General features: G+C 38.9%; 1 long non-coding RNA gene and 5 pseudogenes across 5 annotated transcripts in view; all 6 read left to right on the forward strand.

Annotated features, from left to right (window-relative positions):
* The first annotated feature begins 6255 nt into the window (after nucleotides 1-6255).
* Nucleotides 6256-7938, forward strand: LOC147345800 (uncharacterized). Of its 2 annotated transcripts, none has more exons than XR_015153628.1 (2): nucleotides 6256-6317; nucleotides 6874-7938. It is a non-coding gene; the product is annotated as an uncharacterized LOC147345800 (long non-coding RNA). The 2 variants fall into 2 exon arrangements; XR_015153629.1 differs by lacking the exon at nucleotides 6256-6317 and adding an exon at nucleotides 6449-6595.
* A 19522-nt stretch (nucleotides 7939-27460) lies between these two features.
* Nucleotides 27461-29233, forward strand: LOC147345801 (olfactory receptor 5D18-like; annotated as a pseudogene).
* Nucleotides 29234-37994: 8761 nt separating this feature from the next.
* On the forward strand, nucleotides 37995-38930 carry LOC147345802 (olfactory receptor 5L1-like; annotated as a pseudogene).
* A 2359-nt stretch (nucleotides 38931-41289) lies between these two features.
* LOC147345803 (guanine nucleotide-binding protein G(s) subunit alpha pseudogene) lies at nucleotides 41290-42256 on the forward strand (annotated as a pseudogene). Its single transcript, XR_015153360.1, has one exon. The product of XR_015153360.1 is annotated as a guanine nucleotide-binding protein G(s) subunit alpha pseudogene (transcript).
* A 5026-nt stretch (nucleotides 42257-47282) lies between these two features.
* Nucleotides 47283-48637, forward strand: LOC147345804 (olfactory receptor 5D18-like; annotated as a pseudogene). Its single transcript, XR_015153630.1, has 2 exons — nucleotides 47283-47449; nucleotides 47669-48637. The product of XR_015153630.1 is annotated as an olfactory receptor 5D18-like (transcript).
* A 22047-nt stretch (nucleotides 48638-70684) lies between these two features.
* Nucleotides 70685-72089, forward strand: part of LOC147345805 (olfactory receptor 5L2-like) — a 6927-nt pseudogene continuing 5522 nt past the window's right edge. Inside the window, exon 1 of the transcript XR_015153347.1 lies at nucleotides 70685-70716. The product of XR_015153347.1 is annotated as an olfactory receptor 5L2-like (transcript). The remainder of the gene's footprint in view (nucleotides 70717-72089) is intronic.

Below are 72089 nucleotides of genomic sequence, written 5' to 3' on the forward strand. Positions count from 1 at the left end.
AAACTGGAAACAATCTAAATGTCCTTCAACGGATGACTGATTAAGCAAGTTGTAATACACTCATACCATGGAATATTACTTAACAGAAAAAAGGAATGAAGTATTGATAAATGCAATAACTTGGATGAATCTTAAGTAAATTATGTTAAGTTAAAAAAAAAGCCAACCATAAAAGATTACATGCAGCAAGCTTTCATTTATGTAACATTATCAAAATGACAAAATTATAGAGATGGAGAACAGATTAGTGCTTGCCGAGAGTTAGGGACCAGCATCATGAGTAGATGGACGATACGGAAGCAGCATGGAGAATCCTAAGAGAGATGAAACTGTCTGTATCTTGACATGGTGGTAGCCACACAAATTAATATGTGATACAACTGCATAGAACTATATACGGCTAAGTCATTTCAGTCGTGTCCGACTCTGTGCGATCCCATAGATGGCAGCCCACCAGGCTCCCCCTTCCTTGGGATTCTCCAGGCAAGAACACTGGAGTGGTTTGCCATGTCCTTCTCCAATGCAGGAAAGTGAAGTCGCTCAGTCGTGTCCTAGCGACCCCATGAACTACAGCCTACCAGGCTCCTCCGTCCATGGGATTTTCCAGGCAAGAGTACTGGAGTAGGGTGCCATTGCCTTCTCTGAGAACTATATACACACATATGCAAATAAGTGTATATAAAATGTGAAATTTGAGTAGGATTGTACCAAAGCCAGTACCTTGTGGTCTTACTGAACTCCAGATTTACAAGAGAAGTCTGGTGGGCTACAGTCCATGGAGTAGGAAAGAGTCAGATATAACTGAGTGCACACACACAAGACTGAAAGAAATCAGATGAAGCATGCCCAGAATCCTCTGTATTATTCCTTAGAACTGCATGTGAATCTGCAATTAAAGTTTTAAGAATATAATTGAAAAGAAAAGTAAATCTCTGAATAGTCCCTTCTGTGTACACACACAAGCACATAAAATCCCTTATGGGCATCAAAAGAAAAAAAAAAACTTATACCAGCATAAAGATAAACAGAAATTATTCAGAACAAAGGATGAAAATATATTGTGCATTTAATATATTGCATGGGTACTGCTGTCACTGTTACTACTACTTCTATAAATGTTGTCATGAATTTAATATTTTGAACTGGCATTTGCTCTCATGCCTGATACTCTTCCTTCAGATGTATTCATGGCTAACTTCCTCACTTTCTTGAGATAAGAGAATTTTTACCACAGTAAACATCACTTCTTTGGCTAACTTATTTCAAATAATGCTACCCTTTCTTTCTACCCTTTATTGTTCCCCACTCCATCCCCTTTTCCTGATTTATTTTTCTTCTTAGCAGTTGTAATCAAATGAAATATTGTATATATGTGTGTGTGTGTGTGTTTACTGTTTATTTTCAAATTACCCCTCCCCATACAGAAAGCAAGCTACAAGAACAGGGCTTCATCTGGTTTTCCTTACTTTTGCATTCTCAGTTCTTACAAAGTGCTGCTGCTGCTGCTAAGTCGCTTCAGTCGTGTCCGACTCTGTGCGACCCCATAGACGGCAGCCCACCAGGCTCCCCCATCCCTGGGATTCTCCAGGCAAGAATACTGGAGTGGGTTGCCATTTCCTTCTCCAATGCATGAAAGGAAAAGTGAAAGTGAAGTCGCTCAGTCACGTCTGACTCTTGGTGACCTCATGGACTGCAGCCTACCAGCCTCCTCTGTCCATGGGATTTTCCAGTCGAGAGTACTGGAGTGGATTGCCATTGCCTTCTCCAAAGTGCATGATATGATAAAGGCTCAGGAACCACTTCTTATATACATAAATGCAATAAATGATGAGTAAGTGTTGGTATTAGGTATGCAAAATTAGTTTTCTGTTTTTAAGTAACAGCTTCTGGTGCATGAGAATTCTAGAGAAGTTATCTTAGAACTTTCTTATCAAATTTTTATTAAAATTACTCATAAAGCTATTTGAAGAGAGCTTTCTACGCAGGTCAATGACAAAAAAAAATCAAGAAAATGCTACATTTTTCTAGAGTTTGATACAATTTTCCTTACATCTTATTCATGAGATAGGACCCCTTTTGGAATCTGCTCTCTAAATGTAACTTCTCTACTTCCACTAGCTTTTCAAGTTAACTGGTTCTTGGAGTTCCACCTCTTAGAATAGAAACTCAGTTGCTTTAGACCAGATTTGCATTTTGCCCTCAGGCTCCACATAAAGTCTCTTACTTGAAGCTTCTTTTTGCCTCTTTATGCAGGAATTTGGAATTCATCAAGCTGCACAAGTATAAGCTCTCCCATCGTTTCCTCCCAGGATAACCATGAGTCTCTTTATATTTCCTAAAAAGAGGAAGTGGTGCTTTAAAAATATCTACTAGACACCAGGATTGTTTGATAACTTCCCTTCTGTTTAAGCTCTTAAAGGAACATCTTTTCCCCCCAGATCCACTGGGAAATGGTTTACAGCAAATCTCCCAATGAATTGTGTGTTTGACTCTATATTCAAAGATGAGTAAGTAGGGGGGAAAAGTTGCATAAGACCTATGGAGGTAAACATGATTAATTGAGTATTCTTAAAATGTTACATATCTTTCAGGATATTAGAAGTTACCAGATAGCAAAGTGAAAGTACAACAACTCTCAATCCAAAGGATGCCAGATATATAAAGGGCTGCAGGAAAACCTATTCCGTGACTCCTAGAAAACTTAATCTTAGAGAAAGCAGTCAGATAAGGATGTGAGTAGACTGATAGGAATACTGTAAAATATAAGACACCCAAGATAATGTAAACTCTATGCTGGGTTGCCGGAAGTTGGGCAGCAGCATATCAGGCACAGGAGGGCCGAGAGGAACTACTCCACGTTCAAGGTCAGGAGGGGTCACTCGTCCAAGGTAAGGAGTAGTGGCTGTGGTTTGCTGGAGCAGCCATGAAGAGATACCCCACGTCCAAGGTAAGAGAAACCCAAGTAAGACAGTAGGTGTTTCAAGAGGGTATCAGAGGGCAGACACACTGAAACCATAATCACAGGAAACTAGCCAATCTGATCACATGAACCACAGCCTTGTCTAACTCAGAGAAACTAAGCCATGCCATGTGGGGCTACCCAAGACAGACGGGTCATTGAGGAGAGGTCTGACAGAATGTGATCCACTGGAGAAGGGAATGGCAAACCACTTCAGTATTCTTGCCTTGAGAATGCCATGAACAGTGTGAAAAGGACAAAAGATAGGACACTGAAAGATGAACTCACCAGGTCAGTAGGTGCCCAGTATGCTACTGGAGATCAGTGGAGAAATAACTCCAGAAAGAATGAAGGGATGGAGCCAAAGCCAAAGCCAAAACAATACTCAGCTGTGGATGTGATTGGTGATAGAAGCAAGGTCCAATGCTGTAAAGAGCAATATTGCATAGGAACCTGGAATGTTAGGTCCGTGAATCGAGGCAAATTAGAGTGGTCAAACAGGAGATGGCAAGAGTGAACGTCGGCATTCTAAGAATCCGCGAACTAAGATGGATTGGAATGGGTGAATTTAACTTAGATGACCATTATATCTACTACTGTGGGCAGAAATCCCTTAGAAGAAATGGAGTAGCCATCATGGTCAACAAAAGAGTCTGAAATGCAGTACTTGGATGCAATCTCAAAAACAACAGAATGATCTTTGTTCGTTTAGAAGGCAAGCCATTTAATATCACGGTAATACAATCCTATGCCCCAACCAGTAATGCTGAAGAAGCTGAAGTTGAAGGGTTCTATGAAGATCTACAAGACCTTTTAGAACTAATACCCAAAAAAGATGTCCTTTTCATTATAGGGGACTGGAATGCAAAAGTAGGAAGTCAAGAAACACCTGGAGTAACAGGCAAATTTGGCCTTGGAGTACAGAATGAAGCAGGGCAAAGGCCAATAGAGTTTTGCAAAGAGAATGCACTGGTCATAGTAAACACCCTCTTCCAACAACACAAAAGAAGACTACACATGGACATCACCAGATGGTCAACACCGAGATAAGATTGATTAATTCTTTGCAGCCAAAGATGGAGAAGCTCTATACAGTCAGCAAAAACAAGACTGGGAGCTGACTGTGGCTCCGATCATGAACTCCTTATTGTCAAATTCAGACTGAAATTGATGAAAGTATGGAAAACACTAGACCATTCAGGTATGACCTAAATCAAATCCCTTATAATTATACAGTGGAAGTGAGAAATAGATTTAAGGGACTAGATCTGATAGAGTACCTGATGAACTATGGACTGAGGTTCCTGACATTGTACAGGAGACAGGGATCAAGACCATCCCCATGGAAAAGAAATGCAAAAAAGCAAAATGGCTGTCTGGGGAGGCCTTACAAATAGCTGTGAAAAGATGGGAAGTGAAAAGCAAAGAAGAAAAGGAAAGATATAAGCATCTGAATGGAGAGTTCCAAAGAATAGCAAAAAGAGGTAAGAAAGCCTTCCTCAGTGATCAATGCAAAGAAATAGAGGAAAACAACAGAATGAGAAAGACTAGAGATCTCTTCAAGAAAATTAGAGATACCAAGGGAACATTTCATGCAAAGATGGGCTCGATAAAGGACAGAAATGGTATGGACCCAACAGAAGCAGAAGATATTAAGAAGCGGTGGCAAGAATACACAGAAGAATTGTACAAAAAAGATCTTCACAACCAAGATAATCTCGATGGTGTGATCACTCACCTAGAGCCAGACATCCTAGAATTTGAAGTCAAGTGGGCTTAGGAAGCATCACTAAGAACAAAGCTAGTGGAGGTGATGGAATTCCAGTTGAGCTATTTCAAATCCTAAAAGATGATGCTTTGAAAGTGCTGCACTCAATATTCCAGCACATTTGGAAAACTCAGCAGTGGCCACAGGACTGGAAAAAGTCAGTTTTCATTCCAATCCCAAAGAAAGGCAATGCCAAAGAATGCTCAAACTACCGCACAATTGCACTCATCTCACAGGCTAGTAGAGTAATGCTCAAAATTCTCCAAGCCAGGCTTCAGCAATACATGAACCGTGAACTTCCAGATGTTTAAGTGGGTTTTAGAAAAGGCAGAGGAACCAAAGGTCAAATTGCCAATATCTGCTGGATCATCGAAAAAGCAAGAGAGTTCCAGAAAAACATCCATTTCTGCTTTATTGACTATGCCAAAGCCTTTGACTGTGTTGATCACAATAAACTGTGGAAAATTCTGAAAGACGGGAATACCAGACCACCTGACCTGCCTCTTGAGAAACCTATATGCAGGTGAGGAAGCAACAGTTAGAACTGGACGTGGAACAACAGACTGGTTCCAGATAGGAAAACGATATTCATATGGGATATACAATATACATCAAGGCTGTATGTTGTCACACTGCTTATTTAACTTATATGCAGAGTACATCATGAGAAATGCTGGGCTGGAGGAAGCACAAGCTGGAATCAAGATTGCCGGGAGAAATATCAATAACCTCAGATATGCAGATGACACCACCCTTATGGCAGAAAGTGAAGCAGAACTAAAGAGCCTCTTGATGAAAGTGTAAGAGGAGAGTCAAAAAGTTGGCTTAAATTTCAACATTCAGAAAACTAAGATCATGGCATCCGGTCCTATCACTTCATGGGAAATAGATGGGGAAACAGTGGAAACAGTGTTAGAATTTATTTTGGGGGACTCCAAAATCACTGCAGATGGTGATTGCAGCCATGAAATTAAAAGACACTTACTCCTTGGAAAGAAAGTTATGACCAACCTAGATAGCATATTCAAAAGCAGAGACATTACTTTGCCAACAAAGGTTCATCAGTCAAGGCTATGGTTTTTCCAGTGGTCATGTATGGATGTGAAAGTTGGACTGTGAAGAAGGTTGAGCGCCAAAGAATTGATGCTTTTGAACTGTGGTGTTGGAGAAGACTCTTGAGAGTCCCGTGGACTGCAAGGAGATCCAACCAGTCCATCCTAAAGGAGATCAGTCCTAGGTGTTCACTGGAAGGACTGATGCTGAAGCTGAAACTCCAGTACTTTGGCCACTTCATTCAAAGAGTTAACTCATTGGAAAAGACCCTGATGCTGGGAGGGATTGGGGGCAGGAGGAGAAGGGGACGACAGAGGATGAGATGGCTGGATGGCATCACCGACTCAATGGACATGAGTTTCAGTGAACTCCAGGAGTTGGTGATGGACAGGGAGGCCTGGCGTGCTGCGATTCATGGGGTCACAAAGAGTCGGACATAACTGAGCAACTGAACTGAATTGAACTGATGCTACTACTAGCAAGCTCCATCCTCAACCTAACTCTCCATTCTCAAAATGCCTAGAAGGTGATGTGAAGGTGAGTAGTACATGAATGACTCTTGATCCATTGTGAAAATGTAGGGTCAGTTTTATAAGGTAAGTTTCACTATCTTTATCCTGACCAAAAAGCATAGGTTTTTATTAGACTCGTAACAACACAATTTTGCAGTTTACAGATTTGCATTCTGGAAGCAAACTTTTGTAATACCATGAGAATTTTATTATGCATGGAGGCAACTCTCCTCCATGTCTAGTAGGAAGAGATGATGGTCCTCAACAGGACTAGTCAAGGTACTGGGGAGTGTATTCCAACAGGTGAGAGTCTTCAAGGTCCAGGGCCTGACTCATGCATACAATAGACTGTGAACTGGTGACCGACTCTCACCTAGGCAACGTAGAGTGCTGGACAAGGGCCCGCTTGACTCACTGGGTGGCAGAGTGCTGGAAGTGGACTATCTCCCTGAGTTCATCAGAACAGGAGAAATGAGCTTTGTCTCAGAATCAGATGTGGGCCATTGTGGGAGAAAAGTCTGGCATATGTTCAATTACCTTCAGTCTTTATTTTTTTTTAATTTATTTATTTTCAATTGAAGGATAATTGCCTTAAGGTATTGCATTGGTTTTCACCAAACATCAGCATGAATCAGCCATCGGTTTACCCATGTCCCCTCCCACTTGAATAGTGCTCCCTGAGGATCCATGGAGACTACAGCTGAAAGGTGCAGCAAGAGCAAAAGTCAGAGATCAGGTGAGCTAAAACTGAATCATTAGGCACCACAGGAGTGAGATGCACCCTCCAGATGACTGCAGGAGAGGACACAGCAGTCAGCCTCTTAGCTGAGTACCCATTAAACACACCACAGGAAAAGAAAGATGACATGGACAACCTGCCATGGCCAACGATCTAAGTCACTAAACCAAGCAAGGCTGTCCTATCCTCTGAATCTCTTCCCCACTTAACTGAAGACACTGAAATCGCAGCAAGTGGGCTCAGACGAAGGATAACCTTCCTGTTACAGGCCTCTAGCCCTAAGCAGGCCTAAGCCAAGGGAAAACCAAGCTACAAAAGTGAGGAATTCCAATTATTGTAGAGGACTACCCACTTCAATTACTTAAATGAAACAATATTTGTAACTTAAAATCTCTGCAGTTGTGCATTATCCAAGACTCTGACTATTATCACGGGCCTGCAGGAGTCTTCTTCCAGGGAAGGAGAAGATAACTGTGGCTGAATGGGCAAGACAGGAAAATAAAACTGCATCTTAATGCAGTTCAATACAGTGGCCACACAAACATGATTTCATTTACTCCTCACAGCCTCTTCAAAAGTTAAGCATGTGAACTTGTACAGCTGGGTAGGGCTGCATGCTCAGAAGGGCTCTGTGCTTGGTTTAATGCTCTGTTGTTGTTGTCTTGAAGTTTTTACTAATTTTGAAACAAGGAGCACCACATTTTGACTTTTCATTGAACCCTACAAATTATGTAGTTTGTTCTGCAAAGAGCTTTTGTGAGTCTGACCATATTGAATTTTTTGACCTAGATTTGAATTATATGGTGTTAACTTCTCACAACTTTTTATGCTGTGCATATTTATGCAATTTTTTCTGTCTGTTTTATATTAAAATAAAATTTTAAAAATAAATCCTTCCCCAGGAATAGATTTACTCCAGGAAATAAGAAAAAAAATTAACTTCTGGCTTATGTTCTCAATGAAATATAAAGGCATGATTCTATCAAATGGACTTCCCTGGTGGCTCAGACAGTAAAGCGTCTGCCTACAACGTGGGAGACCTGGATTAAATCCCTGTGTTGGGAAGATCCACTGGAGAAGTAAATGGCAACCCACTCCAGTATTCTTGCCTGGAAAATCTCATGGACGGAGGAGCCTGGTAGGCTACAGTCCATGGGGTCGCAAACAGTGGGACACGACTGACCGACTTCACTTTCACTTTTTTCTATCAAATAGACAAAAATAAGAGAGTTAATCTAAATTTAAGAACTGAAATAAAATCTCTACTGGAAGTACTAAATAGCAGATTTGACTTAGCAGAAAAATAAATTTTGAAGAAGACAAGATAAGCTTGAGATGGAATCATAAAATTCAGAATAAAGACCTAGGAAAGTAAAAGAAGACAACAGAAATGGAAGTAAGATGACAGAGACTCAAATTACAAACTATGATCATCTTTAAAGGAAAAAAGTGGATCAAAATCAACTGTAATAAAAAAAATAAATAATCTCTCTGTAGTATAAAAGGACCTGACGCCAATAGAAATAAAGAAGTGTCACTGTGTTCATGGCAGATTTAATAGGCAAAGTGTTTCCTGTTAACTTTATTCTTTGAATTCCAAGAAAATAAAAGTCATCTTGAAGTCTTCTAAACTTAAATAAGGTAACTTTCCAAGAATTAATGTATAATCAATAAAGTTTCTATTTTTGTTTCTCTGCAGAAAACAGTAGAGAAATGCCTTTGGGTTTCAGTAGTAAAGTTATAGAGAGGTGATGGCACAAAAAATATGGTAACCAGTCAACTTGCTAGTCATGGTTGAGAGCAAAATGACAAACTCAGATATGTCTATGAAAAAGATTGCTTAAGATGTTAATTTGTCCACTGGAAAATGAAAATGAATCAAATTTAAAACTCTATCATTGGGAAGTCATAGTAGAATGGTAAAGAACTAGCAATAAGCCCTGAAGATAGCAAGAGAAAAAACTTCAGAAATCACTAAACACTAAAGGAGAAAGATTGATGCCTAAAATAATTTGCATAACTATGGTAACTAACATAGGACACAAATGACAAAATATACTTTAATAAAAGCATTTATTTACCTTAAACAACAGGGCCTACAACCCCAGATTAAACTAACAAAAAGTATATAAAGAGGGAAAAGAGCAAAAGAGCATATATTCTTCTTACTTTTCCATAAAATGGAGTTAATTGTAATATTTAGTTTTCATAATAACATCACAAACACAACTTCAGTAAATCTATAAAAATTGCTAAACTTACGACTAATAAAATTAAAATCAAGTTCTCCATTTTCCAAATTATTATAAACATAAGAGCATACAGAATATCTTCTATTCCACCAGGGAAGCCCTATCCAATAGAACACACGCAAAGGAAGAAACAAACAACTTGGCTAAGAGAGGCATAAAATTAACAAAAGTCAAAACCATAAAAACAATTAGAATCAATTACAATAAAGGTAAATTCAGATGAATCACATGGTTCAAACAAGATTATCCCCCTGGTCTTAGAATAGCTCTAAGTGGCTATTACTTCACAGGAAACATAGTATAAAATACATTGCTATATACAAAAAATTTAAAAATCAAAAGACTAATACTACAGCCCAATCTTCTTGATGAACACAGATACTAAAATTGTAAATGAAGTAACAGGGAACAGGAAACACTCCACGGTCCTAGCTTGTTTCCTCTCCATTTTGATAGTTCAGCAGAGAGCTGGCACAGGAGACCTGAATCCCCTCAAAGAAAGGAAAGGCAGCCTCAACTTTCCAGGGGTCCTCTTTTCTGGAAAGACCCCTTCTAGGCCTGGGAGCATCCATTCTTGCATACTCACATAGATGATCCCTGGCTGTCTTCATGAATACATAGGGCAAGACTAAGGCTCCCTCTACAGACAGAGGAGCCTCCATATACCAAGAGCCCACTGTGTGTGTGTGTGTGTGTGTGTGTGTGTGTGTGTGTGCGCTCAGTCATATTCAACTCTTTGTGACCCCATGGACTAGTCCATCAGGTTCCTCTCCCTGTCCAGGGAATTTTCCAAGCAAGAAAACTGGAGTGGGTGGCCTTTTCCTTTTGCAGGGGATCTTCCCAGCTCAGCGATCAAACCCACATCACTTGCATCTCCTGCATTGGCAGGTAGACTCTTTACTACTGTGCCACCTGGGAAGCACATTTTTGTTCAATTGCTCAGTCGTGTCTGACTCTGCTACCCCATGAGCTGCAGCACACCAGGCCTCCCTGTCCTTCACTACCTCCCTTCCCTAAACTGTGGGACAGTGAGATTCTGGGTGATCTGTCTGTGTGACCCTGTTCTCTGCTAGGCAATTTCCTCCATATTAAATCTACTCTACATTGTTAATGATGTTGTCCAGGTGTTTTTTGTACAACAGGAATAGAAGTCAACAATTTATTATGCCAAAGGACATTCACTTGACTAATGAAAAGCAGATTGTTTATAAAATTGATTAACATCCTGTGCTGTGCTTAGTTGCTCAGTCGTGTCTTACTCTTTGCAACCCCGTGGACTGCAGCCTGCCAGGCTCCTCTGTCCACTGGGATTCTCCAGGCAAGAATATTGGAGTGAGTTGCCATGCCCTCCTCCAGGGGATCTTCCCAACCCAGGGATCAAACCCAGGTCTCCTACATTGCAGGCGGACTCTTTACCATCTGAGCCATCCTCAGTTCAGTTCACTCAGTTGTGTCCAACTCTTTGCGACCGCATGAATCGCAGCACTCCAAGCCTCCCTGTCCATCACCAACTCCCGGAGTTCACCCAGACTCATGTCCATCAAGTCAGTGATGCCATCTAACCATCTCATCCTTGGTCGTCCCCTTCTCCTCCTGCCCCCGATCCCTCCCAGCATCAGAGTCTTTTCCAATAAGTCAACTCTTCGCATGAGGTGGCCAAAGTCCTGGAGTTTCAGCTTTAGCATCATTCCTTCCAAAGAAATCCCAGGGCTGATCTCCTTCAGAATGGACTGGTGGATCTCCTTGCAGTCCAAGGGACTCTGAGCCATCCTATGTAATATAAAAAAGATAAATAACAAAAACTTGTATTACCTCCTTAATGGGATGGAAACAAAGCAAATGGTAAAATATGCTCATTTCTAACTATAACCCTTTAAAAAAGACAAAAAGGTTGGACTTAGAGAGTTTATTTCAAAACGACACAGCATCATGCTCAATGAGGAAAGAACTAATGGCTTTTCCTTTCAAATCACTAGCAAAGGAAAGATTTCTATTAATTCAAAAATAGTGATAATTCAGAAATTCTTATTAATTTCACAATTTATAAACCAAAAAACCCAAAATCATAATAAAAAAGCAGAAAAAAATTTACGATGATTTGTGGAAATTAACATGCAGAAGCTCTAGAAAACTAACCAACTGAAAAACAGAATTCATAGATGAATTCAGCAAAGTGGAAGAGTAAGAATTAGATATGAAAAACATCAATTCCAATTCTATATACCAAATTCAAGAATTCCCATCAGAGATAGAAAAAATTAAATAAGAATTATCCAAATGAGAAAAATGAGTGGTCTAGAGACAAAACTTTTAAAAAAAGAAAACATATTTATATCTAAGACAAAAAACTATATCAATTTTTATACTACTCAATAGTGTCAAGATTTTAAATATTCCAAAATTAATCTATAGGTTTAATGTGACTAGAGTAAAATTATAACAGGATCCATTTTCAATACTGAGGAAATAATTTAAACCCCATCTGTTAGAATATCTGGTAACATCTTTGAAATCTTTCAAAAAAAATAGTAAACCATATATTTAAAACAAATCGTACAATTATGGTGATTAAAACATTGGTTTACTTTTATATATTGATAAGCATACAGATTATTGCAACAGATAAGGTGACTGAAAAGAAATTATATTTGCATATATGATAAAAGAAGCATCACAAGTCAAGGAATAATGAAAGGATCATTCAATAAATGGGCCTTGGGGGAGTGGGATTCATGCATTTCTTCAGTTTTTACCATGCAACATAATTCACTTCTGATGAATCAAAAAATTGACTTAGTAAAGAAGATCAGAGAAAACTGATATGAATACTTATCCATTTTTGAAGAGAGACTGATTTTCTAGTTCTGCTAAGTCACTTCAGTCGTGTCCAACTCTGTGTGACCCCATAGACGGAAGCCCAGCAGGCTCCCCCATCCCTGGGATTCTCCAGTCAAGAACACTGGAGTGGGTTGCCATTTCCTTCTCCAATGCATGAAAGTGAAAAGTGAAAGGGAAGTCGCTCAGTCGTGTCCGACTCCTAGCGACCCCATGGACTACAGCCTACCGGGCTCCTCCATCCATGGGATTTTCCAGGCAAGAGTACTGGAGTGGGGTGCCATTGCCTTCTCTGATTTTCTAGTTAAACAAACATAAAAAGAAGAAATAATCCTATATTTAACTCAATAAAATAAAAACTCTTTAATGTGAAAAAGTTAATAAGATCTAGAAGGTAAATAAAAGATTGGGCTCAAATTTACAAAGAGGTAATAAACAGAGAGGTGATATCTTTATAAACCTCACTACTGTTTTAATTTTCTTTTATTTAATAACTACTGAGATCAGCACTTTCTTACATGTTTACGTAATAGCTGTAATTCTACCCTCTGTCTCACCTGTTTGTATCAGTTTACCATGTGTCTGTTAGAGAGTCTTAATATTTTTCTCATCATTTCACATTTGGGAAAAAGATTTTTAATAAATAAAGCAAAACAGATAATGCTTTTAACGCACAGAATTAGACAAACACCAAGCCCCCTAGTTATCAAAGAAATGTAAGCCAAAGCTATAGTGAAAAATGTTTACTTGCTAACTTTTTTGAAAAGATGACCCCAAAAAGTGGCTTAGATAAACTGGAATTTTTTCTTATTTGAATTTGGTAACAGTGGAAGTTTGAAATTATGATTTGGAGAGCAACTTATAATTATAGGCACTATTTATAAATTGCTATAAAAATATGAATGATAGTAAGCTTATGTTCTAAAACAAGTAAACAAACAATTCTAAAATATGGGAAAAGCTATTTAAAATTTTTCTAAATAGCCTGTAGATCCAGCAGCCCAGGAATGAGAAAGCAAATTGCAGCACTCATATAGGGAACTCAGTATTGTCATTAAAATGATGATTATGAAGATTGCATAACAGCATGGAAATACTTATGATGATTTTATCATAGGAAAACATAAAAGCAAAATACAAAATGATGAGAAAAGTAGCAAAAGGGCGGGGGGAGGAAAGAAATGCACTAAATCAAAAACTTAGTCATTTTTTTAAGAGAATTAAAATGAAGTCCAATTCCTTCAAGTTACAAATTTACAATCACTACTCAATAATTAAAACTATTCAGTTATAGTGAACTGATTCCACCCCATTCCTCATTCAACAATAAGACACCCCTTACTCCCACCCCAGATGGGGCTGGAACTTGAGGCGTGGGGAGGAAGGGCTTCTCATCTCTGTTTCCTTCTCCCCCTCCCTAGATTGGAACCCTGGAATGAGACTCCTTGGCTGTTGGCTTCTCCTCACCCTCTGAAGCAGTCCTCTTAGGCAGAATTTCTTTTTAATAGATTTGATTTCTTAGAGAAGTTTTAGACACATAACACAATTGAGGGGAAGACTCAGAGATTTCCCACTTACTCCCTGATCCCACATTTGCATAACATCCCCTGGGTCAGCATCCCTCAGGAGAGGGCGCATTTGTTACAACTGATGGTCTTGCATTGACACATCATCATCACCCAGAGCCCACAGCTCACTTTTGGTGGTACCCATTCTAAGGGTCTGGACAAACATATAACGATAAATGTCCATCATTATAGTATCACACAGAGTAGTTTCACTGCCCTGAAACTCTTTTGTGCTCCACCTATTCACCCCTGAGTCCTAATTAGATTCTTCTTCTTCCTCCTCTTCTTCCTCCTCTTCTTCCTCCTCTTCCTCCTCCTCTTCCTCCTCCTCTTCCTCCTCCTCCTCCTCCTCCTTCTCCTCCTCCTTCTTCTTCTTCCATGCTGTGCACAGGCTTGCAGGATCTTAGTTCCCCTACCCAGGATTGAACCTGGACCACAGCAGTGAAAGCACAGAGTTGTAATCGTTGGACCCCTGGGGAACTGCCAAATTAGGCAGAATTTCTTTTTTGTGGTCTGCAGGAAATCCATCCTCATCGTTCATCCGTGGAGATTGCAGTAACCAAGAATGGCCCTCCACTCCCTCTGCCTTGCTCTTGGACTTGAAGCATGAATGGAAGGAACCCACCAAGAGCACCCTGAGCTGCTGGAAGCCCACCCTTCCTGCCTGGAGAAGAGGCAGCAGCACCCCACTCCTTCCGAGGAGGCTGGAGCTACGCACGCAATGTAGCTCCTCTCTCCAGAGAGACTGTGTTACTTTTCTAACTGGAGTGTTTAATTTGCAGTGTTGTGTTGGTTTCTGCCACACAATACCATGAAGCAGGCATGGATGTGCATATGTTCCTTCCCCCATGAGCTTCCCTCCCTCGCACCCCTGTCGCATCCCTCTAGGTCATCACAGAGCACCAGGCTGAGCTCCCTGTGTGATACAGCAACTTCCCACTAGCTGTCTATTTCACACCTGATAGTGTTTATACATCAATGCTATGCTCTCAATTCGCCCCTTCTTCAAAGACTCTCCATTCTTTTGAATTGAATGAATGGTCAAGGGGTTTGAGAGCTGTGGATAGGATTCTTGGACCACCACTCTGAGTATTCCTCTGTAATCAGGTCCTTTAATTTTAACTCAGTCATGTCCAACTCTTTACTACCCCATGGACTGCAGCCCTCCAGGCTCCTCTGTCCCTGGGGATTCTCCAGGCAAGAACACTAGAGTGGGTTGCCATGCCCTCCTCCAGGGGATCTTCCCAACCCAGGAATCGAACCCTGGTCTCCCGCATCGCAGGTGGATTCTTTACTGACTGAGCCACCAGGGAAGCCCCTTTAATTAACAATTTTAACAAGCTGTCGCAAGTATGAAGAGCACAGAGAAGCTTGATAAGGTCCTAAATGTCACTTCAGTTTATTTAGGTGATTTAAAAACAAATATATAAATAATACAATAAAAAAGAAAGATAACCAGAAATTGAAACTTCGATATCTTCTGGAACCCCTATTTTAATATTTTTATGCCTTGGTCAGTCCTCCCTAAGCTTCTATTCCTTCCTCTGAAATTGGAATAATAAATAATAGCTCTTTTCCTTCTTCAACAGCGTGTTATCATAAAGAGTTAATTGTTTACTACAAACATTATATCAACATAAGCTAGTCTTATTATAACAATTGGATATTTCATAAAGAGAAATATTCTGGTGTATTCTGTTTTCTTCTTAATACGTGTGAATTGCTATGCTCTTGTAAGTGGTGGAATGATCAGTAGGGAAATAATCAGAAGCGAATACCTAAGTCAAAATTTACCATTACATCTGATGCATTGAGGCTTATTAGAATATCCACCAAGCATTAACAAAAATACAAAACAAAATGAATTACCTGTTAGAATCCGAAGGAAAAAAAGACACAATTTGTGAGAGGTTTTATTTTTCTTTTTTAAACCAAAATTAGCAAAACTAAGATGTAACATACCTGGAAACAAAAAGCACATCAAAGCTTTTCTTTTAATGAGCACAGAAGACATATTGCTGAGGTTAGATAACTTTAAAACAAGTGAAATGAGTTTAGTATTGAAAGAAGCTCTTTGTTGAAGATTACTGCTTTTATTCAGATTCAGATGAAATTGTTTATTTTTGTTAGACAATGAATTTCTTCCTTAAGAGTACTTTCGCTGTAAAGTAATTTTTATCTGTGGCAATTTATATCTAATGTTAGGAGAGAATGATAATAGAGGTAATTCATTCTAGGTTTTTCTGGGGTGGTCACCTCAATGGGAATCCTTGAAAGACAGATACAGCACTGGGGTAGCTGAAGGCAGACAAACTAAAAGCTTGGGCCTTCTGCGCGCACCTCCTCCCTTCTGTCTCCCTACCTCCTTCTCTCTCTGTCTGCTCCCTAACAGACCTCCTCTAGGTATGGACATAAGCATTGCAGTAAGTGTTAAGGTGTGTAACTCTTCCCCAAGGAAGAACTTCCATTCTAAGGAGTCTTCAATTCATTTATATAATATAATTGTAATATAACTATAAGTATAATATATATAATGTATATCTATAATGTATAAATAATAGAATATATATAATATATAATATAATATATCAAATATTATATATGTGTACACTGCATAATATATAATATATATAATATAAATATATACTATATTATAATATATTATTTAATATATTATATAAATATATATTACAATAATACTATATAATATATATTATATATTATATATATAATACACTTATATTTAATATAAATATAAATACAATAATAAATATAATATTATATTTAAATATATATAAATAATAAATATATATATAAATAATATATATAATATATATATTTATTATATTTTTATATATATTATAATATATATTATTTATATAAATATATAAATAATATATATAATAAATATATATGTTTATAATATATATAGTATATATATTTATAATATATAATATATATAGTATATATATTTATAATATATAATATATATATAGTATATATATATAATATATATGTTTTACATATAATCATATTATATATAATTATCTATATTATATAATTATATATCATACATATATTATATATATTTTATATAATATATAATATACTTATATTCTATATATGATAATATGTTGTATTTGTATTTATATATGTTACATATTTATAATAATATAGATATAATATTTATATGTATTACATTCATATATATATTATATATATAAATATTATGCTTATATTATACATCTAATATAATATATATTATATAATATACTATATATAATATAATATATATAATATGTAAATAAATATATAAATAATATATAAATATGAACTATAAAATATATTTATATAAAATATACATTTTATTTATATAAAATATATATTTTATTTATATAAAAATATATTTTATTTACATAAAATATATTTATATATTTATATTAAAATAGACATACATAAAATATATATAATATAAAAATATATATAATATAATATATAATTATATATATTAAATATATTTAATATATATTACTTAGTTTATATATATTTAAATACATAATTTATATGTATTTAAATATAAATATTAAATATATAAATATATATGAATATATAAATATAAACTATAAATATATAAATATTTTTATATATTTAAATATATAATTTATATATGTATAATTTAATACATTTATATATATAATATTTAATAATATTAGTATATAATCTAATATTATATATATAATATATATATATATCATATATATATGTTCCTGCCTGGAGAATCCCAGGAACAGGGGTGCCTGGTGGATTGCCGTCTATGGTGTCTCACAGAGTCAGACGACTGAAGTGACTTAGCAACAGCAATATTATATCATGTTATATATATTATATCTTATATATCATAGATTATATATATTTATTACACATATAATATATAGTAGTGGCCAAGGACTGGAAAAGATCAGTTTTCATACCAATCCCAAAGAAAGGCAATGCCAAAGAATGCTCAAACTACCGCACAATTGCACTCATCTCACACGCTAGTAAAGGGGATGACAGAGGATGAGATGGCTGGATGGCATCACTGACTCGATGGACGTGAGTCTCAGTGAACTCCGGGAGTTGGTGGTGGACAGGGTGGCCTGGCGTGCTGCGATTCATGGGATCGCAATGTGTCGGACACGACTGAGCGACTGATCTGATCTGATCTGATATATAACATACATATATAATATACATATATATTATATAATATATATAATATTATATTAAATTGAATTATATTATAAATATTAACAATATATTTAATACTATAATATTATAATATTCTTCATAACTCAGGGATGGAACCTGGACCTCCCACATTGCAGGCAGATTCTCTAACATCTGAGCCACCAGGGAGGTCCTATACTTTGATATTTCTTTGAGATTTACACTATATTTCTAAGTTTTGATTTCATAAATGAGCAGCAGCAAGCATTTCTGTTAATTTCATATTCACCTCTTTGTTGTCCCTGGTGGCTCAGATGGTAAAGGGTCTGCCTGCATTGGGGAGACCCAGCTTAGATCTCTGAGTGGGGAAGATCCGCTGGAGAAGGGAATGGCAACCCATTCCAGTGTTCTTGTCTAGAGAATCCCAGGGACAGGGGAGCCTGAGCATATTCTGAAATTCTGTTCCACTCCAGTAGCTTGTTTAATTCCTTTAGAGTTTCTGGATGGAATACACATTCTAAGCAGAACTATCTTTCAAATTACAGGAATTAGAAGTTGTTTAGGATATTTTTGTCATACAGAAAATTATAATTTATAATTCTAACATCAACAGCTTATAATTCAGTGTTTCTTTGTTAGCTTCCTTTGAAGTTTTTAGGTCATTAGGTAATATTTAGCTGAGAAATATATGAACTGAGAAGCAAACAGGTAAGCAATAAGAAAAACACTAGTTTTATTGCATATTTTGTCTGTGTCATTGTATGTGATTTTATATATATATATATATACACACACATACATATATCAAAACATCAACTTTATACCTTATATATAAATTCTGTTTGTCAATTATACCTTGGTAAATCTAAAAGAAATTAAAAGCATTAAACAATGTATTTAAAAAAGAGAAATGTGTACTGTGCAATCTAGATAACTTTTGCTGCTGCTGCTGCTGCTGCTGCTGCTGCTAAGTCGCTTCAGTCATGTCCGATTCTGTGCGACCCCAGAGACGGCAGCTCACCAGGCTCCCCCGTCCCCGGGATTCTCCAGACAAGAACACTGGAGTGGGTTGCCATTTCCTTCTCCAATGCATGAAAGTGAAAAGTGAAAGTGAAGTCACTCAGTCGTGCCCGACTCTTAGTGACCCCATGGACTGCAGCCTAGCAGGCTCCTCCGTTCATGGGATTTTCCAGGCAAGAATGCTGGAGTGGGTTGCCATTGCCTTTTCCGTAACTTTTGCTATGATGTTATTATGCAGCAGTTTTGGAGTCTCCGGGAATGATAATGGGGCTTAGTGAGAAGGTGACAGTTAAATTTTTGACTTACTTTCATACACAATGTTTCTAAGTCTGCTATTGATTTTTCCTCATGTTTTCAAGAAATATAAATTGCATCAGAAAACAATAATTAGCTTTAATTGCTTGTTTTGAGCCTCTGAAGAGGAAGGAAAGGGATTCTCTCTAGGGCTTTGTGCCACAGAGCGTGGAGGAGACATATGGGACTCAGCCTTCCCGGTAAATCAACAAGTCCTCTGGAGGGCGGAGGGGGGCTGCCTTTCCCACAGTCCCATGTAGGGTATCTAATAGATACCTTGCTGCTGCTGCTGCTAAGTCACCTCAGTCATGTCCGACTCTGTGCGACCCCATGACGGCAGCCCACCAGGCTCCCCCGTCCCTGGGACTTAACTTCAGTTATTTCTTCATGAGGGAAATCACTTGGGGGAATTTTGAGTCACTGCAAACGTTACATACCGGGAACAAGAAGTGCATATTTTCCTTAAAGATGTGTAGAAGGGCCTGGCTTAGCTGAAAGCCTTTATAGCAGTGTCCTGAATAAGTGTTTCTTGGGAGTGAGGACAGAGGGGCCCAAGACTCTTTGGTGCATGTCTCTCTGTTTCTGCCATTTGGGGTAGAACTGTTCAAGGGAGAATAGGCAGGTATTTAACCAAAATTGAATTTAAAAAAATTAAAAGATAACTTCTGGAGAAATAGAATCAACAAGGTTGCTCTAAATAAGATTTTCAGTTCAGTTCAGTTCAGTCGCTCAGTCGTGTCCGATGCTTTTCGACCCCATGAATCGCAGCACGCCATGCTTCCCTGTTCATCACCAACTCCCGGAGTTCACTCAGACTCACATCCATCGAGTCAGTGATGCCATCCAGCCATGTCATCCTCTGTTGTCCCCTTCTCCTCCTGCCCCCAATCCCTCCAAGCATCAGAGTCTTTTCCAATGAGTCAACTCTTCACACGAGGTGGCCAAAGTACTGGAGTTTCAGCTTCAGCATCATTCCCTCCAAAGAAATCCCAGGGCTGATCTCCTTCAGAATGGACTGGTTGGATCTCCTTGAAGTCTGAGGGACTCTCAAGAGTCTTCTCCAACACCACAGTTCAAAAGCATCAATTCTTCGGTGCTCAGCCTTCACAGTCCAACTCTCACATCCATACATGACCACTGGAAAAACCATAACCTTGACTAGACGGACCTTTGTTAGCAGAGTAATGTCTCTGCTTTTGAATATGCTATCTAGGTTGGTCATAACTTTCCTTCCAAGGAGTAAGCGTCTTTTAATTTCATGGCTGCAGTCACCACCTGCAGTGATTTTGGACCCCCCAAAAATAAAGTCTGACACTGTTTCCACTGTTTCCCCATCTATTTGCCATGAAGTGATGGGACCGGATGCCATGATCTTCGTTTTCTGAATGTTGAGCTTTAAGCAAACTTTTTCAGTCTCCACTTTCACTTTCATCAGGAGGCTTTTTAGTTCCTCTTCACCTTCTACCATAAGGGTGGTGTCATCTGTATATCTGAGGTTATTGATATTTCTCCCGGCAATCTTGATGCCAGCTTGTGTTTCTTCCAGTCCAGCGTTTCTCATGATGTACTCTGCAAAAAAGTTAAATAAACAGGGTGACAATATACAACCTTGATGTACTCCTTTTCCTATTTGGAAACAGTCTGTTGTTCCATGTCCAGTTCTAACTGTTGCTTCCTGACCTGCATACAGATTTCTCAGGAGGCAGGTCAGGTGGTCTGGTATTCCCATCTCTTTCAGAATTTGCCACAGTTTATTGTGATCAACACAATCAAAGGCTTTGGCATAGTCAATAAAGCAGAAATAGGTGTTTTTCTGGAACTCTCTTGCTTTTTCCATGTTCCAGCGGATATTGGCAATTTGATCTCTGGTTCCTCTGCCTTTTCTAAAACCAGCTTGAACATCTGAAAGTTCATGGTTCACGTATTGCTGAAGCCTGGCTTGGAGAATTTTGAGCATTCCTTTACTAGCGTGTGAGATGAGTGCAATTGTGCGGTAGTTTGAGCATTCTTTGGCATTGCCTTTCTTTGGGATTGGAACGAAAACTGACTTTTTCCAGTCCTGTGGCCACTGCTGAGTTTTCCAAATTTGCTGGCATATTGCGTGCAGCACTTTCACAGCATCATCTGTCAGCACTTGAAATAGCTCAACTGGAATTCCATCACCTCCACTAGCTTTGTTCGTAGTGATGCTTTCTAAGGCCCATTGGACTTCACATTCCAGGATGTCTGGCTCTAGGTGAGTGATCACACCATCGTGATTACCTGGGTCGTGAAGATCTTTTTTGTACAGTTCTTCTGTGTATTCTTGCCACCTCTTCTTAATATCTTCTGCTTCCGTTAGGTCCATACGATTTCTGTCCTTTATCGAGCCCATCTTTGCATGAAATGTTCCCTTGGTATCTCTAATTTTCTTGAAGAGATCTCTAGTCTTTCTCATTCTGTTGTTTTCCTCTATTTCTTTGCATTGATCACTGAGGAAGGCTTTCTTTTCTCTTCTTGCTATTCTTTGGAACTCTACATTCAGATGCTTATATGTTTCCTTCTCTCCTTTGCTTTTCACTTCTCTTCTTTTCACAGCTGTTTCTAAGGCCTCCCCAGACAGCCATTTTGCTTTTTTGCATTTCTTTTCCATGGGGATGGTCTTGATCCCTGTCTCCTGTACAGTGTCAGGAACCTCAGTCCATAGTTCATCAGGCACTCTATCAATCAGATCTAGTCCCTTAAATCTATTTCTCACTTCCACTGTATAATCATATGGGATTTGATTTAGGTCATACTTGAATGGTCTAGTGATTTTCCCTACTTTCAATTCAATTTCAGTCTGAATTTGGCAATAAGAAGTTCATGATCTGAGCCATAGTCAGCTCCTGGTCTTGTTTTTGTTGACTATATAGAGCTTCTCCATCTTTGGCTGCAAAGAATATCATCAATCTGATTTCAGTGTTGACCATCTGGTGATGTCCATGTATAGAGTCTTCTCTTGTGTTGTTGGAAGAGGGTGTTTGCTATGACCAGTGCATTTTCCTGGCAAAACTCTATTAGTCTTTGCCCTGCTTCCTTCTGTATTCCAAGACCAAATTTGCCTGTTATTCCGGGCATTTCTTGACTCCCTACTTTTACATTCCATTCCCCTATAATGAAAATACATCTTTTTTGGGTGTTAGTTCTAAAACGTCTTGTAGGTCTTCCCAGAACCGTTCAACTTCAGCTTCTTCAGCATTACTGGTTGGGGCATAGACTTGGATTACCATGATATTGAATGGTTTGCCTTGGAAATGAACAGATCATTCTGTCATTTTTGAGATTGCATCCAAGTACTGCATTTCAGACTCTTTTGTTGACCATAATGGCTACTCCATTTCTTCTGAGGGATTCCTGCCTGCAGTAGTAGATATAATGGTCATCTGAGTTAAATTCACCCATTCCAGTCCATTTTAGTTCACTGATTCCTAGAATGTCGATGTTCACTCTTGCCATCTCCTGTTTGACCACTTCCAATTTGCCTTGATTCATGGACCTGACATTCCAGGTTCCTATGCAATATTGCTCTTTACTGCATCGGACCTTGCTTCTATCACCAGTCACATCCACAGCTGGGTGTTGTTTTTGCTTTGGCTCCATCCCTTCATTCTTTCTGGAGTCATTTCTCCACCGATCTCCAGTAGCATATTGGGCACCTACTGACCTGGGGAGTTCCTCTTTCAGTATCCTATCATTTTGCCTTTTCATATTGTTCATGGGGTTCTCAAGACAAGAACACTGACGTGGTTTGCCATTTACTTCTCCAGTGGACCACATTCTGTCAGACCTCTCCACCATGACCTGCCTGTCTTGGGTGGCCCCATGGGCATGGCTTAGTTTCATTGAGTTAGACAAAGCTGTGGTCCTAGTGTGATTAGATTGATTAGTTTTCTTTGAGTATGGTTTCAGTGTGTCTGCCCTCTGATGCCCTCTTGCAACACCTACTGTCTTACTTGGGTTTCTCTTACCTTGGACGTGAGATATCTCTTCACGGCTGCTCTAGCAAAGTGCAGCCACTGCTCCTTACCTTGGACGAGGGGTATCTCCTCACCACCACCCCTTCTGACCTTGAACGTGGAATAGCTCCTCTAGGCCCTCCTGTGCCCATGCAGCCACCACTCCTTGGAGGTGGGGTTGCTCCTCCTGGCCGCAGCCCCTGGCCTCGGGCATGGGGTAGCACCTCTAGGCCACTGTCCCTAACCTAGGACGCAGGGTAGCTCCTCTTGGCTGCAGCCCCTGACCTCGGAGGTGGGTTAGCTCCTCTTCGCCATTCCTGCACTGTTGTTTACACCAGTTGGCCTGGCATGGAAAAACAAGTGCTGACTCACAAGACCACAAACAAAAACAATGGGAAGAAATTGTAAGGATAAACATTTTAGACACCATGCTCCCAGGATTGACGATAATACAGGTGGCTTATATAATAGTATTTGGGAGATAAGGAAATAGATATTTAATTACATATAAGTTAACTAGAAGGACATGAAAATCTACCAGAATCGAGTAAAAGATGGTCAGTGGTTTATTCACTCCCCTTCACATCCCAAGGGGACAATAGACAATATCTGGAGGCATTTTTGGTGTCACAGTGCAGGGGCCAGGGGTGAAGGTACTATCGTCTAGTAGACAGAGGCCAGAGAAGCTGCACAGGATAGCTCCCCATAAAGAGAATAAGCCAGTCCAAAATATCAATAGTGTCAGAATTGAACGTCTCTGAAAAAAATCACTGATAAAGAATTATGATAGTGAGAACTGGCATGGAAAAATTGTCTTCTGATTGTTACTTAAATATACTTGTGAAAATAGTATGGTGGCTTTTCATAGTATAAAAATTAAATATATGCTCTGATAATCCAGTTACTCTGCTTCTGAATATTTATTTATTTAATTCAAAAGAATTAAAATGATGATTTAAAAGAGATATTAACATTCCCTTGTTCATTGCAGAGCTATTCACAATAACAAAGATTAGAAATAACCTAAATGTCTATGGGCCAAAAAGTGGATCAAGAAAATGTGGCATGTACATAAAAATGGCATAAAAAAAGAAAGAAATTATGCAGTAAATTACCACATGGATGACAGTATGCTTAGTGAAATATGTCAGTCACAGAAAGACAAATACTGTATAACTCCACTTATATGTTCATGGAGTCAAAAAGTGGAGTGATAGATGTCAGAGGCAATAGGAGGGGAAAACAGGAAGTTACAAATCAATGGACATAAAATATCAATTAAGAAAGTTAAATGGGTTCTAGACATATACTGTACAAAAATCATATTGGTAGTCAACAATACTGTATTGTACATTTAAAATATCTTAATTTGGTAGGTCTTATGTGAAATGTTCTTACCACAATAAAATAAAAATAAATATTAGTACAATATGATCACTAAAATCTAAATTTTACTTGGATTCCATCAGCTTTTTCCCTTTAATTCCCTCTTTGTTTTCTTGGACCCAATCCAGGTTCCACATTGTACTGTCATCATGTCTCCCTAATGTCTGATCTGTGACAAATTTTGACTCTTTCCTTTTTTTTTCCCTTTGGCTTCAATAATTTTAAAGAGTATGGATGAGGTATACTGCAGAATGCTTGCAGATATGGGTTTGCCTAATAATTTTCTTATAGTAAAATGAGATAATAGATTCTGTGGAAAGAATGTCACAGAGGTGAAGTTTCTCATCACATCATGTCAGGGGATAAATGATGCCCACACTGCACCACTACAGATGCTCACCTTTATCTTGTACTTCAGGTAATGTTGGTCATATTTACTAAACTTGACTGTGAGATTTGAAATGAGTTGAGTTAATAAAAATTATTTCTACTGTGTTCACTTTCCTTATTTAAATTCTATAGTCCTTGGTTTCTACAATGAATATGTGTTATTTCAATAATTCAATAAACAGAAGTAATTAATGGAATGGACGTGGTGGTGCAATCGAACAGAACAGTTATTTTAAAGGGATCAGTTCATTGTCCAAACTAAATATTTAGCTTTGTAAATATCTCTGCTTTAACTCTCAATGAATCATGATGATCTAAATGCTGGAGCTTCATACTTCTTCCATATGTTAGAGTAAAATTATGGAGGAACAAGGTTATGCCTGGCATGGTGTAGTCCTTAAATTAATATTTAATAATGATTTCATCTATAATTGCATAATTTTTATAATTGTAAAAAAGTATCAGTGTGAGGAAGGGTTTGAGAGAAGTGGTTTTAACCTACAAATGTTCATGTGAAATGCCCCTAACGCTGCTCCAGGTTTTATAGAACACAAGAAAGAATTACATCAGAGAATTGTGATTAATTTTAATCATTTCAAGGCTTTAAGAGAATGAGGCAACAGACAGTCTCTAGGGTTTATGCGCCATAGGTTGTGACTCTAGATATAAGACTATATCTGTGACTCCCAACCAGAAGAGATTCTACTTTCACCCATCAGCAGGTATCATGGGAAGCTGCTGTGAAACACAGGAGCTCAGCCTGGCACTCTGTGATGACCTAGGAGAAGGCATGGGAGGGAGGGTGAGGCTCAGAAGGGAGGGAGTATATCTGTATATATCCCTTCCAACCAAAATTAAATTCAAAAATAAGATTCTAAACAAAAATTAATATTATTTTCTAAGTAGGGTATTAGAAAAAAAGTGTGAGGGAAAATTTACCATTTAGACATAGAGAGTCCTTGAGTAATACTGAGTCATTGTGAAAGTTACCAATCTGAACTGTAAAGGAAGAGGAAGTGGACTCAGCCTACAGAGCTTTGTGTGAGAACTGGCTCAGCTGACCCCTTAAAACAACAGGGCTTCCCTGGTGGAACAGTGGTAAAGAATCTGCTGCCAGTGCAAGAGATGCAAGAGACTCAGGTTTGATCCCTGATTTAGGAACATCCCCTGGAGTAGGAAATGGTAACCCACTTCAGTATTTTTGCCTGGAAAAAAATTCCACGGGCAAATGAGTCTGGCGAGCTACATGCAGTCCATGAATTCACAAGAGTCTGAAGCAATGGAGTGACTGAACACAAACAAGTGCCTGGAATGGAGGGTTAGAAGAGCTCTGAGAATCTGTGGAAGGTGCATTATCTGGTTTCTACAAACTTTTGAAGGAGTAGTCAAATTGAAATAAAGACAAGTATTTAATTAAAAATAAGCAGAGATTAAACAAACGCTAGTGAAAGAAAAGTAAAAGGCACTATTTTTAATTAGGTATGTAAACCAGCCTTGAGAGCAAAAATTAAACAAAACAGAAAAGAAAAATATAGGAAAGATATTAGCTGTCATATTTCCTAAATCCAAAGAAACTCACCGGCAATTTAAAAATAACATTTGGGTCACAAAATCCATTGGATGAAATAAAACATTAGTTTAATATTAATTTTCAAGTGGCTTAGACAAATCAGCTATATTTAGAATGTCTAGCTTTGTGATAGATTGTCTTTTTAAAATTTATACTCAAATTTATGAGTATGGGAAGATATAGGGATCTTGAGTGTCTCAGTTTTGCCTATGATCTGACATCACTGCTGAGCCATATAAAATCTATTTCTTGAGTTATGGGACTAGAGACAACCTTATCGGAAATGATAGAGAAAAGTCCTGGTATGGTAGGGTCTAAGAGGTGTAGGTCACCAATTGTGCATGCATGTGTGCTGAGTCGCTCAGTTGTGTCCTATTCTTTGTGACTTCATGGACTATATAGCCAACCCGACTCTGTCCACACAATTTTCCACTCAAGGATACTGGAGTGGGTTGCCATTTCCTCCACCAGAGGATCTTCTCAACCCAGGGACTGAACCTGCATCTCTTGCATCTCCTACATTGGCAGGTGGATTCTTTACCACTATCCCTTGAGAAGTCACTGGTCACCAATTAGAGAAATACAATTCTTTTCTATTAGCATTTTCTCATGAAATATCATCACACTGAGGTACTACCTTAAATGTTTGATCTTTCTCTTTTACAGGTAATAATAGAGACAGAATAAATGTCTTTATTTATGGACATTTCTATGTTAGAATCTTTAGTAGTGTTAGTTACATTTTTCTCAACTTCCTTTCTCATCTCACCTGCTGCTGCATTCTAGTATAGCTCTCTGATATATACATTTTCATTGGACAATTTCCCATAGGTTTAAGATCACTAGTTTGTCACAAATTGGAACATGATTATGAATAAATGGAGTATCTTAGTACTAAGACGTTGAACATAGATTCTCTTTTAGACAAATGGAAAATTTCTGGATCAAGATTCTAGTCACAGATGTGTAGATTGATCCTTATTTGCATGTTACAGGGAAAGTCAAGGATCTCTGTCTTCTGCTTTGTCATATCTTTGATAAAGACATAAACTGTATTATCCTTATTATTTGTTCAGTGTTATTATTCCACAAACAATGAGGTGGGATTGATAATTAGGGCTCCCTGGGTTGAGAAGAACACTATCTGAAAAAAATTAACTAAGGTTTATTTTGACAATAGATTTGCTGAGTCAGAAAGAAAAGTAAATGTTAAAGTATCATGTGGAATTAACAATAAAGGCACAGATGTAAACTGTTAGAGGGGCCATTCTTAGTGTCACATTGTGAACATGTGATGCAAAGTGTAATTTATTTAGAATTTTCTCACTTCTGCTACTAGTTTTAGGACTGAAATAATCAGTTATGGTACTAGGCTAGGTTAATCTTTTATGAATTTATAATGTTCAAGACGACCTAAGAGTGCTATAGAAGAATTTCACTGAAAATAACTCCCAAGTCTTTTGATTTCATATTATCTCTAAATGTTGAAATTATAATTCAAACCAAAAAGTTCAATAATGGTAGTGTGCTATTTAAAGAAAAGTTTAAATGGTTATCTTTTTAAAATTTTAGACATTTAGCAATCATGAGTAAATAACAGAAAGAAGTTCTAAAAGAGACATTTTGCTTCCTTTTCCAGCTTTGGAAAGGAAGCATTAACCAAGTGTCTTACATCCTTATTACCCTTAATATTTTTCTTTCTAGGACTGATTCAGATTCTGACAAATAGAAACCATGTTTCTATCAAGAGAGAAATAAAAATGGGGCCGTGTTCACTCTCCTGGGCTTCTCCGATTACCCAGAGTTGCAAGTCCCCCTCTTCTTGACATTCTTCACCATCTAAGGTGTCACTGTGGCAGGGAATTTTGGGATGATTGCAACCATCAAAATTAACCCCAAACTGCACACCCCCATGTACTTTTTCCTCAGCCACCTCCCCTTTGTGGAGTTTTCTAATTCCTCCATTGTTGCTCCCAAGACCATGGTGAACCTCATGGTAGAAGACAGAGCCACTTCAGTTGTAGGCTGTGAAATACAATTCTTTTTCTTTTGTGCCATTGTGGTGACTGAGTCCTTTTTATTAGCTGTGATGGCCTATGACTGCCTCGTGGCCATCTGCAACCCTCTGCTCTGCATGGTGGCCATGTCCCCAAGACTCTGTGCCACGTTAGTGGTTGGATCTTATGCCTGGGGTGTAGCTTGCTCCTTGGCATTCACATGTTCTGTTACCAAATTATCATTTTGAGGTTTCAACACAATCAACCACTTCTGTGAGTTCTCCTCCCTGCTTTCCCTCTCTTGCTCTGATACTTATCTCAACCAGTTGCTGCTTTTCATTTCTGCCACCTTTAATGAGGTCAGCACACTCTTCATCATTCTCCTGTCTTATGCATTTATTGTTGTCACCATCCTCAAGATGCGTTCAGCCTGTGGTCGCCGCAAAGCCTTCTCCACCCGCGCTTCCCGCCTGACCGCCATCAGCATCTTCCCTGGCACCATCCCCTTCCTGTGCTCTGTGCCCAACTCCACACCCTCCAGGCACACAGTCAAAGTGGCGTCTGGGTTTTACACGGTGGTCATCCCCATGTTGACTCCCCTGATCTACAGTCTGAGAAATAAGGGTGTCAAGGACACAGTCTCCAAGATCATGAACTCTAAAGTGTTTCTTATTGAGCATTATTATAATAGTAGAGTTATATAGTGTGTCTGCAGAGGTTGGTTTTTAAAGATACATTTAGATTAATGAAGAGTGAATGCTGTAAAATTTGTGAATGCCGGGCTTGGGGAATGATGGGGGGAGGGGATAGTTAGGGTGTTTGGGATGGATATGAACACTCTTATGTTTAAAATGGATAGCCAGCAAGGATTTACTGTATAGCACATGGAACTCTTCTCACTGTTATGTGGCAGCCTGGATGGGAGGAGTGTCTGTGGGTGAAACGATATAAAAATATATTAGTCGCTCAGTCGTGTCCAACTTTTTGCGACCCCATGGACTGAAGCCTGCCAGGCTCCTCTGTCCATGGGATTCTCTAGGCAAAAATATGTATATATATGTCTGAGTCCCTTCACTTTTCACCTGAAACTATCACAACATTGTTTGTAAGAAGGCTATATCTATCTGAATATAAAATAAAAAGTTTTTTTTAAAGTGTTAAATGCTGTAAATTTGAAGAACGTGAATTTTGGGTCAAAGACACTAAACTTGACTCTGTCTCTTAAACTGGGAAAAAAAATACCAGTCTCTCAATTTTTAAATTTTTCATCTAAAATTTCAGGCAAAATAATTGTATTACATAGATGAAAATACAATATAGGTGTCATGTGGCATACCTTGTGCAATCTTAATAAATTTAATTTCATCTTCCTTTTTTATATCAAAAAAATCTAAGCTCTCAATTAGCACATGCATTTGTCTTCCAAAAATACAAATAGCAGTTAAAATAAGACATGGTGTTCATCATTTAAGGAATGAAAATCCAGTGTTGACAGAAGGGTACTTAAGAAAGTGACAACTGTATAAGTTAGATAAATAGTATCACAAGGGATTTGAGAGAAAAAAAAGTTCAAGTCCTTCATAAAACAGGTATTGTGTTGACTTCTCTTGGATAACTGAAGAGACAGAGTTTTAGGAGACATATTTCAATGCAGGAGTCTCATCCAGGAGACTAAATCATTACAAACAAGGAGATCGGAATGTAACAATGTGCTAATGACACAGCAAAATTTTTATTGAGTGAATGTTGTATAACTCATGTGTATATCTGCCTGTGTGTTGGAGTATTTGGGTTGTATTGTATATACAGGTTACTTGGCATGAAGGAAAGTTGATAAGACACTATCTGTATTTTCAAAAGAACTCCAATGTTGCAGCATGAACAGCTATGATAAACTCCACCAGAGGCTTAAAAATGGAGAACTCATTCTCAGAACATCTTACATGCAAAAGGGAAGCATGACAAGTGACTACCCAATTGGCATTTCATTCTATTATCCTGGGCTTCCCTTGTGGCTCAGCTGGTAAAAAATCTGCCTGCAATGCAGAAGACCTAGGTTTGATCCCTGGGTTGGGAAGATCCCCTGGAGAAGGGAAAGGCTACCCACTCCAGCATTCTGCCCTGGAGAATTTCATGGACTATATAGTCCATGAGATCACAGAGAGTCAAACACGATGGAGCCACTTTCACTTTCTATTATTTTGCCTATGAAGACATCAAAAATATTATCAATTCTTCATGTTTTTTTTTCCTTAATATAACATCTGTATCCTTCTCAATGGAACTCACACCTTAAAAAAAAAAAGTGCTTGCAATTGCCCAGAGATTTGAAAACTAATTACCTGTGTAACCGTATTCAAAATAAAATGTAAACCAGATAGCCATCAGTTTTGTTATGGTTGTTGTGGTTTACTGACTAAGTCATGTCAGACTTTTTGCAACCCCCTGGACTGTAGCCCACCAGGCTCCTCTCTCCATAGGATCTCCCAGATAAGAATACTGGAGTGGATAGCCATTTCCTTCTCTAGGAGATATTCCAGACGCAGGGGTTGAACCGATGTTTCCTACAATGGCAGGCAGATTCTTCACTGCTGAGCCCCCAGGGAAGCCTGGACATTGGTATTAGGGTTTATTTAATAAGGCAAATTAGAAATATCAGATCTCTCTAACATCAGTAGCTCACTTTTGCTTGAATAACTTAAACACCCTTCTCCTTCTCTAATCAATATGTCTAAACAAATTTCTCAATGCCCACTTTTTAATAGATGAAAATACTGAGAATATTTGGGAGTATTAACAGTAAATGGGACTAGAAACTCTGTCAGAAATTGTGCTGGAATAGTACTGACATGCTGATCTTTCAAGCTGGTTTTAGAAAAGGCAGATGAACCAGAGATCAAATTGCCAACATCCGCTGGATCATCAAAAAAACAAGAGAGTTCCAGAAAAACATCTATTTCTGCTTTATTGACTATGCCAAAGCCTTTGACTGTGTGCATCACAATAAACTGTGGAAAATTCTGAAAGAGATGGGAATACCAGACCACCTGACCTGCCTCTTGAGAAATCTGTATACAGGTCAGGAAGCAACAGTTAGAACTGGGCATGGAACAACAAACTGGTTCCAAACAGGAAAAGGAGTACATCAAGGCTGTATATTGTCACCCTGCTTATTTAACTTATATGCAGAGTACATCATGAGAAACCCTGGGCTGGAAGAAACACAAGCTGGAATCAAGATTGCCAGGAGAAATATCAATAATCTCAGATATGCAGATGACACCAGCCTTATGGCAGAAAGTGGAGAGGAACTAAAAAGCTTCTTGATGAAAGTGAAAGTAGAGAGTCAAAAAGTTGGCTTAAAGATCAACATTCAGAAAATGAAGATCATGGCATCCAGTCCCACCACTTCATGGGAAATAGATGGGGAAAGAGTGGAAACAGTGTCAGACTTTATTTTTTTAGGCTGCAAAATCACTGCAGATGGTGACTGCAGCCATGAAATTAAAAGACGCTTACTCCTTGGAAGAAAAGTTATGACCAACCTAGATAGTATATTGAAAAGCAGAGACATTACTTTGCCAACAAAGGTCCACTAGTCAAGGTTATGGTTTTTCCAGTGGTCATTTATGGATGTGAGAGTTGGACTGTGAAGAAGGCTGAGAGCCAAAGAATTGATGCTTTTGAACTGTGGTGTTGGAGAAGACTCTTGAGAGTCCCTTGGACTGCAAGGAGATCCAACCAGTCCATTCTGAAGGAGATCAGCCCTGGGATTTCTTTGGAAGGAATGATGCTAAAGCTGAAACTCCAGTACTTTGGCCACCTCATGCAAAGAGTTGACTCATTGGAAAAGAGTCTGATGCTGGGAAGGATTGGGGGCAGGAGGAGAAGGGGCCGACAGAGGATGAGATGGCTGGATGGCATCACTGACTCGATGGACGTGAGTCTCAGTGAACTCCAGGAGTTGGTGATGGACAGGGAGGCCTGGCATGCTGCAATTCATGGAATCACAAAGAGTCGGACACGACTGAGCAATTGAACTGAACTGAACTGAACTGCCGATCTTTCATTCAATTTTTTAAAATGATCTTTCACCAAATTTTTCAAAGTAATACTTTAAACAAAATTAGATTGTCTTCCAGTTTGCTTAAGGCTAAATTTTTGCAGATTCTGTCTTTCAAAAGGATTTTTTTTTTTTTTTACCCTGTGTGATATATTGCAAGCATGATCCCAATTCTCCACTTAACTAGGCATCCCCACAGTTTTCTTTTCTTCTGATCAAATGGTCAAATCAATTCCTCAATTTTTTTTTAATTTTAGGCTACTTTTGTGAGTGATTTTGGCTAATATAAGGTCCTTGAAGTGAAATATTGTGTCAGTTGCAAGAAAGGCCCTGTAGCAATGTCAAAATCCCTCTAAACTTGCACAGACTCTTAGAATAGCTGTCATGTGAACAAGCACAGATTAGCATATTGGTAAATGAGCAATATAGGTCACAACACTATCCCATGAAACAGCATCTAGCCAACCTCCAGACTGAAGTATGAGTTCTCTTAGATCACCAAGCCTGAAAAGCTAATAACACACATAAATATACCAGCTTCCCTGATAGCTCAGTTGGTAAAGAATCTTCTTGCAATGCAGGAGACCCCAGTTTGATTCCTGGATCGTGAAGATTCGCTGGAGAAGGGACAGGCTACCCACTTCAGTATTCTTGGGCTTCCCTTGTGGCTAAGCTTGTAAAGAATCCGCTGCAGTGCGGGAGACCTGTGTTCAATCCCTGGGTTGGGAAGATCCCCTGGAGGAGGGAAAAGCTACCCTCTCCAGTATTCTGGCCTGGAAAATCCCATGGGATCGCAAACATGGAGAAGTCCAAGGGATCGCAGAGTTGGACATGACTGAGTGAGTTTCACAAACATACTAGCGAAGATCAGTCACCTCTGAATCAGATCATCAGAACTGCCTGAGTGACTTATGTAACTGTGATCCATACAATAAACAGCTGTTTTTAACTCATTGTTTTGGAGTAGTTTGTTGTGCTGTCTTGAAGTACAACTGATTTTCTTAATTTCTGATGCTACCACAATCACCTTCCCAAGTCTTATCATATAGCAATTCAGCATTTCTGCTTTCCTTCTGCTTAGAGGCAGCTCAGTTAAAATGTACAATTAAAAAGTTTAGAAATTTTAACAAATTGTTGATATCATTGAATCTTTTGATGAAATGATTCACTCAAACAATATGATCTTATGTGATATAAATACAGGTTATCAAAAACTTAGATCTTAGTATTTGTAGTACTTAATTTATGCACAATGCCTATAAAATAAATTTCAGTTAAATATTTATATTTAAATCAATTTTAAGAAAAGTTTCTGCTTTGTCTTTAAGATAGATATGCAAAGCAGTTTTCTATGAGTGGGTTGCATAGATAATATAAACATCACTGCAAATAATGCTGTCTTTTTAGTCTTTCTGCCATAGACTCTCTCCAGGGAGATGCATTTTGTGGCAATGCTTTCAGAGTATACTAAGAACTACAACAAAAAAAATGATGCTAATGAGATATCATCATACTATATCATCACTACTATATATAATAGTAATGAGTTTTATATATAATACCAAAACATCACTGTATTGGCTAAAATACATGTCCAATGCCCGTATTTTCTGAGAAAAGAAAGTTATATAATCTAGAGAGAAACAAGAAGTCATACCATGGGCTTGAAATGTCTTAATTCAAACAAATTTCAGGCTTCATGGAACACAGCATTTCACAGTGTTCTTATGTTTTAGATTTTGGAAGCTTGCTATTATTTTTCTAATTTGGGTAATTCTCACAGTAATATGTGAATGGATATCAGGAATCTTTACTTTTGAAAAATGAAACAAAAGGAATAGTGAAAGTACTGGGTGGAATGGAGAGGCAGAAACACTCCACGATCTCAGGAAATTGTCACATCAATCAATTTTAGGGAAACACATGAAAGCTGTTGAGAATTTGGAAACCAATTTACTTGGTACTATTTAGAGTTATGGAGTTCGTGAATGTTTGGTATATCCAGGAGCACAAACCACATCATATTGTTCAAACCCTGTCAGTTTAGGAAAAGATTACACAGGCAGAGAAGCAGCAGACCTGGGAGAGACCCTGCAGGCAGACACACAAACAGTCTCTGCAGTGAGTAGGGTCTGTATCCAGCACCGTCCATCAGCTCTGCTCTTCCTCACAGAGCCATATGGATGCAGAAACCAAAATGCAACACATACGCTGAATCTATCAGTGATTCCATCTGTGACTTTGTGCAAGTGACAACTGCCTGTGCCTCAACGCACGTTAACAAAGCTGCATAACTGTATTTAAAAAGAAATGTGTTAATAGTTATGTTCAGAACAGTACCTAACACATAGAAAGTGGTGAGTAAGTGTGAGCAGTTGCTATTGTTCTCAGCAAAGGAGGTTCATTGTTCCCACCCCTTTCTGGTATTTGGTAGGATGCTGCTGTGACTTTAGACCCTATGTCCTCCAGAAAAGAGCTTTGAGTGTAAGACCGGCAGAGTTTATAAGACTCATTCACATATGTCATAATAGCAACATTATCTGGTTCATAGTGCAATGTCTGCATGCAGCATACAAATCTCTAATTTATCATAAACTCTGAAAGGAATCATGTTGTCTTACAATAACATTTACCAACTCAGGACAGTTTCCCCCCTCTTTTTACATTTTATGAAAGCCATTCATTGTTTGAGTCCCAAGACGATGTTATTTTCTTGGTATCTGGTTGAGATCCCACAGAGACCAATGACTGGTTCTGGCATCTCAAGTGATGTGGGCCCCCTGGATACACACACATGAAAACATAAAGCCTGTGACATTTTCCCTCATTGCATCCTCAGAAACACAGGAAGCAATACCAATCAACAGGTTGGCCGGACTATATTTTGGGGAGGAATGGACTGAATGATATTTCCTGATGTCTGGAAACTTCGTTTGTTTTCTAATGAGGGTGATTTATTATTAGCCACGTGTCAGAGAAGGAGGAATTGTAAAAGAAGGAAATTACATTAGAAATAATTTTTAAAAGTCTGTATTTGGAGAGTGTTTTAACAAATGCCAAGTTTGGAGAACTCCATGAAAGTGTTTTCCCTTTACCTACTGAAAAATAATCTTGACAGGAAATGGGAGCAATTCGATCTGTAGAATGAAATATCTTGTAATGGCTATTAGTGTAACAGGGGAAAGACTGTGAGCCAATTGGGAAATATGCTTGATTCCTCTGCCCTTCCCTCTTCTTCTTCTCTCACGTTAACTCCATCCATAGAACCTAGGAAAGACAGCAGGGAGATTCTCCTGAGAGCCACCCTGATGCCGAGAGTGGTGGTGAGGGGTCCTCAGGACTGCGGACGGAGGAGCAGAGGCATGTGAACCACCTCTGAAGCAGACAGGAGAGCCAGTAGTTTGACCTTGTGCCAAGGCCATGTATCGCTACAACAGTTTTCTCAAATGTGATACTATCAACATTTGGGGCCAGATTATATTTTGGGTTTTGCTTATGTTGTGGGTGTGTGAGGAGGATGGGAATAGGGAAGGAGACGCCGTCCTGTGCCTGTGCACTGTTCAGCAGCATCTGTAGTCTGCACTCTAGATGTCAGGAGCACCCCTTCCTGTTGTGACAGCCAACTATATCTCCAGACATTGACAAATGTCCAACAGGGATCAACATCACTCCTGCTCTATAAGTAATCAGCAGCCAAATTTTCATCTTTAAAACTTAAAAAAGCAGGAAAAGGTTTTCAAAATTGTTTACTACTTCGAAATCAGAAAAGACAACTCACTTATTACTGGCCATTGAAGAGAGCAATGCATGTCATCAGATTTATTATTTGTATTCAAACCAGGATTCCTCAATTCGTATATCATTTACCTCTTTCAAGTTATTTGAAGAATAAGGAAAAATCTGGCTGTGTTGACTTTTAGTCCAGATTCCCTTTCCTCCAGGAATAAGCAGTAGGTGCTACTAAGTCATTTTATTGTACTTAGGATCAGGAGAGAGAATAAATAAGCATGGTCTTAGCCTTTGTTGGCATTTTCTATATATCAAAGGCTTTGAATATATCTCTCCTTTATTAAAAAAAAAAGTAGGCAAATTTCTGAATGCACTTTTAAAGCAATTGGAGTAAACCATTGGTAAAAATATTTATGTTTCTTGGATGGTTTGAGAATTAAATATGCACTATGACTTATGTATAGATACACTGTATCTATCTTTGTGATCTGGCTTTCTATTTTTAACTTGCCATTTTCTTAGTCATTTTTCAGGTCATTGAAAGCTCTTCTGAAAGCTGCATAGTTTCCCATAATACACATGTAGCTCAACTTTTACCCTGCTCTTTGACATTTTGTTTCTAAGTTCCTATCATAAATAATAGTGCAATGCAGCAATAAGAACTTGTGTTAATTTAATATTCACAAATTTTATTTCTTGAATATATTAAAGTAGTGAATTCATTTGTCAAATAGGTATTAGAAGGCTTCAGTCACAGTTCAGAAAGTTTAGACCTAAGTAACAATTCCCTGAACAATGACTAACATTGTATATCATAATTAAAAAATCACTAGGCTAATTGTATAGAAAAAACATGCTAAAATAGAGTATAAAATTCACTTTTCCATTTAAAGGGTAATAATAAAAACATGATGCTTATGTGTTAATAATCTTAAATAAGCATACTTCTCATCATTTCATCAAAAGAAAGAAGTTTCCTGTGTTGCTGCTGCTAAGTCGCTTCAGTCGTGTCTGACTCTGTGCGACCCCATAGACGGCAGCCCACCAGGCGCCCCCCGTCCCTGGGATTCTCCAGGCAAGAACACTGGAGTGGGGTGCCATTTCCTTCTCCAATGCATGAAAGTGAAAAGTGAAAGTGAAGTCGCTCAGTCGTGTCCAACCCTCAGCGACCCCATGAACTGCAGCCTTCCAGACTCCTCCATCCATGGGATTTTCCAGGCAAGAGTACTGGGGTGAGGTGTCATTGCCTTCTCCAATTTCCTGTGTAGTATTAAAAAAATCCCCAGGGATCCCAGTATTTCAATAACTGATTAAAAATCTACAAATAATAAAAGATATTTAAATTTCAAATATGGCTAAATAAAAAACATTTGATGTCTTTCTAATGATTCGGTTCCAAGGTGCAAATTGTGTAAAACTAGTTTCAATAAACACACAGGTTTTCATGAATGTGAATTATTTCATGTGATCTGTGAATATGAATGTGAGCTCTATGCATTTGTGGGCTACAGTATCTGAACTTTTCCTAAGCTTCAAAATGTCAATGTTTTATTTCTTTGCTGAAAAAAGTTGACTATCTTATTTATTCTCATGTTCTTTTTAGTAGTTAATTGGGAGTGATCCAATGAAGAATAACTATTACTATTTTTCTGCAACCATGGTAAAGTGAGGACATGGACAAGGAAAACTGCACTGCTGTGACAGACTTCATCCTCCTTGGATTCTCAGATGCCCCTGAGCTCAGAGTCTTCTTCTTCCTGCTGTTTCTTTCTATCTATGGAGTCACAGTTTGGGAAGACCTGGGCATGATTGCCCTGATTCAGGTCAGCTCTGGACTCCACACCCCCATGTACTTTTTCCTTAGCCACTTGTCATTTGTGGATTTCTGTTACTCCACAATCAGCACACCAAAGATGATAGCTAACATCTTAAAAGAAGACAAAATCATTTCCTTCCAAGAATTCACTGTGCAATTCTACCTGTTTTGCACATTTGGGGTAACTGAGGTCATTCTGCTGGCAGTGATGGCCTATGACCGCTGTGTGGCCATCTGTGACCCACCGCTGTACATGGTCACCATGTCCTGAAATCTCTGCGTGGAGTTGGTGACTTGTGGCTATCTCAATGCTCCTGTATGTTCTGTGATTCACTTGTGTTTAGCTCTTCAGATCCCATCCTACAGATCAAATGTGATCAACCACTTCTTTTGTGATCTTCCCCCTCTCTTGTCTCTTGCTTGCTCTGATGTCACTGTGAATCAATTGGTGCTCTACATTGTGGCCATTTTCAGTGAGATCATCACAAGTGTGATCATCCTTATCTCTTACCTGTTTATTCTCATCACCATCCTGAGGATGCACTCAGCAGAGGGAAGGTGCAAAGCCTTTTCCACCTGTGCCTCCCACTTCGCTGCCATCGCTGTCTTACAGGGAACAATCCTTTCCATTTATTGCCAGCCCCACTCTCGTAACAGCATGGGCATTGGCTGAATGGCCACAGTGTTCTACACTGTAGTGATCCCCATGCTGAACCCCTTGATCTATAGTCTGAGGAACAAGGATGTGAAAGAAGCTCTCAGAAAAGCGGTGAGCTCCAAAATATTTTCTTAGTGGGACTCTAAGTCCCAAATCAGAGGCTGGCAGAAGGGTGAAATGGTGGACTCAGTGTTGGAAGTGGAAGAACAGTCAAGAAGAGGGTACCTTGGAGTGAGTCTTTTTGACTCATTTATCCCTGACTCAATGGACATGAGTCTGAGCAAACTGCAGGAGACAGGGAAGGACAAGGAAGCCTGATGAGCTGCAACCCGTGGGCTCACAAGTATCAAACATGACTTAGTGACTGAACAACAATCTTTGTACCTTGTCAACTTATAAGAATAGAATTGAACATATTTCAAAATTTGCAGCCTACTTCTTTGCTTTGATCCACCTAAAATGTTTTAAGTGGGTTTGGGTAATGGGCTCTTAAGACACACATATTTAGTTTGCTGTAAAACTTTTATTATCAGACCCACCTCAGATCGTCAGGCATTAAATCCTGGAATTTGAGGACCCTTGCTTTACCAGATATATGCGTTGCAAATATTTCCTCCCACTCTGCTGCCTCTTCTTTCTGTTGATCATTTCCTTTGCTGTGCAGAGGTTTTGACAAACACGTGGTGGCAATGGTGTGAGGTGTTAACAGTGTGGCACATCTCAGCTCACCTGGGGCTTTCCTTGCTTTAGAGCTGTGAGTCATACACATCAGATAATTAATTTCCTTTAGTTATCTTTCCTTACGAACAAGACTTCTTCCTTAGACTAACATTTCTGGTAAGATCATCTCTACTTCTCAAACCTAGATGTTTCAGCATTAAAGGCAAGAGGTTCCACATAACAGTGAGAACTCTTGATGGCTCTGTGTGTTCAGATATCCAAGGATTTAAGGATCAATCAGAAGGAAATCTTGCCAAGTCAATTCTTATTGTTATAAATTATTTATTGATTATAATTTTCAGAGTTTCTCAAGCTTGGTACTATTGATATTCCGTGTTGGATTTTTATTTTTATAGGAAGCTACCCTGTGCATGCTACCATGTATAACAGCATCTCTGACCTCTGTCCAATCACTCTGGTACATTCATTATGACAATCAAAAATGCCTCCAGATATTGTCAAATGTCCATGTGGGGGACGGAGAGGGGATTCATAATCATCTGTAGTTGAGAAATACTGCCTTATTTCCTTGTATATTTTCAGGTTCTTCTGTCTGAATTATGTCCAAATTAAACACCTCGTTTCTTATCTCCCAAATAATGCTATTGTATAGGTTAAACAATCTGTATTATTTTTGAACCTGGAATACACTGGTATCTAAAATCTTTATCCTTGTAATTTCTTCCCATTTTTTTTCTTTTTGCTCTTGTGAGTAAGCATTTGTTTTTCCCATGCTCTAAAATCTGATTTGGAGCTGAACCTTTTGATTCTTTGTCTCCAGAGGTTCATTTTTTCCTCCTCAATTCAGTTTTGTTTAAATACCTACCTCTGTTCCCTTGCACAATTCTTCCAAAAACTTACAGAATTCGAGAGACAGGTACCTGAAAACTCTCAGAGACCCTCTGCTTCCCCACTCCCAGGAAACACTTGTTCAGGACACTACTACAAAGGAGCTCAGCTAAGCCAGGCCCTCTCTACAAAGCTTGCTAGAAAATATGCACTTCCTGTTCCTGATACTTAATGTTGGCAGTGACTCTAAATTTCCCCCAAAAGACTTTTTCTCATGAAAGAATGAGTGAACCTAAGGTATCTTTTAGATACATTGCATGGTAAAGAATATCCATCTTTTCTCAGACCTACAGACAGACCTGCCGGTGGAAAAGGCACCCCACCTTCCAGCCTCTGGAGGTCTCAGCAGTTTGGGGAAGAGGTTGAGACATGTCTCTCCGCTCCTTGTGGCACAAGAGCCCTGGAGAAAATCACTTGCCTTATTCTTCAGAGGCCTCACAGCAAGCAATTATAATTAATTATTTCTTCCTCATGTAATTCTATTTTCTTGGAAAAGCTGAAGAAACATTAACAGCAGCTTTAGAAACATTTATGTATGAAAGTAATAGCTTAAATGTCTTCTCCCAATACTCCATAATCGTTCCCATAGACTCCAAAAATGTTGGATAATAAAAAGTCACAGCAAAATTTGTTATTTAATAAATATTTCTCTTTTTTAAGTATACTTCTTAATTTTATTTTTTTAAGATTTTTTGAGGTATAATTAACAAAAACAAATTGTACAGATCTAAGGAGTTTAGTTGATGTTTATATATGTGTGTATATGCATATATATATAGTGAAATGATCACAATCAAGGTAATTAGCATATCAATTACTTCATGTCTTATAATTTTGTTTTATTTTTTCATGTTGAAAACAGTTAAATTCTACTCTCTTACCACATTTCAAGTATAAAATGTTGTACTGAGCAGCGCCCGCAGCTCCGTCTAAGGTCCGCCTCGCTCCGCGGCGGCCATCAGACCCTTGGCCTCAGGCTCGAGGGGCTGGGAGCTGCGCGCTCCGCTCAGGCACAGCGACACCGCCCTCCCCGCGCGCTCCTCCCCGAGGAGCCGAGTCCGCGCCCGGCCCGCCCGCCCGCCCGCCCGGCGCTGCCCCGGCCCTCTCGGCCCGCGTGAGGCCGCCCGCGCCCGGCCCCGCCGCCGCCGCCGCCATGGGCTGTCTCGGAAACAGCAAGACCGAGGACCAGCGCAACGAGGAGAAGGCGCAGCGCGAGGCCAACAAGACCGGGCCACGCACCGTCTGCTGCTGCTGGGTGCTGGAGAATCTGGTAAAAGCACCATTGTGAAGCAAATGAGGATCCTGCATGTTAATGGGTTTAATGGAGAGGGCGGCGAAGAGGACCCGCAGGCTGCAAGGAGCAACAGCGATGGACTATATAACCCCTAGATGATGGCTTCAATTTCTCATCTTCCCGGCTATGTCCTATCACACTTTGCATGCTGGAATTGCCCGTCTTAGGAACTTCTAATAAGAATACTATTCTGTTGTGGGGGGGGTGGGGGGGTGGGGGGATGGGGCCCCAACACCTAACCTCTAAAGATAACTGAAAAAAAAAAAAATTAAAAAACAAACAAAAAGCAACAAAAAAAGTAACCCCTAATTGACAAATATGTAGTGTATCAACCACCCAAAGCATCTACATAAACAGTGATTGACAGCTTACTGTACCAAAAGTTGGCATTTGAGAGCTATGACCCCTCTCTATTGAACCCACTTCCCTATTGAACCACCTCCTGTATACTTCCTAGATGTTATGCTAGATCCCTGACTGAATCCTACTAATACCTACTAACGGCCTGCTCTTCTATCTGTGACTCTGTTCTACAAGTAAAATTTAAGTATTAGGCCTGCTCTTCTATCTGTGACTCTGTTCTACAAGTAAAACTTAAGTATTAACAAATGTGATAAATAAAAATTCTCTGCATGTCTCAGCAAAAAATAAAATAATAAAATGTTGTACTATTAATTGCACTTACATTGTTGTACATTTTCAGAATTTATTCATCTTTCATAACTGAAACTTTGTCCCCTTGATAAACATCTCTTTATTGTCCCCTCTTCCAAGCCCCAATGCTGTATGGGTACCCTTAAAATCTAAGAGGGTGTGTCATGTTGTGTTCTTACCATAATAAAATTAAAAATAAATATAGGTACATTATTATTTTTAAAAAGTAAATTTTATTGCATTTTATCAGTTTCTTGCCCCCCCCACCACCACCATTAATGCCACCTTTCTTGTCTAGAATCCAGTCTAGGGACCACATTGCATTAAGTCATCATGTCTTCCAAATCTCCTCTGGTCTGTGATGCTTCTTCAATTTTCTTTTTCTTTTTTTTCTTTTTTCTTTTTTTTTTTTTTTTTGGCTCTTACAATTCTAAGGGATGCTGGTGAGGGATTCTGTAGAATACTTTCAAATGTGGACTTTCCTAATGATTTTCACACTCTGGTTTGAGGAAAGGAGTATCACAGAAGTAAAGCTTCTCTCATCACATCATATCAGGGGATAAATGAGAGCCACATTAAGCCACTATGGTGATGGTCACCTTTTTCTTTTACTTCAGGTAGTCAGGTAATAATATCAGTCACATTTCTCTAAAGTTGAATGCAAGATCTCCAATGTAGTTGAGTTGATAACAATTATTTCTAGAGTATTTTCCTTTTTAAATTATATAGTTCATGTTTTCTTCAAGAAATGTGTGTTATTTCAATAATTCAATATCTAAAAGTAATTAATGGAGTGGATGTGGTGATGTAATAAAAGAGATATTTAAAAGGGACTAGATCATTTTCCCAACTTAATATTTAAGCTTGTAAATATTTCTGCTTTAAGTCACTAAATCATGAAGAACTCTTCATTCTAATGCCATTTGATTAGAGTAAAAGTCTGGAAGAAGAGGGTTATGTTTGGCATATTGTAGTCATTCAATTAATATTTGATAATGCTGACTTCTATAATTACATACTTTTGATAAGTGTAAAAAAGTATCAGAGTGATGAAGAATCTGAGAGGAGTAACTTAAACATGTAAATTTTCATATGAAATGCCCTTAACACTGTTCCAGTTTCTCTGGGACACAGAAATTACATGAGAGAATGGTGATTAATTATAAATGTTTATTTCATGGTTTTAAGAGAATGAGGCAACAGATAGTCTCTAGAGTTTACACCCCAAAGGATGTGACTCTAGATATAAGAATATATCCATCACTTTCAAACAGGACAGATTCTGCTTTCAATATCAGCAGGTATGCATTAGATTCTAAAGACAGATTAATATTAATTTCAATGTTGGGAACCTAGGGAAAAAAGTGTGGAGGGGAAATTTACTATTTATATATAGATATTCTTGAGAATTATCTAGTCATTGAAAATTGCCTTTCTGAGGTTTCAAGGAAGAGGAACTGCATGCAGCCTACAGAGCTCTGTATTAAAACTGGCTCAGCTGAGCTCCTGAGTGAGCATGTGTGGGTACTCAGTGCTTCAGTCCTGTACAATGCTCCTCTATCCATGGGATTATCCTGGGAAGACTACTGAACCAGGTTGCCATTTCCTCCTCCAGGGGATCTTCCAGACCCAGGGATCAAACAAGGGTTTTCTGTGACTCCTCCATCCTCAGGCAGGAGGATTCTTTGCCATGGAGCCTCTAAGGAAGTCCAAGCCCCATTTGGAAAACTCAGCGGTGGCCACAGGACTGGAAAAGGTCAGTTTTCATTCCAATCCCAAAGAAAGGCAATGCCAAAGAATGCTCAAACTACTGCACAATTGCACTCATCTCACACACTAGTAAAGGAATGCTCAAAATTCTCCAAGCCAGGCTTCAGCAATACATGGACTGTGAACTTCCAGATGTTCAAGCTGGTTTTAGAAAAGGCAGAGGAACCAGAGATCAAATTGCCAACATCTACTGGATCATTGAAAAAGGAAGAGAGTTCCAGAAAAACATCTATTTCGGTTTTATTGACTATGCCAAAGCCTTTGACTGTGTGCATCACAATAAACTGTGGAAAATTCTGAAAGAGATGGGAATACCAGACTACCTGACCTGCCTCCTGAGAAATCTGTATGCAGGTCAGGAAGCAACAGTTAGAATTGGACATGGAACAACAGACTGGTTCCAAATAGGAAAAGGAGTACGTCAAAGCTATATATTGTCACCCTGCTTATTTAAATTCTATGCAGAATACATCATGAGAATCGCTGGGCTGGAAGAAACACAAACTGGAATCAAGATTGCCGGGAGAAATATCAATAACCTCAGATATGCAGATGACACCACCCTTATGGCAGAAAGTGAAGAGGAACTAAAAAGCCTCTTGATGAAGGTGAAAGAGGAGATGAAAAAGTTGGCTTAAAACTCAACATTCAGAAAATGAAGATCATGGCATCTGGTCCCATCACTTCACGGGAAATAGATGGGAAAATAGTGGAAACAGTGTCAGACTTTATTTTGGGGGGCTCTAAAATCACTGCAGATGGTGACTGCAGCCATGAAATTAAAAGACGCTTACTCCTTGGAAGAAAAGTTATGACCAACCTAGATAGCATATTGAAAAGCAGAGACATTACTTTGCCGACAAAGGTCCGTCTAGTCAAGGTTATGGTTTTTCCAGTGGTCATGTATGGATGTGAGAGTTGGACTGTGAAGAAAGCTGAGCAATGAAGAATTGATGTTTTTGAACTGTGGTGTTGGAGAAGACTCTTGAGAGTCCCTTGGACTGCAAGGAGATCCAACCCGTCCATTCTGAAGGAGATCAGCCCTGGGATTTCTTTGGAAGGAATGATGCTGAAGCTGAAACTCCAGTACTTTGGCCACCTCATGCGAAAAGTTGACTCATTGGAAAAGACTCTGATGCTGGGAGGGATTGGGGGCAGGAGGAAAAGGAGATGACAGAGGATGAGATGGCTGGATGGCATCACTGACTCGATGGATGTGAGTCTGAGAGAACTCTGGGAGTTGGTGATGGACAGGGAGGCCTGGCGTGCTGCGATTCATGGGGTCCCAAAGAGTCAGACACGACTGAGTTACTGAACTGAACTGACTGAAACAAGAGATGCCTGGAATGTGGGATTAGGAGAGTTCTGAGAATCTGGGGAATGTGCATTGTCTTGCTACTACAAATGTTTGTGAGGCAGAAAGGACAAGTATTTTTAAAGAGAGAGAGAGATCAAGCAAACTCTATAATGATAAAAGGAAAAAGAACCATTTTTACTTAAGAAAATAAAGTGGCTCTGAGAGCAAATATTACAACAAAATGGGGGTGGTGGGATGTAGGATAGCTATATCAAATGTAACATTAATTTAACATGAGTGTTTAGGAAATTCCCTGGTGACTCAGTGGTTAGCACTTTGCCAATGCAAGGGTGCAGATTTGATCCCTGGTCAGAGATCTGTAATCCCACATGCCTCATGGCCAGAAAACCAAAACATAAAATAGAAGTGATATTGTCACAAATTCAATAAAGACTTAAAATGGTCCACATCAATAGAAAATAAATAAATAAAATAAAATGAATGTTTAAGCACCTTAGATAAATTAATTATATTTAGAACATCCAGCTTTGTGATAGGATGTCTTCAATATTCAAATTTATGAGTTTAGGAAGAGATAAGAATCTTGAGTTCTTTGTTTTGCATATGATCTGATCTCTTCATTGATGGCCATCTGAAATCTATTTCTCAAGTTGTGAAACTAGAGAGAACTTTACCAGAAATGATACATAAAGAGCTTCTGGTTCTGGTTCAGTAGGATCTTAGAGGTATTGGTCACCAGTTAGAGAAATGCAATTATTTTATATTACTATTTTCTCATGAAATGTTTCCATAGTACAGTGCTACCTCAAGTATTTAATCTTTCTTCTTTACAGGCAATATAGGGACAGAATAAATACCCTATGTGCCTTGAAGAGAGAAAAAAGAGAGAGAAAGGCCGAGAACTGGACATTTCTAAGTCAGAATCTTTAATAAGGATAGTTATTCTTTCTGAGAGAATATTTTTCTCAAGTTTCTTTCTTTGATGCTTTCTAGTATAGCTCTGTGATATGAATACTTTCATCAGGCACATTCCCATAGTCTCCTGTTTGTCATAAATTAAAAGCATGATAATAAATAAAGAAAATAGCATCTGTACCTTGAACAAGGATCAAGATTACTGTAGACCAATGGATAATTGCTGGGAGCCTGGATCAAGGTTCATGTCATAGATGTGTAAATTGGGCCTTATTTGCATGGTACAGGGAAAATCAAAAATCTCCATCTTCTGTTTGGACATCTCTAGAATAAATAACTAGACTAGATTATCTCTATTATTTTTTCAATATTATTATTCCTCAAACAATGATGGAGGATTGACAAACGGACTTGCTAGGTTGAGAAGCACACTCTGTGAAAAATTATAATTTATTTTGAAAACAAGTTTACTGAGTCAGAAGGAAAACAACTATTAAAGTGCTATATGGAATGAATAGTAAAGGGACAAATGTACAGTGTTAGGGGTGTCAATTTTAATGTCACATTCTGAACATACAAAGCAAAATTTATTTTGTTTAGAAGTTTATCATTTTTGCTATTAGTTATACAACTGAAACAAGTAGCTCTGATACTAGGGTAAATTAATCTTTTATGAAATTATAATGTTCAAGAAAATCCAAAAGTATTGTGGAGGATTTCATTTAAAATAATCCCAAGTGACTTGAACTCATTTTTTTACTTTGAAATATTAAAAACTAAAATTGAGAACTAAGAAAGTTCACTAATTATAATTTTACTTAAATGTTTAAATGCTTGTAATTTTAAAAAATTTTAGACATTTAGCATAGCACGCATAGAAAATACACAGATTCTAAAAGAGACACTTTGCTTCATCTTCCAGCTTTGGAAAGGAGGCGTTAACCAAGTGTCTTACATCCTTATTTCCCTTACTATTTTTCTTTCTAAGACTGATTCAGATTCTGACAAACAGAAGCCATGTTTCTATCAGAGAGAAATAAAAGTTGGGCCGTGTTCACTCTCCTGGGCTTCTCCGATTACCCAGAGTTGCAAGTGCCCCTCTTCTTGACATTCTTCACCATCTCCAGTGTCACTGTCGGAGGAGGCGATGGCACCCCACTCCAGTACTCTTGCCTGGAAAATCCCATGGATTGAGGAGCCTGGTAGGCTGCAGTCCACGGGGTCGCTAAGAGTCAGACAGGACTAAGCGACTTCCCTCTCACTTTTCACTTTCATGCATTGGAGGAGGCTGGTGGGCTGCGTCTGTGGGGTCGCACAGAGTCGGACACGACTGAAGCGACTTAGCAGCAGCAGCACAGTGTCATTGTGGCAGGGAATCCTGGGATGATTGTAACTATCAAAATTAACCCCAAACTGCACACCCCCATGTACCTTTTCCTCAGCCACCTCTCCTTTGTGGATTTCTGTTATTCCTCCATCGTTGCTCCCAAGACCATGCTGAACCTCATGGTAGAAGACAGAACCACTTCAGTTGTAGGCTGTGAAATACAATTCTTTTTCTTTTGTACCTTTGTGGTGACTGAGTCCTTTTTATTAGCTGTGATGGCCTATGACCGCCTCATGGCCATCTGCAACCCTCTGCTGTACATGGTGGCCATGTCCCAGAGACTCTGTGCCATGTTAGTGGTTGGATCTTATGCTTGTGGTGTAGCTTTCTCCTTGATACTCACCTGTACTGTTATCAAATTATCATTTCAAGGTTTCAACACAATCGATCACTTCTTCTGTGAGTTCTCCTCCCTGCTTCCCCCCTCTTGCTCTGATACTTATCTCAACCAGTTGCTGCTTTTCATTTCTGCCACCTTTAATGAGGTCAGCACACTCTTCATCATTCTCCTGACTTATGTGTTTATGGTTGTCACCATCCTCAAGATGCGTTCAGCCTGTGGTTGCGGCAAAGCCTTCTCCACCTGCACCTCCCACCTGACTGCCATCAGCATCTTCCCCGGCACCATCCTCTTCCTCTACTGTGTGCCCAGCTCCACACCCTCCAGGCACACAAAGTGGTGTCTGTGTTTTACATGGTGGTCACCTCCATGTTGAATCCCCTGATCTACAGTCTGACAAATAAGGATGTCAAAGACACAGTCTCCAACATCATGGACTCTAAAATATTTTTGTACTAAACATTATTCTGGAAGATTTTGCCCTTGATATGTAAACAAACTGTGTCTGCAAAGGTTGGTTGATAAAAAGAAATTTTTATTATTAATGAAGTGTTAATACATAAAATAGAAAGTACATGTGTTTTGCTTAACTGTACTAAACTTGACTTTATCTCTTCCTTACTGGAAAAAAAGTTAGCAATCTTTCAAATCTTTTTCATCTAAAATTTTGGACAAAATAATCTGATTACAAAGGTTAAAAGACATAAATATCATGTGGCATACTTGTGTAATCTTAATAATTGTTAATTTCATCCTCCTTTTTTAATACCTATGGTAGACTAGGCTCTCAATAATAACATGCATTCCTCTTACAAAAAGTACAAATAGCAGTTAAGACATAGTGTTCATCCTTCAAGGAATGAAAATTCAGTGATGATAGTAGGGCACTTTAAAAAGTAGAAATTGGGGGGCGGTCCTAAGATGGCAGAGGAATAGGATGGGAAGACAACTTTCTCCCCCACAAATTCATCAAAAGAACATTTAAACGGTGAGTAAATTCCACAAAACAACTTCTGAATGCCAGCAGAGGACATCAGACACCCAGAAAAGCAGCCCATTGTCTTTGAAAGGAGGTAGGAAAAAATATAAGACAAAAAAAAGAGACAAAAGAGGTAGGGACAGAGCTCCATCCCAGGAAGGGAGTCTTAAAAAGAGAGAAGTTTCCAAACACCAGGAAACACTCTCACTGCCGAGTCTGTGGTGAGCCTTGGAACCACAGAGGGCAACATAACTGGGAGGAAAAATAAATAAATAATTAAAACCCACAATTTATGTGCCCATTGGTAACTCCCCCACTGGAGAAGCAGCACAGACGCCTGCACCCACCACTAGCAAGCGGGGGCTGGGCAGGGAGGCGCCGGCTGCATTGCTTAGAGTAAGGACCAGGCCTGAATGCCCTGAGGGCAATCTGAGGGAATTAACTGGGCTAGCAAACCAGACTGTGCGATAGCTACCACGCGAAAAGCCCTAACTTAAGACACCGCCAGTCCCAAAAGGACTGTTCAGAGCTAGTCGGCTGCAAACAGGCAGCCAGAGCCAGAAGGGGGCAATCGCATTCCCAGAGAGACATTATCTACCAAACTGCAAGCAGGCTTCTTTGTTAGCTAAGACTTCTTGTGGTTCTGGACAGTCAACATCCGCCTGAGAAAGTGTGCCGCTTACCTACACGCCTCCATACCTACACTGAAACCAAGCACCACACAAGGGCCAACAAGTTCCAGAGCAAGACATACCATGCAAATTCTCCAGCAACACAGGAACACAGCTCTGAGCTTCAATATACAAGCTGCCCAAAGTTACTCCAAATCCACTGACATCTCATAACTCATTACTGGACACTTCGTTACACTGCAGGGAGAAGAAATCCAGCTCCACCCACCAGAACACTGACACAAGCTTCCCCTAACCACGAAAACTTGACAAGCCACCCATACAAACCCACCCACAGTGAGGAAACTCCGCAATAAAGAGAACTCCACAAACTGCCAGAATACAGAAAGGACACCCCAAACTCAGCAATATAAACAAAATGAAGAGACAGAGGAATACTCAGCACGTAAAGAAACAGGATAAATGCCCACCAAACCAAACCAAAGAGGAAGAGATAGGGAATCTACCTGGTAAAGAATTTCGAATAATAGTGAAAATGATCCAAAATCTTGAAATCAAAATGGAATCACAGATAAATAGCCTGGAGACAAGGATTGAGAAGATGCAAGAAAGGTTTAATAAGGAACTAGAAGAAATGAAAAAGAGTCAATATATAATGAATAATGCAATAAATGAGATCAAAAACACTCTGGAGGCAACAAATAGTAGAATAATGGATGCAGAAGATAGGATTAGTGAAGTAGAAGATAGAATAGTAGAAATAAATGAATCAGAGAGGAAAAAAGAAAAACGAATTAAAAGAAATGAGGACAATCTCAGAGACCTCCAGGACAGTGTTAAATGCCCCAACATTCGAATCATAGGAGTCCCAGAAGAAGAAGACAAAAAGAAAGACCATGAGAAAATATTGAGGAGATAATAGTTGAAAACTTCCCTAAAATGGGGAAGGAAATAATCACCCAAGTCCAAGAAACCCAGAGAGTCCCAAACAGGATAAACCCAAGGCAAAACACCCGAATACACATATTAATCAAATTAACAAAGATCAAACACAAAGAACAAATATTAAAAGCAGCAACGGAAAAACAACAAACACACAGGGGGTTCCCATAAGGATAACAGCTGATCTTTCAATAGAAACTCTTCAGGCCAGGAGGGAATGGCAAGACATGCTTAAAGTAATGAAAGAAAATAACATACAGCCCAGATTACTGTACCCAGCAAGGATCTCATTCAAATATGAAGGAGAAATCTAAAGCCTAACAGACAAGCAAAAGCTGAGAGAATTCTGCACCACCAAACCAGCTCTCCAACAAATGCTAAAGGATCTTCTCTAGAAAGGAAACACAAAAAGGGTGTATAAACTCGAACCCAAAACAATAAAGTAAATGGCAACAGGATCATACTTATCAATAATTACCTTAAACATAAATGGGTTGAATGCCCCAACCAAAAGACAAAGACTGGCTGAATGGATACAAAAACAAGACCCCTATAGATGTTGTCTACAAGAGACCCACCTCAAAACAGGGGACACATTCAGACTGAAAGTGAAGGGCTGGAAAAAGATATTCCACTCAAATAGAGACCAAAAGAAAGCAGGAGTAACAATACTCATATCAGATAAAATAGACTTTAAAACAAAGGCTGCAAAAAAAGACAAAGAAGGACACTATATAATGATCAAAGATCAATCCAAGAAGAAGATATAACAATTATAAATATATATGCACCCAACATAGGAGCACCGCAATATGTAAGACAAATGCTAACAAGTATGAAAGGGAAAATTAACAATAACACAGTAATAGTGGGAGACTTTAATACCCCACTCACACCTATGGATAGATCAACTAAACAGAAAATTAACAAGGAAACACAAACTTTAAATGATACAATAGGCCAGTTAGACCTAATTGATATCTATAGGACATTTTATCCCAAAACAATGAATTTCACCTTTTTCTCAAGCGCACATAAAACCTTCTCCAGGATAGATCACATCCTGGGCCATAAATCTAGCCTTGGTAAATTCAAAAAAAATTGAAATCATTCCAAGCATCTTTTCTGACCACAATGCAGTAAGATTAGATCTCAATTACAGGAGAAAAACTATTAAAAATTTCAACATATGGAGGCTGAATAACACACTGCTGAATAACCAACAAATCACAGAAGAAATCAAAAAAGAAATCAAAATATGCATAGAAATGAATGAAAATGAAAACACAACAACCTGTGGATTGTTGTAACAACCTGTGGGATACTGTAAAGGCAGTGCTAAGGGGAAAGTTCATAGCAATACAGGCATACCTCATGAAACAAGAAAAAAGTCAAATAAATAACCTAACTCTACACCTAAAGCAACTAGAAAAGGAAGAAATGAAGAAGCCCAGGGTTAGTAGAAGGAAAGAAATCTTAAAAATTAGGGCAGAAATAAATGCAAAAGAAAACAAAAGAGACCATAGACCAAAGCTGATTCTTTGAAAGGATAAATAAAATTGACAAACCATTAGCCAGACTCATCAAGAAACAAAGGGAGAAAAATCAAATCAAAAAAATTAGAAATGAAAATGGAGAGATCACAACAGACAACACACAAATACAAAGGATCATAAGAGACTGCTGCTGCTGCTAAGTCGCTTCAGTCGTGTCCGACTCTCTGTGACCCCATAGACGGCAGCCCACCAGGCTCTCCTGTCCCTGGGGTTCTCCAGGCAAGAATTCTGGAGTGGGTTGCCATTTCCTCCTCCAAAGCATGAAAGTGAAAAGTGAAAGGGAAGTTGCTCAGTCGTGTCTGACTTGTAGCAACCCCATGGACTGCAGCCCACCAGGCTCCTCTGTCCATGGGATTTTCCAGGCAAGAGTACTGGAGTAGGGTGCCATTGCCTTCTCCGCATAAGAGTCTACTATCAGCAATTATATGCCAATAAAATAGACAACATGGAAGAAATGGACAAATTCTTAGAAAAGTACAACTTTCCAAAACTCGACCAGGAAGAAATAGAAAATCTTAACAGACCCATCACAAGCACGGAAATTGAAACTGTAATCAAAAATCTTCCAGCAAACAAAAGCCCAGGTCCAGACGGCTTCACAGCTGAATTCTACCAAAAATTTAGAGAAGAGCTAACACCTATCCTGCTCAAACTCTTCCAGAAAATTGCAGAGGAAGGTAAACTTCCAAACTCATTCTATGAGGCCACCATCACCCTAATACCAAAACCTGACAAAGATGCCACAAAAAATGAAAACTACAGGCCAATATCACTGATGAACATAGATGCAAAAATCCTTAACAAAATTCTAGCAAACAGAATCCAACAATACATTAAAAAGGTCATATGCCATGACCAAGTGGGCTTCATCCCAGGGATGCAAGGATTTTTCAATACCACAAATCAATCAATGTAATACACCACATTAACAAATTGAAAAATAAAAACCATATGATTATCTCAATAGATGCAGAGAAAGCCTTTGACAAAATTCAACATCCATTTATGATAAAAACTCTCCAGAAAGCAGGAATAGAAGGAACATACCTTGACATAATAAAAGCTATATATGACAAACCAACAGCAAACATTATCCTCAATGGTGAAAAATTGAAAGCATTTCCCCTAAAGTCAGAAACAAGACAAGTGTGCCCACTTTCACCACTACTATTCAACATAGTTTTGGAAGTTTTGGTCACAGCAATCCGAGTAGAAAAAGAAATAAAGGGAATCCAAATTGGAAAAGAAGAAGTAAAACTTTCACTGCAGATGAAATGATCCTCTACATAGAAAACCCTAAAGACTCCACCAGAAAATTACTAGAGGTAATCAATGAATATAGTAAAGTTTCAGGATACAAAATCAACACACAGAAATCCCTTGCATTCCTATACACTAATAATGAGAAAATAGAGAAATTAAGGAAACAATTCCATTCACCATTGCAACAAAATGAATAAAATACTTAGGAATATATCTACCTAAAGAAACTAAAGACCTATATATAGAAAACTATAAAACACTGGTGAAAGAAATCAAAGAGGACACTAATAGATGGAGGAATATACCATGTTCATGGATCGGAAGAATAAATATAGTGAAAATGAGTATACTACCCAAAGCAATATATAGATTCAATGCAATCCCTATCAAGCTGCCAATGGTATTTTTCACAGAGCTAGAACAAATAATTTCACAATTTGTATGGAAATACAAAACACCTCAAGTAGCCAAAGCAATCTTGAGAAAGAAGAATGGAACTGGAGGAATCAACCTGCCTGACTTCAGGCTCTACTACAAAGCCACAGTCATCAAGACAGTATAATACTGGCACAAAGACAGAACTATAGATCAATGGAACAAAATAGAAAGCCCAGAGATAAATCCACGCATCTATGGACACCTTATCTTTGACAAAGGAGGCAAGAATATACAATGGAGAAAAGACCATCTCTTTAACAAGTAGTGCGGGGAAAACTGGTCAACCACTTGTAAAAGAATGAAACTAGAACACTTTCTAACACCATACACACAAAAAAAAAACTCAAAATGGATTAAAGATCTAAATGTAAGACCAGAAACTATAAAACTCCTAGAGGATAACATAGGCAAAACACTCTCCAACATAAATCACAGCAGGATCCTCTATGATCTACCTCCCAGAATACTGGAAATAAAAGCAAAATTAAACAAATGGGACCTAATTAAACTTAAAAGCTTCTGCACAACAAAGGAAACTATAAGCAAGGTGAAAAGACAGCCTTCAGAATGGGAGAAAATAATAGCAAATGAAGCAACTGACAAGCAACTATTCTCAAAAATATATAAGCAACTCCTGCAGCTCAATTCTAGAAAAATAAACAACACAATCAAAAAAATGGGCCAAAGAACTAAACAGACATTTCTCCAAAGAAGACATACAGATGGCTAACAAACACATGAAAAGATGCTCAACATCACTCATTATCAGAGAAATGCAAATCAAAGCCACAATGAGGTACCATTTCCACCAGTCAGAATGGCTGCAATCCAAAAGTCTACAAGCAATAAATGCTGGAGAGGATGTGGGGAAAAGGGAACCCTCTTACACTGTTGGTGGGAATGCAAACTAGTACAGCCACTATGGAGAACAGTGTGGAGATTCCTTAAAAAAATGGAAATAGAACTGCCTTATGACCCAGAAATCCCACTGCTGGACATACACACCAAGGAAACCAGAATGGAAAGAGACACATGTACCCCAATGTTCATAGCAGCACTGCTTATAATAGCCAGGACATGGAAGCAACCTAGATGTCCATCAGCAGATGAATGGATAAGAAATCAGTGGTACATATATGCAATGGAGTATTACTCAGCCATTAAAAAGAATACATTTGAATCAGTTCTAATGAGGTGGATAAAACTGGAGCCTATTATACAAAGTGAAGTAAGCCAGAAAGAAAAACACCAATACAGTATACTAACACATACATATGGAATTTAGAAAGATGGTAACAATAACCCTGTATGCGAGACAGCAAAATCAACACAGATGTATTGAACAGTCTTTTGGACTCTGTGGGAGAGGGAGAGGGTAGGATGATTTGGGAGAATGGCATTGAAACATGTATAATATCATATAAGAAATGAATTGCCAGTCCAGGTTCGATACATGATACAAGATGCTCGGGGCTGGTGCACTGGGATGACCCAGAGGGATGGTACAGGGAGGGAGGTGGGAAGGGGTTCAGGATGGGGAACACGTGTATACCTGTGGTGGATTTATGTTGATGTATGGCAAAACCAATACAATATTGTAAAGTAATTAGACTCCAACAAAATAAATAAATTTAAATTTAAAAATTTTTTTAAATAATAAAAAGTAGAAATTTTATAAGATAGAAAACAGTAAGTATAATAGAAGGTTTCAGAGGAAAAATTTCAAGTCCTTAAGAGAGATACTTTTATAAAATAGGTATTATGTACCCTGGTTTAGATAACAGAAGAGACAGAGTTTTAGGAGACATATTTCAACATTGGAGTTTTATCCAGGAGACTACAGCCTGAGAAACAAGGAGGTTAGAGTGCAATACTGAGTCAATGATACAACAATTAGTTCAGTTCAGTTCAGTCGCTCAGTCATGTCCGACTCTTTGCAACCCCATGAATCGGAGCACGCCACGCCTCCCGTCCATCACCAACTCCCAGAGTTCACTCAGACTCACGTCCATTGAATCAGTGATGTCATCCAGCCATCTCATCCTCTGTCATCCCCTTCTTCTCCTGCCCCCAATCCCTCCCAGCATCAGAGTCTTTTGGATGAGTCAGCTCTTCACATAGGTGGCCAAAGTACTGGAGTTTCAGCTTCAGCATCATTCCCTCCGAAGAAATCCCAGGGCTGATCTCCTTCAGAATGGACTGGTTGGATCTCCTTGCAGTCCAAGGGACTCTCAAGAGTCTTCTCCAACACCACAGTTCAAAAGCATCAATTCTTCGGCGCTCAGCCTTCTTCACAGTCCAACTCTCACATCCATACATGACCACAGGAAAAACCATAGCCTTGACTAGACGGACCTTTGTTGGCAAAATAATTTCTCTGCTTTTGAGTATGCTATCTAGGTTGGTCATAACTTTCCTTCCAAGGAGTAAGCATCTTTTAATTTCATGGCTGCAGTCACCATCTGCAGTGATTTTGGAGCCTAAAAAAATAAAGTCTAACACTGTTTACACTGTTTCCCCATCTATTTCCCATGAAGTGATGGGACCGGATGCCAAGATCCTCGTTTTCTGAATGTTGAGTTTTAAGCCAACTTTTTCACTCTCCACTTTCACTTTCATCAAGAGGCTTTTGAGTTCCTCTTCACTTTCTGCCATAAGGGTGGTATCATCTGCATATCTGAGGTTATTGATATTTCTCCCGGCAATCTTGATTCCAGCTTGTGCTTCTTCCAGCCCAGCGTTTCTCATGATGTATTCTGCATATAAGTTAAATAAACAGGGTGACAATATACAGCCTTGATGAACTCCTTTTCCTATTTGGGAATAGTCTGTTGTTCCATGTCCAATTCTAACTGTTGCTTCCTGACCTGCATACAGATTTCTCAAGAGGCAGGTCAGGTGGTCTGGTATTCCCATCTCTTTCAGAATTTTCCACAGTTTATTGTGATCCACACAGTCAAAGGCTTTGGCATAGTCAATAAAGCAGAAATAGATGTTTTTCTGGAACTCTCTTGCTTTTTCCATGATCCAGCGGATGTTGGCAATTTGATCTCTGGTTCTTCTGCCTTTTCTAAAACCAGCTTGAACATCAGAAAGTTCACGGTTCACGTATTGCTGAAGCCTGGCTTGGAGAATTTTGAGCATTACTTTACTAGCATGTGAGATGCATGCAATTGTGCGATAGTTAGAGCATTCTTTGGCATTGCCTTTCTTTGGGATTGGAATGAAAACTGACCTTTTCCAGTCCTGTGGCCACTGCTGAGTTTTCCAAATTTGCTGGTATATTGAGTGCAGCACTTTCACAGCATCATCTTTCAGGAGTTGAAATAGCTCAACAATAATTTTTTTAATTGAATAAATACTGTGTTTTCATTTTGGATATTTTTGCATATTGTATATGCAGGTTACTTGGCATGAATGAAGGTTGATAAGACTTGGTCTATATTCCGAATGTGTTTTCAAAAGAGCTCCAGTGTGGCAACATAACCAGCTATGATTGTTGTTTAGTCACTCAGTTGTGTCCAATTCTTTTGCAACCCCATGGACTCTAGTCCCCCAGGAGCCTTTATCCACAGGATTTCCCAGGCAAGAATAGTGGAGTGGGTTACCATTTCTTTCTCTAGTGATAGTGTCCACCAGAGACTTAAAAATGGTAGACTAGATCTCAGAAAATTTTACATACAAAAAGGAACCATGGTGAGTAGCTGCCTAACATGCATTTCAAGCTATTGTTCTGCCTATGAAGACATCAGAAACATTATCAGTTCTTTTTTTTTCTTTCCTGAATAAAATGTCTGTATCCTTCTCAACTAAAGAAAGTGAAAGTGAAAGTTGCTGTGTCATGTACGATTCTTTGTGACCCCATGGGCTAGTCCATAGAATTCTCCAGGCCAGAATACTGGAGTGGGTAGCCTTTCCCTTCTCCAGGAAATCTTCCCAACCCAGGGATCGAACCCAGGTATCCCGCATTGCATGTGGATTTTTTACCAGTTGAGTCACAAGAAAAACCCTCGCAACTAAACTCCTAGCTTTAAAAAAAACAGTACTTGGAGTTGCCCTAAGAGTTGAAAACCAGTTGCCTATATGACCATATTCAACATACGAGAAGAAGGTAGTTACTAGCATCCAGACCTATTCAATCTGGCAAATTAGAAATACAAGATCTTCGGGGAGGAGCCAAGATGGCAGAGGAATAGGACGGGGAGAACACTTTCTCCCCCACAAATTCATCAAAAGAGCATTTAAACGTCGAGTAAATTCCACAAAACAACTTCTGAATGCCGGCAGAGGACATCAGGCACCCAGAAAAGCAACCCAACTCTTCGAAAGGAGGTAGGAAAAAATATTAAAAACAAAAAAAAAGAGACAAAAGAGGGAGGGAAGGAGTTCCGTCCCGGGAAGGGAATCTTAAAAAGAGAGAAGTTTCCAAACACCAGGAAACCTCACTGCCGAATCTGTGCCGAGCTTTGGAAGCACAGAGGGCAACATAACAGGGAGAAAAAATAAATAAACAATTAAAACTCGCAGATTGCGAGCCCTACGGTAACTCCCCCAGCGGAGAAGCAGCGCAGACGCCTGCATCTGCCATTAGCAAGCCGGGGCTGGGCAAGGAGGCACAGCGTGGGCTGCATCGCTGAGAGTAAGAATCTGGCCTGAATACCCTGAGTGCTATCTGAGCGAAATAATTTGGGCTAGCAAACCAGACTGTGGGATATCTACCACGCGAAAAGCCAGCCCTAACCTAAGACCGCCAGGCCCGCGCATGGAACAAAGGACTGAACAGAGATAGCCGGCTGCAGATCTTCCCCCTCCGGTGACAGGCAGCCAGAACCGGAAGGGGGCAATCGCAGCCCCAGAGAGACATTATCTATAAAACTGTAAGCAAGCTTCTTTGCTAACTAAAACTTCTTGGGGGTCTGGACGGTCAACATCTGCCTGAGAAGGTGCGCTGGTTTTACACCCAGATAACCGAGTAGCGGGGAGGCGATAAGTCACAGCATTGGCGCTCGCCAAACACCTCATCACCTGAGCTGCTCGGACCTGGGAAGAGCACAAAACACAGGCCCAACTGAGTCTGAGCCTCTGAGGACTACCCGAGTGCCTGAACCTGAGCGGCTTGGACCTGGGAGGTGCAGGCAGCCCAGGGCCAGCCTCGGATTGTTCCCGGCGGAACAACCTAGAGTCCGAGCAGTGTGGACAGGGAGGCTACACGCGCCGTGAGCGGGGGCAGACCCAGGGTGGCTGAGGCACTGCGAGCCCACGCCAGTGTTATTTGTTTGCAGCATCCCTCCCTCCCTCCCCACAGCGAGACTGAACAAGTAAGCCTAAAAAAAAAAAAAAAAAAGTGTCCTCCACCGTGCCCTTTGTGTCAGGGCGGAAACCAGATACTGAAGAGACTAGCAAACAGAAGAAGATATAACAGAGGGAAACGCCTTGGAAGCTACAGGCAATAGATCAAAACCCTGTGGTTACTACGGACTACATAGGAAGGGGCCTATAGATCTTGAGAAATATAAATCTGACCAAGGAACTAGCCAAAAATGAACTGAACCCACAACACCCACAAAAAAAAAAAAAGTCCTAGATATATTTTTATTATTTTCACGATCATTCTTTTTCTTTTTTTTTTTTAATTAAAAAAAAATTTTTTAAGTCCTCTATTGTTCCTTTAATTTTCACTTTTATAACCTATTACTTTGCAAAAAAAAAAAAAAAAAAAAAAGACCCTATTTTTTTCTTCTTCAGCAAACTTCATATATATATATTTTATAATTTTTTGACCTTGTTTTTTTTTGTTGTTTGTTTGGGTTTTTTTGTTTTTGTTTTTTTCTTCTTTTCTTTAACATTGTATTTTTGAAATTCCAAACTCTACTCTAGATTTTTAATTTTCGCTTTTTGGTATATGTTATCAATTTTGTACCTATAGTTTTTTTTTATATAATTTCTGTGACTTTTTTTTTTCCTTCTTCTTCTCTGTTTCTTTCTCTTCTTCTTTTATATAACATTGTATATCTGAAATTCCAAACTTTACTCTAGATTTTTAATTTATGCTTTTTGGTATTTGATATCAATTTTGTACCTGTATTTTCTTTATAATTTTTGTGACATTGTTCGTATTTGTTTGTTTGTTTTCTCTCTTTATTTTTCTTCTTCTTCTTTTTTTTTTTTTTTTAACATTGTATTTTTGAAATTCCAAACTCTACTCTAGATTTTCAATTTTTGCTTTCTGGTATTAGTTATCAATTTTGTACCTGTACTTTCTTTATAATTTTCGCGACCTTGTTTGTTTTTGTTTGTTCGTTTTTTCTCTCTTTCTTTTCCTTCTTCTTTTCTTTAACATCGTATTTTTGAAATTCCAAACTCTACTCTAGATTTTTAATTTTTGCTTTCTGGTATTAGTTATCAATTTTGTACCTGTACTTTCTTTATAATTTTCGCGACCTTGTTTGTTTTTGTTTGTTCGTTTTTTCTCTCTTTCTTTTCCTTCTTCTTTTCTTTAACATCGTATTTTTGAAATTCCAAACTCTACTCTAGATTTTTAATTTTTGCTTTTATGTACTTGTTACCAATTTTGTACCTTTAAGGACCCAATCTTCAGGACCCATTTTTCACTAGGGAGCGAGATTACTGGCTTGACTGCTCTCTCTCCCTTTGGACTCTCCTTTTTCTCCACCAGGTCGCCTGTGTCTCCTCCCTAACCCCTCTCTACTCTACCCAACTCTGAATTTCTGTGTGTTCCAGACGGTGGAGAACACTTAGGGAACTGATTACTGGCTGGATCTGTCTCCCTCCTTTTCATTCCCCCCTTTTATCCTTCTGGCCACCTCTGTTACCTTCCTCCTTCTTCTCTTCTCTGTATAACCCTGTGAACATCTCTGAGTGGTCCAGTTGTGGAGTGCACATAAGGAAATGACTACTGGCTAGCCCACTCTCTCCACTATTGATTCACCTCATCTCATTTGGGTCACCTCTAACTCCCTCCTCCCTCTTCTCTTCTCCATGTAACCCTGTGAACCTCTCTGAGTGACCCTCACTGTAGAGAAACTTTTCATCTTTAATGTAGATATTTTATCAATGGTGCTGTATAGAAGGAGAAGTTTTGAAACTACTGTAAAAATAAGACTGATAACCGGAAGCAGGAGACTTAAGTCCAAACTCTGACTCCAGGGAACTCCTGACTCCAAGGAACATTAATTGACAGGAGCTCATCAAATGCCTCCATACCGACACTGAAACCAAGCACCACACAAGGGCCAATAAGTTCCAGGGCAAGACATACCAAGCAAATTCTCCAGCAACAAAGGAACACAGCCCTGAGCTTCAAGATACAGGCTGCCCAAAGTCACCCCAAAACTATAAACATCTCATAACTCATTACTGGACATTTCATTGCACTCCAGAGAGAAGAAATACAGCTCCACCCACCAGAACACCGACACAAGCTTCCCTAACCAGGAAACCTTGACAAGCCGCCTGTACAAACCCACACACAGTGAGGAAACGCCACAATAAAGAGAACTCCACAAACTGCCAGAATACAGAAAGGACACCCCAAACTCAGCAATTTAAACAAGATGAAGAGACAGAGGAATACTCAGCAGATAAAGGAACAGGATAAATGCCCACCAAACCAAACAAAAGACAAAGAGATAGGGAATCTACCTGATAAAGAATTCCGAAAAATGATAGTGAAATTGATCCAAAATCTTGAAACTAAAATGGAATCACAGATAAATAGCCTGGAGACGAGGATTGAGAAGATGCAAGAAAGGTTTAACAAGGACCTAGAAGAAATAAAAAAGAGTCAATATATAATGAATAATGCAATAGATGAAATTAAAAACACTCTGGAGGCAACAAATAGTAGAATAACAGAGGCAGAAGACAGGATTAGTGAATTAGAAGATAGAATGGTAGAAATAAATGAATCAGAGAGGATAAAAGAAAAATGAATTAAAAGAAATGAGGACAATCTCAGAGACCTCCAGGACAATATTAAACGCTACAACATTCGAATCATAGGGGTTCCAGAAGAAGAAGACAAAAAGAAAGACCATGAGAAAATATTGAGGAGATAATAGTGGAAAACTTCCCTAAAATGGGGAAGGAAATAATCACCCAAGTCCAAGAAACCCAGAGAGTCCCAAACAGGATAAACCCAAGGAGAAACACCCCAAGACACATATTAATCAAATTAACAAAGATCAAACACAAAGAACAAATATTAAAAGCAGCAAGGGAAAAACAACAAATAACAAACAAGGGAATTCCCATAAGGATAACAGCTGATCTTTCAATAGAAACTCTTCAAGCCAGGAGGGAATGGCAAGACATACTTAAAATGATGAAAGAAAATAACCTACAGCCCAGATTATTGTACCCAGCAAGGATCTCATTCAAGTATGAAGGAGAAATCAAAAGCTTTTCAGACAAGCAAAAGCTGAGAGAATTCTGCACCACCAAACCAGCTCTCCAACAAATACTAAAGGATATTCTCTAGACAGGAAACACAAAAACGGTGTATAAACTCAAACCCAAAACAATAAAGTAAATGGCAACGGGATCATACTTATCAGTAATTACCTTAAACGTAAATGGGTTGAATGCCCCAACCAAAAGACAAAGACTGGCTGAATGGATACAAAAACAAGACCCCTACATATGCTGTCTACAAGAGACCCACCTCAAAACAGGGGACACATACAGACTGAAAGTGAAAGGCTGGAAAAAGATTTTTCATGCAAATAGGGACCAAAAGAAAGCAGGAGTAGCAATACTCATATCAGATAAAATAGACTTTAAAACAAAGGCTGTGAAAAGAGACAAAGAAGGACACTACATAATAATCAAAGGATCAATCCAAGAAGAAGATATAACAATTATAAATATATATGCACCCAACACGGGAGCACCACAGTACGTAAGACAAATGCTAACAAGTATGAAAGGAGAAATTAACAATAACACAATAATAGTGGGAGACTTTAATACCCCACTTACACCTATGGATAGATCAACTAAACAGAAAATTAACAAGGAAACAAAAACTTTAAACGATACAATAGACCAGTTAGACCTAATTGATATCTATAGGACATTTCATCCCAAAACAATGAATTTCACCTTTTTCTCAAGCGCACATGGAACCTTCTCCAGGATAGATCACATCCTGGGCCATAAAGTTAGCCTTGGTAAATTCAAAAAAATAGAAATCATTCCAAGCATTTTTTCTGACCACAATGCAGTAAGATTAGATCTCAATTACAGGAGAAAAACTATTAAAAATTCCAACATATGGAGGCTGAACAACACACTGCTGAATAACCAACAAATCACAGAAGAAATCAAAAAAGAAATCAAAATTTGCATAGAAACGAATGAAAATGAAAACACAACAACCCAAAACCTGTGGGACACGGTAAAAGCAGTCCTAAGGGGAAAGTTCATAGCAATACAGGCACACCTAAAGAAACAAGAAAAAAGTCAAATAAATAACCTAACTCTACACCTAAAGCAACTAGAAAAGGAAGAAATGAAGAACCCCAGGGTTAGTAGAAGGAAAGAAATCTTAAAAATTAGAGCAGAAATAAATGCAAAAGAAACAAAAGAGACCATAGCAAAAATCAACAAAACCAAAAGCTGGTTCTTTGAAAGGATAAATAAAATTGACAAACCATTAGCCAGACTCATCAAGAAACAAAGGGAGAAAAATCAAATCAACAAAATTAGAAACGAAAATGGAGAGATCACAACAGACAACACAGAAATACAAAGGATCATAAGAGACTACTATCAACAATTATATGCCAATAAAATGGACAACGTGGAAGAAATGGACAAATTCTTAGAAAAGTACAACTTTCCAAAACTCGACCAGGAAGAAATAGAAAATCTTAACAGACCCATCACAAGCACAGAAATTGAAACTGTAATCAAAAATCTTCCAGCAAACAAAAGCCCAGGTCCAGACGGCTTCACAGCTGAATTCTACCAAAAATTTAGAGAAGAGCTAACACCTATCCTGCTCAAACTCTTCCAGAAAATTGCAGAGGAAGGTAAACTTCCAAACTCATTCTATGAGGCCACCATCACCCTAATACCAAAACCTGACAAAGATGCCACAAAAAATGAAAACTACAGGCCAATATCACTGATGAACATAGATGCAAAAATCCTTAACAAAATTCTAGCAAACAGAATCCAACGATACATTAAAAAGGTCATATGCCATGACCAAGTGGGCTTCATCCCAGGTATGCAAGGATTCTTCAATACCACAAATCAATCAATGTAATACACCACATTAACAAATTGAAAAATAAAAACCATATGATTATCTCAATAGATGCAGAGAAAGCCTTTGACAAAATTCAACATCCATTTATGATAAAAACTCTCCAGAAAGCAGGAATAGAAGGAAAATACCTCAACATAATAAAAGCTATATATGACAAACCCACAGCAAACATTATCCTCAATGGTGAAAAATTGAAAGCATTTCCTCTAAAGTCAGGAACAAGACAAGGGTGCCCACTTTCACCATTACTATTCAACATAGTTTTGGAAGTTTTGGCCACAGCAATCAGAGCAGAAAAAGAAATAAAAGGAATCCAAATTGGAAAAGAAGAAGTAAAACTCTCACTATTTGCAGATGACATGATCCTCTACATAGAAAACCCTAAAGATTCCACCAGAAAATTACTAGAACTAATCAATGACTATAGTAAAGTTGCAGGATATAAAATCAACACACAGAAATCCCTTGCATTCCTATACACTAATAATGAGAAAACAGAAAGAGAAATTAAGGAAACAATTCCATTCACCATTGCAATGGAAAGAATAAAATACTTAGGAATATATCTACCTAAAGAAACTAAAGACCTATATATAGAAAACTATAAAACGCTGGTGAAAGAAATCAAAGAGGACACTAATAGATGGAGAAATATACCATGTTCATGGATTGGAAGAATCAATATAGTGAAAACGAGTATACTACCCAAAGCAATTTACTGATTCAACGCAATCCCTATCAAGCTACCAACAGTATTCTTCACAGAGCTAGAACAAATAATTTCACAATTTGTATGGAAATACAAAAAACCTCGAATAGCCAAAGCGATCTTGAGAAAGAAGAATGGAACTGGAGGAATCAACCTACCTGACTTCAGGCTCTACTACAAAGCCACAGTTATCAAGACAGTATGGTACTGGCACAAAGACAGAAATATTGATCAATGGAATAAAATAGAAAGCCCAGAGATAAATCCACGCACATATGGACACCTTATCTTTGACAAAGGAGGCAAGAATATACAATGGATTAAAGACAATCTCTTTAACAAGTGGTGCTGGGAAATCTGGTCAACCACTTGTAAAAGAATGAAACTGGACCACTTTCTAACACCATACACAAAAATAAACTCAAAATGGATTAATGATCTAAACGTAAGACCAGAAACTATAAAACTCCTAGAGGAGAACATAGGCAAAACACTCTCCGACATACATCACAGCAGGATCCTCTATGACCCACCTCCCAGAATATTGGAAATAAAAGCAAAAATAAACAAATGGGACCTAATTAACCTTAAAAGCTTCTGCACATCAAAGGAAACTATAAGCAAGGTGAAAAGACAGCCTTCAGAATGGGAGAAAATAATAGCAAATGAAGCAACCGACAAACAACTAATCTCAAAAATATACAAGCAACTCCTACAGCTCAACTCCAGAAAAATAAACGACCCAATAAAAAAATGGGCCAAAGAACTAAATAGACATTTCTCCAAAGAAGACATACAGATGGCTAACAAACACATGAAAAGATGCTCAACATCACTCATTATCAGAGAAATGCAAATCAAAACCACTATGAGGTACCATTTCACACCAGTCAGAATGGCTGTGATCCAAAAGTCTACAAATAATAAATGCTGGAGAGGGTGTGGAGAAAAGGGAACCCTCTTACACTGTTGGTGGGAATGCAAACTAGTACAGCCACTATGGAGAACAGTGTGGAGATTCCTTAAAAAACTGGAAATAGAACTGCCTTATGATCCAGCAATCCCACTGCTGGGCATACACACTGAGGAAACCAGAAGGGAAAGAGACACGTGTACCCCAATGTTCATCACAGCACTGTTTATAATAGCCAGGACATGGAAGCAACCTAGATGTCCATCAGCAGATGAATGGATAAGAAAGCTGTGGTACATATACACAATGGAGTATTACTCAGCCATTAAAAATACATTTGAATCAGTTCTAATGAGGTGGATGAAACTGGAGCCTATTATACAGAGTGAAGTAAGCCAGAAGGAAAAACATAAATACAGTATACTAACGCATATATATGGAATTTAGAAAGATGGTAACAATAACCCTGTGTACGAGACAGCAAAAGAGACACTGATGTATAGAACAGTCTTATGGACTCTGTGGGAGAGGGAGAGGGTGGGAAGATTTGGGAGAATGTCAATGAAACATGTAAAATATCATGTAGGAAACGAGTTGCCAGTCCAGGATCGATGCACGATGCTGGATGCTTGGGGCTGGTGCACTGGGACGGCCCAGAGGGATGGTATGGGGAGGGAGGAGGGAGGAGGGTTCGGGATGGGGAACACATGTATACCTGTGGCGGATTCATTTTGATATTTGGCAAAACTAATACAATTATGTAAAGTTTAAAAATAAAATAAAATTAGAAAAAAAAGAAATACAAGATCTTGGGACTTTCCTGGTGGTCCAGGGGCTAAGAGTCTGCACTCCCAATTCAGGGATCCTGCCTTTGATCTCTGGTCAGGGAACTAGATTCCTCGTGCTGCAACTGAAAGATTCTATGTGCTGCAACTAAGGTCTGGTGTAGTCAAATGAATAAATATTGAAAAATAGAAATACCAGGTCTTCCGATGTTCTGGTCTGGAGAATTCCATGGGGTCGCAAAGAGTTGGACACGACTGAGCAAATTTTACTTCACCTAACATTAATAGCTCACTTTTGCTTAAATAATTTGTACACTATTCTATTCAATATGTCTAGATAAGTTCTGCAATGTCTGCTTTTCAAAAGATCTAAACACTCATAATATTTGAGAGTATTAAATGTAAATGGGAATAGAATCTGTCAGAATTTGTGCTGGAATAGGAATGACACAAATATTTCAGCCAATTTCTCACAATGATCTTTCCTCAAATTTTTGAAAGTAATGCATTAACGTTAGATTACCTTCTAATTTTGCTGAAGATTAAAATTTTGGAAGTTATATCCTTTAAGGTGATTTGCTATCCAATATGGTAGTTTTCAACATGATCCCAGTTCTTCAGTTATCCAGGTATCCACACCCCTTTCTATTCTTCTGATTAACGGTGGAATCAATCTCTCCATGTTCTGAATGTAGACTACTTTGTGACTAGCTTTGACTGATATAAAAGATAGCTGAAGAGACATTGTGCCATCTTCAAGCATCTGATGGCCCTGTGGCTTTCACAAGATCTCTTGGAATTTGCATACTCTCTTAGAAAAACTGCCATGTGAATAAGCACAGCCTAGTCTATGGAGAAGGCAGTGGCATCCCACTCCAGTACTCTTGCCTGGAGAATCCCATGGAGGGAGGAGCCTGGTGGGCTGCAGTCCACGGGGTCGCTAAGAGTCGGAGACGACTGAGCTACTTCATTTTCTCTTTTCACTTTCATGCATTGGAGAAGGAGACAGCAACCACTCCAGTGTTCTTGCCTGGAGAATCCCAGGGACGGGGGAGCCTGGTGGGCTGCCGTCTCTGGGGTCGCACAGAGTCGGACACGACTGAAGCGACTTAGCAGCAGTAGCAGCAGCAGCAGCCTATTGGATGGAGAAGGCAATGGCACCCCACTCCAGGACTCTTGCCTGGAAAATCCCATGGACGGAGGAGCCTGGTAGGCTGCAATCCATGGGATCGCGAAGAGTCGGACACGACTGAGCGACTTCACTTTCACTTTTCACTTTCCTGCATTGGAGAAGGAAATGGCAACCCACTCCAGTGTTCTGGCCTGGAGAATCCCAAGGACAGGGGAGCCTGGTGGGCTTCCATCTATGGGGTCGCACAGAGTTGGACAAGACTGAAGCGATTTAGCAGCAGTAGCAGCAGCAGCAGCCTATTGGATAACGAGCAATATGCCTTACACCCCTATTCCATGAAATAGCATTTAGCAACCTCCCAACTGGAGTGTGAGGCCTTGTTAGATCACCTAGACTGCAAAGCTGATAAAATACACGTAAGTACACCAGCCAAGATCAGATGAGGGTACTGACCTTACTGACTCATGTAATAGTGATCCATGCAATAAGCAGCTGTTTTTTCTGTTTTTTTGTTTTGTTTTGTTTTGTTTTTAAGCTAGTGTTTTGGAGTAGCTTGTTATGCTGTCTTTAAAACCACTGACCTTCTTAATTTCTGATGTTACCACAAAGACCTTCTCAAGTCTTATCATATAGCGACTAAGCATATCAGCTTTTCTTAAATGCAACTTGATTAAAATGTGCAATTTAAAAGTTTAGGCAATTTAACTTGTTGGTGTCATTGAATCTTTTGATTCAATACTTTAATAAAATTATAGTATCTTATTTGTATAAATATAGTTCATCAAAAACTTACAACTTCATAATTTTATTATACATTTTATTAAAATGATCATTAGATAGAATTCAATTATAAGTTTATATTTAAATTACTTTAAAAAAAAATATCTGCCCTGCCTTTAAGACTTAGATAAATAGATAAGCAGAGAGTTCCTCTGAGTGTTTTGCCCAGATGATATTAAACATCACTGCCCATGCTGTTCTTTATAGATGTCTTTTTATTCTTCCTGTAATGGAACTCTCTCCCTCAGGGAGATGCATTTGAAACATGTAAAATATCATGTAAGAAACGAGTTGCCAGTCCAGGTTCGATGCACGATACTGGATGCTTGGGGCTAGTGCACTGGGACAACCCAGAGGGGTGGTATGGGGAGGGAGGAGGGAGGAGGGTTCAGGATGGGGAACACATGTATACCTGTGGCGGATTCATTTTGATATTTGGTAAAACTAATACAATTATGTAAAACTTAAAAATAAAATAAAATTTAAAAAAATAAAAATAAAACTGGCAATACTTTCAGGGTATATGAAGAACAACAACAACAAAAATAGATTCTAAATAGATATATTATAATCATCAATCCACTAATATCTAATTTCAAAACATCACTGTATAGTCTAAAATGCCTGTGTAAAGTCCTTATTTTTTGAGGAAAAAAAAGATATATAAACCAGAGAGAAACAAGATGTCACGTCAAGGGTTGGAAAAATCTTGATTAACTGATGCTTAGGTCAAAAGCTTTCTCAATCTCCTTTATACTTTAATAAAACTTTATTACACACACACAAAAAAAAGATAATGTCAGGCTTTCTGGAAAGCAGTACTTCACAGCACTCTTATGTTTTAAGTTTTGGGAGTTTGTTTTTGCTTTTCTAATTGGGATAATTCACTGGGTAATACATGAATGAATAAGAGGAATCCTTGCTTCTGAAAAATGAAATTACATGGAATTCTTGAATGTTTGGTATATTCAAGGGCACACATAACAGACTCTCCTTTGAGCACTGTTGGTTGAAGGAGAGGTTATGCAGTCAGATAAGAAGTGACTTGGGAGAGATCTTTCAGGCAGACCCATTAAACGGTCTCTGCGTTGAGCAGGGAGCACGGTTTCCAGCACCGTCAGTGGCTCTGCTCTTCCTAACACAGGGCCAGATGGCAAAAACCAAAAAGCTCATTCTATCAATGATTCCGTTTATGACTTTGTGCAAGTTACAGCTGCCAGTGTCTAAGTCATCTTAGATGCTGCATAGCGGTAATCATCTCACTTATTCTCATAGCTATAATCATCTCACTTATTTTTATAAAGATGAAACGTGTGTGTGGTTGCATTCAGAAGAGTACACAGCACATACAAAGTGATCAGCAAATGTGAGCAATTGCTATTGTTCTCAGCAAAGGTGGATCATTATTTCCACCACTTTCTGGTATTTGGCAGAATGCTATTGTGACTTCAAACCCTATGTCCTCAAGAAAGGAGCTCTAAGTGTAAGACTGGCACAGTTTATAAGACTTATCCACATATTTCATAATGGCAACATAATCCCTGGTTTAGAGGGCAATGTTTGAATGCAGCAAAAAATGCTCTGCAGTTCATCATGATATCTGAAAGGAATTGTGTTGAACTGTAATAACATGTACCAACTTGGGGCTTTCCAGGTGGCTCAGTGGGTAAAGAATCCACCTGCAATTCAGGAGACACAGGTTCAATCCCTGGGTCAGGAAGATCCCCTGGAGGGAGAGCATGGCAACTCACTCCTGTATTATTGCCTGGAGAGTCCCATGGACATAGGAGCCTGGTAGGCTATGGTCCATAGACTCACAAAGAGTCAGACATGACTGAAGAGACTTGGTACGTGAACCAGCTTTAAATAGCTTTTTCCATCTGACTGCATCTCATACAACTCCTTAATTATTTGAGTCCCAAGATGATGTTGCTTGCTCTCAAGATGAAGTTGTTTGCTTGATGTCTTGTTGGTGTCCCACAGAGATCAATAATTGGTTTGGAAGCTTAAGAAATATGAGCTCCAAGGATACACACACATAAATGTAAAGCATGTAGCGTTTTCCCTCATAACGTCTTCACAAACAGGAAGCAAGGCCTATCTCACAGGTTGGTTGGACTACACTCTGTTTTGGGGGAAATGGACTGAACTGTATTTCCTGAGGTGTGGAAGCTTGTTTATTTGTTTGTCTTCTCATAAGGGTAGCATAGTTAGCCATGTATGAGAAGCGGAACAAGTGTAAAAGAGGGTAGTGACAGTAGACATTTTTAAAAGTCTGTAGTTAGCCTGTATTTATAGAGTATTTTAAGAAATGCCCAAATTTTGAGCACTCCTTTTTGAAAGTATTTTCACTTTTTGTCCTGAGAAACAATCTCAACAGGAAATGGGAACAACTCCATCTGCAGAGCCGAATTTGAAACAGCTGTCAGTGTAAGAGGGAAAGAGTGTGAGCCAACAGGGAGGAATGCTCAGTTCCTCCCCCCTTCCCTCCTCCTCCCCCCTCACTTTAACTCCATCCATGGAACCTGGGAAAGACAGCAGGGAGAGTCTCCTGACAGTCACTCTGAGGCTGGGAGTAGGTGCTGAGGGGTCCTCGGAACTGTTCCAGGAGGAACACAGACATGTGAAACACCTCCGGATCAGACAGGAAAGGGATTACTTTGTCCTTGTGCCAAAGGGATTTGTAGATGTCTCTCTATAGCAATTTTCTCACATTTGATACTACTGACATTTTGGCCCAAATTGTATTTTGGTCTTTTCATGTGTTGTGGGTGTGTGTGGAGGATGGGGGTGGGGAGGGAGATGCTGTTCTGTACCTTGTAGACTATTTAGCAGCATCTCGTCTGTCCAGGGGGCTTCCCTGATGGCTCCGAGGGTAAAGAATCTGTCTGTGATGCAAGAGACCCAGGTTCAATCTCTGGGTCAGGAAACTCCCCTGGAGACAAGAATGGCTAGCCACTCCAGTATTCTTGTCTGGAGAATTCCATGGACAGAGGAGCCTGTCAGGCTTACAGTCCCTGGGGGTCTCAGTCAGAAACAGCTGAGTGACCAACCCTTTCACTTTCACTGGTCGGTCCACTAGATGTCAGTAGCAACCCTCCTGATTGTGACAATCAACAGTATCTTCAGATATTGCTAAACATCCTGTGGGGTTATAATCGCTCCTGGTTAAGAACCACTTCTCTCTATAAGTAATCAGTAGCCTGATTTTTCTTTAAAAACCGAAAAAGGTTTTCTACAATTATGTACTACTTTGAAATCAGAAAAAGACAAAGTCACTTGTACTGGCCATTGAGGAAAGAAAACCATATCCTCAGAATAATTATGTCTTCAAACCACAATATTTTAATTCACATGTCCTTTACCTCTTCGAGGGCTTCCCTTGTGGCTCAGCTGGTAAGAATCAGCCTGAAATGTGGGAGGCCTGGCTTCGATCCCTGGGTTGGGAAGATCCCCTGGAGAAGGGAAAGGCTACCCACTCCAGTGTTTTGGCCTGGAGAATTCCGTGGACTTTATATTCCATGGGGTCGCAAAGAGTCAGATGCGACTGAGTTACTTTCACTTCATTCACTTACCTCTTTGAGTGGCTCGACGGTCAAGAATCTGCCTGGAGGATACACC

The sequence above is a fragment of the Bos grunniens genome, chromosome 24, assembly GCF_055505025.1.
Source record: "Bos grunniens cultivar Pamir isolate PY7600 chromosome 24, Bosgru_T2T1.0, whole genome shotgun sequence".
Classification (NCBI taxonomy): domain Eukaryota; kingdom Metazoa; phylum Chordata; class Mammalia; order Artiodactyla; family Bovidae; genus Bos; species Bos grunniens.